The sequence below is a fragment of the Miscanthus floridulus genome, chromosome 5, assembly GCF_019320115.1.
Source record: "Miscanthus floridulus cultivar M001 chromosome 5, ASM1932011v1, whole genome shotgun sequence".
Classification (NCBI taxonomy): Eukaryota; Viridiplantae; Streptophyta; class Magnoliopsida; order Poales; family Poaceae; genus Miscanthus; species Miscanthus floridulus.
The window spans coordinates 86,240,557-86,312,645 of record NC_089584.1 but is presented as its reverse complement, the minus strand read 5'-3'; the positions used below and the strand labels follow the sequence as shown (position 1 = coordinate 86,312,645).

The window sequence follows — 72,089 nt, the reverse complement described above, 5'->3', positions numbered from 1 at the left end:
TCGGCCTATACGTTCACTCAAGCTAGAATATAGCGGCATTCATAAAATTTTTGGCACATCGCACACTCACTTTCCGTATACTAAGCGATTTCTTACGCAACGTAAGTCAGTGTACCAGCAGAAAACTAATTAGACAAAACTGGTGCCGCTATCCTAGATAGACCATAATGCTAGGGCTTATACTTATTTACATAATGTAATCGCATCCTACCTTTCGCAAAGCTTTTGTTGGTCAAATTTTTAAGTTTTAAAAAAGAGTGATGTATTATTATTATCAGTCGTATTAAGTTATCATGTAGCCAGTCTATATAAGCACATGTTCTATTTTCAAGCAAGAGTTGAGCAATCAGTTCCATTCTTCTCCTTTCAACTTTCAGTTCTTACTACGGTTGTAAACCGTAGACAAGCCGTACCGGATTTCCCAGCGATTCACGAATCAATGTGCCCAGCTGGGTACCCCAAAAACACATGCCCCGCTTGTACCCTAGGCACAAGCAGGACTAACCCATCACTCTCCTGTCCTCGATGTCTAGGTCCCCATCCAAACTTGGACTCCAAGCCCCCACATCCTGAGTCCTAGACTCAGTGTGGTGCAAGGACCTCCACCACCTCCTCTTCCCATCAGTCGGTCCGGAAAGAGCCGGATCCATGATAAGAGAGCAACAAGTCTTCCCTGCGCCCATACCCAAGTATGTGCTTGGGACAATAGATCTGTGACTTGCCTAGAGCCATATGCAATGACCGGTCCTTAATTGACACAGACAGGGAAAAAAGTGTAACCGAGCTATGCCCTGTTGGCCGCAGGACACAACCCTTTACACCCACCAGAACCCAACAATATCCTTGTCCGGTCACCATTTTCCTTTCCACCATTTTATCATGAGTGATCATATTTATCACCTAATTGTGAGTAACGGCAGGTGTGGCAGAACCTCCTAAGGAATCGGGCCCACATGCACCTATCGTTGTCTTAACAGACCTCGGATAGCGTACACGAGTTCCCAACAACTCAACAGGTCTATCGGGTGTCCTCGGGAAACCCGAATCATCCATGTTTCTCTTTTCAAACAGGATCCAAATCACAGTCATTGCAGATTACAATAGTTTATTCAAATATATACCAGAGTAAAAGATAGCGGAAGTCTTAAGATAACATAGTTACAAACCAGTTGTTTTCAAACTTATAATATCAAAAGTGTCATACAACCATAGTAGTGGGATAATATTACATTAACTTTATTTATCATACAAACTAATGCCTTGTCCAAAAGCCATTCATTATTCCTCATCATCGTTGACTTCAAACACCGACATGCAGCAGGGACCAAAACAAGCATGCGCATGCGACTCACCTGCAACAAGGGTTAACAAACCCTGAGTACAAAAGTACTCAACAAGACTATCCTGATGTAACAGGGTTTAAGACTTTGGAGATGCAGGGGTTTGGGGCAAGGTAAGGATGTAGCAAGATTCAAAAGTTCTTTGCCAAAAGCTTACTATTCTTCATTCTATTTTCAAGTTTTACCACTAAGCACCTTTTGTTCATTAACTCAAACTAAATGTACATTTCTTGTATTCCATTCATTCTCATTCCATTCTTTTCTCATATTTTAGTAATTCACCAGTACTACATTGCTTCTGTAATGAATCGAGTCTCCATAACCGCGGAGCACCGGCAATTCGAATTGATTCAAGTCCCAGCTGGGGATTCCTTATCACACGACATATGTAGAACTTAATCTTGCATATATCAACCTTGCTACCGGATCCTCCTATACTAAGCCGTCTCCACGCCACCCGAGAGCACAGCACACCTCAAATCCGGCCACATTCCAGCCATGAGGGTACACGCTACTCCCGCCATCTCTCCACTCCCAGTGCATAGGCATTCGTCTTAGTATCGGATTAGCCGAAGTAGGCTTACCGGAGTATGTGACCAGTACTACAAAGTGTCTCGTTCAGAAGATCCACAATGAGTGGCCTTTAAGCGACATAGTCGGCAACATTACCCAAAATTCAAGATAAGTCACCCGACTAGTCTCTAGTTCATTCAACCTTCTTTCTTTCTTTGGCCAGTATGCCATCTTTGATCGTATCGAAACTTTTACTTTGAAAGCCTACCATAAGCATACTAAGCATTCTACGCTTTTGTAAATGAAAACATCTTCAAGGATGGTAAACAATTAACAAGGAAGGTAATGCATCAAGTAGGCAACATTTGAATTAATCAACTTAATGCAATAAGTAACATAGGTGATAAACTTTTCAAAGTAAACAAGGTAAGGGCTTAATGCATAAACCGGGGCTTGCCTTCGTTGATGATCTCAGGTTCCGGATCAGTACCACAATTATCGAATCCCGTGACAACCGGGGATTCTTCCAGAACTTGCTCAACTAGAATCGTTTTATTCTCGGGTTCTACATGAAATGATAACATATGCTTTAACATGATGATAATGTAAACATGATGCTTTCATGGTACATGAAATGTAAAAACACCCGCAATTGATTTTATTTCTCGGTACAGTTGCAAGCCAACAAAACCAACCTGCAACCCTATCATTAAGAACCACACATGTGATTTGACCAAATGGATCTTGGAACCCTACTAGTCACAAAACATGACCAAAACAAGATCCAACACTAATCAAACACTTAGGGTTTGTCTTTATTTATTTTTGAATTAATTTGGAATTAAGCCCAAAAATGAACTTGTTCCAAATGACCTGAAAATTTTATGTAAGATTCCTCATGACAAATTAGTGTACCAAAACAAATTTCATGATTTTTGGAATTATACAGTGACCTACAAAAATCATGGAAATTGCATTTTTCAATTAATGGACTGAATATTTGAACATTAAAAATTTATTCAAATTTCAAGTTTCAAATTTTTAAATCATACTAGCACATGTACAGAAGCTACACACAAAATTTCAGAATTTTTGGAGCTATCATGAATTTCTTACAAATTTCCAAAGATTTAGCACTATTCAAAATCAGAAAATAACAAAAGCCACTATTCTCTCTCTTGCTCTCACTGACAGTCGGCCCCCACCTGTCATCCCCAACCTCAGGCATTGACTGTGGCTGCGACGGCGCTGACCGGCGCTAATTCACCGTCGGTGAGTCTAACAGCGACGGCCAAAGCACTAACATGCTCACAAGAGATAGGCGCATCGATCAGTGGCACTTTGGAGGTCGATTACGACATGGAAGAAAGCTAACGCCGACCATGGCGGCCGCGGTGGCACGGCAGTGTTACACCGGCGAAACAAGGCTAGTAACGGTGAAACAGAGGGTACAGGAAGCATCAGTGTCTCACCCTGATCGTGTTGAAGCAACAGGCGAGACTGGAGAAGCTACGGTGACACGTTTTGACGGTGACCGGGATCACGGCGGAGAGGACCTCGTCGACGACAGCGTTCTGGCGACTGTAGTGGGCAAAACAAGCAGGCAAGAGTGGAATGAGCACTACAGCATCGAGATGAATCCATAGAGCCAACCAGCAAGGGCAACGGCTCACCGGACGAGGCTGGCCACGGTAAATCGAAGCTTCCGTTGATGTCGCCGGCCGCGAGGAAGATGAAAGTGTACCGCAAGCTCTTGGCGAAATTAGGTGGTAGCAATAGCTCAGTCGAATGCGCAAGGAGCAGGCAGAACTGGAACATGGCTTTGACCGGGCTTGCTTGCGCTGAGGAGATGAGAGAGGCTCGCCGGAGTTGAGACGGCGGCGTCGGGAAAACAGAGAGAAGAAAGAAAAACGAACGGCGACTTCTAGGCTTTATAGCGTGGCAAGGAGCGCACGGAATCGACATGCAGCGTGGTCCCCGCGCCAGCGCGAAGCTAAGGGCGGTCGCAGGCACGCCTGGAAGGCCGGAGAAGGACGCCGACGATGAGGCGATGACGGCCTGTAGTTATCTGGATTTTTGAAGTATTTATAGATTTGCCACTGCGTCTATTTTTCAAATTACTCCCAAATTTTCTAAAGAAGTTGAAAATCTCCAAAAATGAAAGTTGCTCAAATTTTCAAACTCTACAACTTTGCTTCTAGGAACATTTTCAAATTCTGCCTCAATTTTGAAATTTGAATTTGGGGTGCATTTGAGCATTTGAATCATTTCAAAATTACTCCAAACTTTATATGTAAACTTGAAAAACTTTGAATACCAAAGTTGATCCTTATAAAATTATCTTCAACTTTGCTTTTTGCCTCAACCCCCAAATTCCTCATGGATTTTGAATTAGTCAAAAGGGGCAAAAAGGACTTATATAATTCGAATATGAATTCAAATTTGATTTGTCTTCCTTTCACTTAGATTTTGATTTTTGACCAGTAACATGGCCCATTAGGGTTATTTGAGTCAAATGACATATGACCTCACATGATCACATGAAATTTGACCCTTGTGGTCATGATCTGTATTTAGGGTTTTTGAAACACATCACATGAAATAACAACATTATGAAATAAACCTTATTTAGTGAATGCATTCAAAACTTTATACTATATGAATGCTTTGCAATGCACATGATGACATGTCAAATTTTAGTATTAGGTCAAAACACCAGAGGTGTTACAACCCTTCCCCCTTAAAGAAATCTCGTCCCGAGATTTAAAACTTAAGGCTAATTAATGAAAAAGGAAATGTGTCAAGCTAACACATCATAACTTTATTCAAAAGGCTAGTGAGGGGGTTTTCCATTCTGTTGACAAACGAGACCAGTTACAATATAGACAAGGTATTGCAACTAGATAGAAGCGAAGAAGTCAGGAAAATTCTCTTCTAAGTAATCCTCGGACTCCCAAGTAGCTTCATCTTCCGTGTGTTGATTCCATTGTACTTTGTAGAACTTGATTGTACATCTGCGAGTGACTTGATCTTTCTGATCTAAGACTCTAATGGGGTACTTGGCATAAGTCAAATTAGGTTCTAGTTCTACATCACCAAAGCCGATTTCTTGGTCAGGTACTTGAAGACACTTCTTTAACTGAGATACATGAAAGATATCATGCACCGCTGACATGTGATCTGGTAGCTTGACGCGATAAGCGACTGGTCCACATCATTGTTGGATCTGAAAAGGACCGACATAACGGGGCGCCAACTTTCCCCAAATCCCAAAACGATGAACTCCTTTTATCTGTGATACCTTGAGGTAGACATAATCTCCCACTTTGAATTCTAGCGGTCGTCTCCTCTTATCAGCATAGCTTTTCTGTCGGGATTCAGCTATCTTCATATTAGCTTGTATGAGTTTAACTTTCTCTTCAGCTTCCTTGACCACATCCGGTCCAAAGAACCAACGTTCTCCAGCTTCTGACCAATTTAAAGGTGTTTGGCACCTACGGCCATACAGTGCTTCGAATGGTGCCATTTTAATGCTCTCTTGATGGCTATTGTTATATGAGAATTCAGCTAAGGGAAGGCATTCATCCCATTTAGCACCAAAGGAAAGAACACATGCTCTTAACATATCTTCAAGAATTTGATTTACCCTTTCAGTCTGTCCGTCTGTTTGCGGATGATAAGCAGAACTATGGATAAGTTTAGTTCCCAAAGACTCGTGTAGACTTTTCCAAAACTTGGATATGAACAATGACCCTCTATCAGAGACAATGGTCTTAGGTGCCCCATGCAGACTGAAGATTCTATCAAGATAAATATTTGCATACTGCTCCGCTCGATATTTATCTCTGACTGGTAGGAAATGAGCTATCTTGGTCAAACGATCAACAATAACCCATATTGAATTGTAGCCTACAGATGTCCTAGGCAACCCTACTATGAAGTCCATACAGATATCTTCCCACTTCCAAGATGGAACTGGCAATGAATGTAATGGACCTGCAGTCTTCATATGAACCACTTTGACTCTCTAACAAATATCACACTTGGCTACATATTGAGCTATTTCTATTTTCATTTTGGTCCACCAATATCTCTTTCTCAGATCATGATACATTTTGTTGCTACCCGGATGAATGGAGTATCTTGTAGAATGAGCTTCATCAAGAATCTACTTTCGCAGCTCTAGATTTTTGGGTACTATCAATCTATCCTTGAACCATACGATATCTGATTCATCAATCTTGAAACATGTTGGTTTTCTAGATCTGACTTTATCCTTAATATGGGCTATGCCCTTACTTCTCTGTTGAGCAGCAATGATCTGATCTTTGATAGTGGACTCAACTACAATATTGGACAGAGAACCTTGTTCTATGATTTGTAAATTCATATGCTCCATCTCTTGACACAATGTTCGCTGCATCGGTTCTTCAATTAGGCAATGACAATGACTCTTGCGACTCAGGGCATCGGCAACCACATTAGCCTTGCCCGGATGATAGTGCACTTCTAAATCATAATCTTTAATAAGTTCCAACTATCTTCTTTGCCTCATATTCAACTCTGACTGAGTGGTGAAGATGTATTTCAAACTTTTGTGATCTGTATAGATATGACATATATTGCCCAATAAATAATGTCGCCAAATCTTAAGTGAATGGACAACAGCAGCTAATTCAAGATCATGGGTGGGATAATGTTCTTCATGTTTCTTAAGTTGTCTGGAAGCATATGCTATGACTCTGCCTTCTTGCATAAGAACACAGCCAATACCAATTCCAGATGCATCACAATAGATATCAAATGGCCTCTCGATATCAGGTTGTGCTAATACTGGTGTAGTTGTCAGCAACTTCTTCAATGTCTGAAAGGCCTCTTCACATTCTATTGACCATACAAACTTTGTTTGATTTTTCAACAATCTAGTAATTGGCTTTGCAATTCTGGAGAAGTCAGGGATGAACCGACGATAATACCCTGCCAACCCCAGGAAGCTACGAACTTGATGAACAGTTGTAGGTGCTTTCCAATTAAGGACTTCTTCTACCTTGCTCGGATCAACAGCTATACCTTCAGTAGATAGCACATGACCTAGAAATTGTACTTCCTCTAACCAAAATGCACATTTGCTGAATTTGGCATATAGTTGGTGATCTCTTAATCTTTGTAGAACAATACGGAGATGTTCCGCATGTTCCTCTTTGCTCTTAGAGTAGATAAGAATGTCATCAATAAACACCACGACAAACTTATCCAACTCAGGCATGAAAACTGAGTTCATCAGGTACATGAAATGAGCCGGGGCATTGGTTAGCCCAAAAGACATGACTAGATACTCATATAGTCCATATCGGGTAGTAAACGCTGTCTTCGGCACATCTTCACGTCTGATCTTAATCTGGTGGTAGCCTGATCTTAAGTCTATCTTTGAGAATACCTTAGCTCCCGCAAGTTGATCAAAAAGCAAATCAATTCGGGGTAAGGGGTATTTGTTCTTGATGGTGACTTCATTTAATGGCCTATAGTCAACACATAACCTTAAGGTTTGGTCCTTCTTCTTCACAAAAATAGCAGGACATCCCCAAGGTGATGAACTGGGTTGAATGAAACCCTTGTCTAACAACTCTTGTAGTTGCATTTTTAATTCTACTAATTCTTTCGGTGGCATCCTATATGCTCTTCTGGACACTGGTGCTGTCCCTGGTTTCAGATCAATTCTGAACTCTACGTCTCGGTCTGGTGGCAGACCAGGCAGGTCATCGGGAAAGACATCTATAAACTCACATACCACTGAAATTTCCTCGGCTCCTTCAACGATAGTTGCATAGACTGTTTCCACTGTACTCTTAGGAAAGGGAAGTTGGATGAGAAGTTTGGTTTTGCTGCCAGGTGCATTTACCCTTATGGTTCTACGCAGGACATCTATGATAGCCCCGTGTTGAGTTAACCAGTTCATACCAAGGATCACATCTATATCTTGATCCTTTAATATCAGCATATTGGTAGGGAACTCATAACCTCCCAAATCAATAGGTACATGCTGAACTACCTCCCTTGTACAGATTCGTCCCCCAGGCGACTGTATATGATAGGGTTCTTTTGTTTCCCCAATAGCTATCCCATGCTTCACAACAAATGTACAATTGATGAATGTATGGGATGCACCAGAATCAAATAAGGTAATTGTCGGATGCTTAGCAATGGGAAACATACCCATCATAACTGGTTCTCCATCTGGAATAGATTCCACTTGCGTATAGAATACCCTTCCAGTTTTCTTCTCAGCCAGACCCTTTTGATGGTTCTGAACATTGCCCTTGTACTGATTCTGAGATTGATTAATAGGGGCTTTGGGTGCATCAAGATTGTTCTTCCTAGGATACGGACATTCTCGGGAAAAATGTCCGGGTTTACCACAATTATAGCATGGAAAATTGTGATTCTGAGGAGTAGCATTGCGGTTTGCATTATTTGTATTGTTCTGCTGCTGCGGTGCTTGATGAGTGTAAGGCATATTAGTTGCAGGGCGAATGAAGATTTGCTGCCTGCTTTGGCCTTGCTGTGGGCGGAATGGCGTACGACCATGATTCTGAGGATGGTATACTATCTTCTGACGTTTGCCACTTGATGATCTGGAAGCAAATATTTTCTTCTTCTTCGCCTCTTTGTGTCGGCGGTAATTCTCTTCCGAAGCGATAGCAATGTTGATTGTCTCATGGTAAGTTGCATTACCACAGGCTGCCATCATTGTCTGAAGTTTAGTGTTCAAGCCTCTAAGAAAATGATTCTTTTTCTTCTTGTCAGTATTCACATACTCAATAGCATACTGCGATAGGTGGTTGAAACGCCCAACATACTGCATCACCGGGTGCTCCCCTTGCTTAAGAGCCAAGAACTCTTCTAACTTCATGGTCATCACACTGTCTGGAATATAGTGTGCCCTGAAGGCATCCTTAAACTCCCTCTAGTTGATTTGGTGACCAGCGGGCTGTACTGCTACCAAATCTGCCCACCAGGCACCAGCAGCTCCTCGGAGTTGCTGTGCCGCAAACCTTGGTTTTTGAACCTCAGTACAGTGGATTAGCTCAAACTTTTGCTCTATTGTCCTAAGCCAATCATTAGCTTCTAAAGGTTCGTCTGCCTTAGAGAATACAGGCGGACGTGTGTCAGTAAAATCCACATAAGTTGACTCGTCATTTCCATTACGACGGCCACGATTAGGGTATGGTGTCTGCTGGTTCTGCGCCAACTCCCTTAACAACCTAGCATTCTCTGCCGTTGCATTGACGAGTGCGGCTATGGCATCTGCCATAGTCGAGGGCATTGGTGGAGGATTTGGGCACTCATCATCGTTGTGCGAGCCACTAGCACCAGTTCGGGTGATAGGACAAGGCATCTATTAGAGAAACACATTTACTTACATTATTCTTTATTGAAAGTTTTTAAAAGGTTTCATGCTACAAAGGGTTCTTATTTATATTACATGTCTTGTATCCCATAAGACAACCCTGGTTTTCTAGGAAAGCAGTAAAGGAACTACTACTACTCCAAACTTTCAGTCTTCGGCATCCGTGCCCATATCAGATGAAACCTCATCTTCATTTGAGAAGTACACTAACTCCTCAGGATCCTCCTCCTCTTCTTCATTCTCGACTTCTCCTGGATCTACAATCATTTCTTCATCGGTAACTTCACCATCCCCATGAGGAGGATGAAGTTGAGCATACAGCATATGGACATTCTCATGCAGAATGGCATTGTCCATCTCTAGGTCCTCTACGTAGAAATCCAACTCATTGACGCATTCATTGGCCGCATGTTCTCGTGTCCAGGCTTCATTCCGCAGCTCCATGGTCATGGTGATGCCCCTTTGCATTTCCGTCAGCTCTTCTTAGTCTTTGGCATGAGCTCGATGAAGAGCGTTGAGCTCCTTGTTAAGGTTCTCGACGTTGGCGGGGTTGCTCGAAGATCCTTCCTCTCCTAGGTTCTTGGAACTTCCTTCACCAAGCTCGTGATTTCTTGGTGCCAATTGGTGACGCGGGACTCCATGAGGTCCGGTAGACTTGCATGCGGTTTTCTTGGTCTTTGCCATAGCCTGTAGAATCTAGAGTAGGACTATAAGAATAGCTTGAGGATAACGGAGGTTAGCAAGAATGGGATTGACATTACTTACCCAACCACTATTAAGGGGAATTATATTGCAAGGTGCTCAAGCATGATGCATGAATCGATCTTACGAATCTAAGTACAAAAGATTAATATAATCATAAGTACTAGATTTTCTTAATACATAGGACAAACCTAATCATATTATCCGCCACAAACTTTTCAAATAAGTCCAAATCGAGTCTAGATCAAAGGAAAGAAGAAAGAAATTTAAACTTTAAAATATCAAGTTTACTTTCTTTTATCCAAATCATTTTGAAGGTTTTCCAAAGTAACCTACAATGATCTTAGATGGGAACTGCTCTGATACCAGCTGTGGCAGAACCTCCTAAGGAATCGGGCCCACATGCACCTATCGTTGTCTTAACAGACCTCGGATAGCGTACACGAGTTCCCAACAACTCAACAGGTCTGTCGGGTGTCCTCGGGAAACCCGAATCATCCATGTTTCTCTTTTCAAATAGGATCCCAATCATAGTCATTACAGATTACAACAGTTTATTCAAATATATACCAGAGTAAAAGATAGCGAAAGTCTTAAGATAACATAGTTACAAACCAGTTGTTTTCAAACTTACAATACCAAAAGTGTCATACAACCATAGTAGCGGGATAATATTACATTAACTTTATTTATCATACAAACTAATGCCTTGTCCAAAGGCCATTCATTATTCCTCATCATCGTTGACTTCAAACACCGACATGCAGCAGGGACCAAAACAAGCCTGTGCATGCGACTCACCTGCAACAAGGGTTAACAAACCCTGAGTACAAAAGTACTCAACAAGACTATCCCGACGTAATGGGGTTTAAGACTTTGGAGATGTAGGGGTTTGGGGCAAGGTAAGGATGTAGCAAGATTCAAAAGTTCTTTGCCAAAAGCTTACTATTCTTCATTCTATTTTCAAGTTTTACCACTAAGCACCTTTTGTTCATTAACTCAAACTAAATGTACATTTCTTGTATTCCATTCATTCTCATTCCATTCTTTTCTCATATTTTAGTAATTCACCAGTACTACATTGCTTCTGTAATGAATCGAGTCTCCATAACCGCGGAGCACCGGCAATTCGAATTGATTCAAGTCCCAGCTGGGGATTCCTTATCACACGACATATGTAGAACTTAATCTTGCATATATCAACCTTGCTACCGGATCCTCCTATACTAAGCCGTCTCCACGCCACCCGAGAGCACAGCACACCTCAAATCTGGCCACATTCCAGCCACGAGGGTACATGCTACTCCCGCCATCTCTCCACTCCCAGTGCGTGGGCATTCGTCTTAGTATCGGATTAGCTGAAGTAGGCTTACCAGAGTATGTGACCAGTACTACAAAGTGTCTCGTTCAGAAGATCCACAATGAGTGGCCTTTAAGCGACATAGTCGGCAACATTACCCAAAATTCAAGATAAGTCACCCGACTAGTCTCTAGTTCATTCAACCTTCTTTCTTTCTTTGGCCAGTATGCCATCTTTGATCGTATCGAAACTTTTACTTTGAAAGCCTACCATAAGCATACTAAGCATTCTACGCTTTTGTAAATGAAAACATCTTCAAGGATGGTAAACAATTAACAAGGAAGGTAATGCATCAAGTAGGCAACATTTGAATTAATCAACTTAATGCAATAAGTAACATAGGTGATAAACTTTTCAAAGTAAACAAGGTAAGGGCTTAATGCATAAACCGGGGCTTGCCTTCGTTGATGATCTCAGGTTCTGGATTAGTACCACAATTATCGAATCCCGTGACAACCAGGGATTCTTCCAGAACTTGCTCAACTAGAATCGTTTCATTCTCGGGTTCTACATGAAATGATAACATATGCTTTAACATGATGATAATGTAAACATGATGCTTTCACGGTACATGAAATGTAAAAACACCCGCAATTGATTTTATTTCTCGGTACAGTTGCAAGCCAACAAAACCAACCTGCAACCCTATCATTAAGAACCACACATGTAATTTGACCAAATGGATCTTAGAACCCTACTAGTCACAAAACATGACCAAAACAAGATCCAACACTAATCAAACACTTAGGGTTTGTCTTTATTTATTTTTGAATTAATTTGGAATTAAGCCCAAAAATGAACTTGTTCCAAATGACCTGAAAATTTTATGTAAGATTCCTCATGACAAATTAGTGTACCAAAACAAATTTCATGATTTTTGGAATTATACAGTGACCTACAAAAATCATGGAAATTGCATTTTTCAATTAATGGACTGAATATTTGAACATTAAAAATTTATTCAAATTTCAAGTTTCAAATTTTTAAATCATACTAGCACATGTACAGAAGCTACACACAAAATTTCAGAATTTTTGGAGCTATCATGAATTTCTTACAAATTTCCAAAGATTCAGCACTATTCAAAATCAGAAAATAACAAAAGCCACTATTCTCTCTCTTGCTCTCACTGACAGCCGGCCCCCACCTGTCATCCCCAACCTCGGGCATCGACTATGGCTGCGACGGCGCTGACTGGCACTAATTCGCCGTCGGTGAGTCTAACAGCGATGGCCAAAGCACTAACATGCTCACAAGAGATAGGCGCATCGATCAGTGGCACTTTGGAGGTCGATTACGACATGGAAGAAAGCTAACGCCGACCATGGCGGACGCGGTGGCATGGCAGTGTTACGCCGGCAAAACAAGGCCAGTAACGGTGAAACAGAGGGTACAGGAAGCATCAGTGTCTCACCCTGATCGTGTTGAAGCAACAGGCGAGACCGGAGAAGCTACGGTGACGCGTTTTGATGGTGACCGGGATCACGGCGGAGAGGACCTCGTCGACGACAGCGTTCCGGCGACTGCAGTGGGCAAAACAAGCAGGCAAGAGTGGAATGAGCACTACAGCATCGAGATGAATCCATAGAGCCAACCAGCAAGGGCAACGGCTCACCGGACGAGGCTGGCCACGGTAAATCGAAGCTTCCGTTGATGTCGCCGGCCGCGAGGAAGATGAAAGTGTACCGCGAGCTCTCGGCGAAATTAGGTGGTAGCAATAGCTCGGTCGAATGCGCAAGGAGCAGGCGGAACTGGAACACGGCTTTCATAGGGCTTGCTTGCGCTGAGGAGACGAGAGAGGCTCGCCGGAGTTGAGACGGCGGCGTCGGGAAAACAGAGAGAAGAAAGAAAAACGAACGACGACTTCTGGGCTTTATAGCGCGGCAAGGAGCGCGCGGAATCGACACGCAGCGTGCACCCCGCGCTAGCGTGAAGCTAAGGGCGGTCACAGGCGCGCCTGGAAGGCCGGAGAAGGACGCCGGCGGTGAGGCGGTGACGGCCTGTAGTTATCTAGATTTTTGAAGTATTTACAGATTTGCCACTGCGTCTATTTTTCAAATTACTCCCAAATTTTCTAAAGAAGTTGAAAATCTCCAAAAATGAAAGTTTCTCAAATTTTCAAACTCTACAACTTTGCTTCTAGGAACATTTTCAAATTCTGCCTCAATTTTGAAATTTGAATTTGGGGTGCATTTGAGCATTTGAATCATTTCAAAATTACTCCAAACTTTATATGTAAACTTGAAAAACTTTGAATACCAAAGTTGATCCTTATAAAATTATCTTCAACTTTGCTTTTTGCCTCAACCCCAAATTCCTCATGGATTTTGAATTAGTCAAAAGGGGCAAAAAGGACTTATATAATTTGAATATGAATTCAAATTTGATTTGTCTTCCTTTCACTTAGATTTTGATTTTTGACCAGTAACATGGCCCATTAGGGTTATTTGAGTCAAATGACATATGACCTCACATGATCACATGAAATTTGACCCTTGTGGTCATGATCTGTATTTAGGGTTTTTGAAACACATCACATGAAATAACAACATTATGAAATAAACCTTATTTAGTGAATGCATTCAAAACTTTATACTATATGAATGCTTTGCAATGCACATGATGACATGTCAAATTTTAGTATTAGGTCAAAACACCAGAGGTGTTACAGCAGGTTACTCACGCTACCGATATCCTGAGCATAGCAGCTACTCGACTTGTACTAGTAGGACTCATAGGTAGATATATGTATGCATGTAGTTTTCATAAAATACCTGTAATGTAAATGCATATCATATACATATTCAGTGATCAGTAAAAATAGGGGTTATGCACCGGGGCTTGCCTTGGGCAGGCGCGGTGTCAGCAAAGTTAGTGATGGGTGGCTCCGGAACGTCCTCCTGCACGAGGATCTCCTCCTCGTACTCTTCGACGATTTTGTCGTACTCCTGCTCACCGAAGGTCACGATCTCTAGTGGCTCGTTCTCTATATGCATGCAGCGATGATGATGCAATAATTAATATTTAGGCAACCGCAACCCTTAAAATAAGAACACGCTTATCATGCTAACAAGCTAGCTGTACTGATCTCATACCAACTAATTTCTTAAATGATTTCATATGCTTTAAATTAGGGTATGTTAGCTACCTTAATAAATTATCTATTCAGAGGCTACAAATTTACAGAGAGCATCTAAAATTATCCTGAGCATACTATAAAATTTTTAGGGCTAGCACTTCTACCAAAGCATCACAAAAAGCCATGCCCTAAATAACCATAATAATAACAAGCAACCTAGAATTAATAAGTAACCCTAAAACATCGCAGAACTATACGAACAAAATATACCAACAGATAGATCAGGAATTTAGGAATCTAACAAAATTTATTTCACAATAAATAAATAAATTCAAATGAGTTCTAGAGATGAAGAAAATGATATTAATGGAGGAGGCTAATCATGCTATTGGACTTGTTCACCAGCACGTGACTGTGAGTCTAGAAATACTGGATGAGACCGTGGGTCAAGGAAATAATAGAGAAGGAGGATGAAGGAATTCTTGTAGGCTAGCCACCTCGGAATTGAACGAAGTGCCACCAATGGTGATCGATGTGCGGGGGCAATGCAAGAGAAGAGACACCAAACAACTTAGTAATTGCTTGCCCTATGCGGAGTGGAGCAGAGCCATATATAACACTGGTGGTGGGTGGTGACTGATGACACTACGTACAAGTCAGCGGCCAGGAAACAAGCTGCCTAACTTAGTATATTTCTGCATCAACGATTTAAAAAAAATAGAAGTTGGCGCTTGAAAATTTTAGGGAACATGTTCTGTTTAAGCATGGCCTATATTGTTCGTTTGCTGTTGAAGCTAGCAGGTGTAGCGGCAGCTTGCCGCTTTATTAGCTGCATGCCTGTACGACCATGACTATATTGAGCGAGCGTACAGTATATGCTTGACTTGCATTCATGCTCAGCTACAGTGTGATTGAAACTACAGTGTTTTCTACCGAGAAAGCGCAGTGCATTTATTTCTCTATATATATATATATATATATATATATATATATATATATATATATATATATATATATTTGTTACCTTTAGAACCGATAAATAAGAGCAGTCAATTGAAAACTGGTTTACTCTCGTAATGAATCAGTGTAGTGCGCGAGTGGTTGTGTGTGTGTGTCTGCCAGCCTGTGTTTGTGATCAGCAGCTTGACATAAATGTGAAAGGGAGGTTTTGAACTTCTGATGATGCTTGATGTGTCATGTCCATCAGTCAAGCCTTTGCCTAAAAGCAGGACAGCGACGGGCGAGCATACCGTGTGCGACAGGTGGGGGTGGCCAGTGCCGTGTCGTAAACGTGTAGATATATATTTTGAAGTTTTAGCTGTAGAGATGAAGACTTATTTGATCCAAACCATGCGAATGATTGTCGATGGATATACAGCTACAGTGTTGCCAACATTGCGCTAGGCAGGGCGTTGATGGCGAATGCACAATCGGCAAGCCTTTCAATTTACACGTCGTGCTTGTTGCATGGATATGACCAATCACTGTGAGTATGTACTAGCAGGAGCTAGTACTTGAATGAAAGATGAACATACATGCATGGTGTTGGCCCTGCTAGGCTACTGGAGTTTCCTTGGAACAAAGACTGAAGAAGTAGTAGAAGCTAGACCCCCATGGCCAAATACAGTGTTTTCTATGGTGAATAGTGTTTTCTGTGAAGCTACAGTGCTGACGTGTGGAAAATGTGTCTGACCTTCATTTGCAAAGCAACTGAGCAGCGAGCAAGCGAAGTGCTAGAGCGATAGTGTTTGTGTCGCCACCCCCTAGAGTAGATTGGCCACAAGGAGCTGATCCCACCACCCAGACCAGCGTCGAGATCAAGGACAAGGACGTCGACTGGGCAGTGCTTGGAGCTGGAGAGGAGGCAGCGGCCAAAGCTGCTGGTAAGCGGTCGGCTGCCCCCAAACATTCGAAGAAGAGATCAGTGACCACCCTACTCACCGGGGGAGCGTTAAATATCAATGAGCCCGAGGAGGGCCCGGAGGAGAACCCGGCCAGCAAGCGTCGGAAGGCGGTTTTTGCCTGGTCGGACGATGACGCAGAGGAGGTAGAAGTTGCAGACACCTTTCAACTTGTCCCTCGAAAAAGGAAGAAGCAACTAGAGTCGATGGAGCAAGGTGGGTCCGCCACATCTGTGGGACCCACATCGCCAACGACGGTGAAAGATGCAGCGGAACGCGACCGGCATGGAACGCGACCGGCGATGGGAGCGACTACTCAACCGAGCACACCGCCGACCACTGCAGCACGAAGGACAAGTGGCGGAGGGGCTGAGCACCAAGGCCCAGCGATAGTGCTGGATGTAGAGGTAGACCAGGAGTCACCCGCACAGCACGTGGAGCAAGTACGACCGAAGAGACGCGCCTTCTCCACATCATTCGGCGCTTCCAACATGTAAGTATTTGTAACTTTGATAAAAGTTAGCAATTTGCATTTAATATGATTGCTTTCTGAACTTATCTCAGATGTACTAGCTCGGCGTCCACAGAAAGTCCGGACCAGCTAGCCGAAAGTGGTGTGGCACCGCCAATAAGTATAGAGCAGACTACCCAGCAGCCGACCACCGAGGAAGCCATAGTAGAAGATCCATCGAGGCCCCAGCAAGCTAGCAGTCAGACAACAGTCCCCGAGCAGGTGGTCGAGGGACCAGCCGAGCCAGGCATGAGTGCTCCGAGTGCTAAACCTGCTGAGGGCAACACCTCAGCGTCGAGGGTAATAGAGCAGACCAAGGAGCAACGGCCGGAGGTGAGAGCACAGACCACGTTTACCGACGCTGCAGCTCGTGGGAAGGCTGTGGTGATCACAGATGCTGCTGACACCGGGCCAGCACCAGGACCCAAAGAAGAGCCCAAAGAGGACGAGGTGGAGGAGGTCCTGGGCCATCCGCAAGACAAGCAACAACATGTTTATGTGTCATGTTGGCGGAACGACCAATGGGTTGTCCATGAGGAAATCCCGGAGGTCGAAGAAACCAAGAAAGTTGAATGGGCGACGAAGCGGCTTATTATGGAAGTGCAGGTAAGCTTCGCTTCACCCCCTGGTCTTGCGGTATAGTCATAGTTGTCTTAGTTAGCTATCTGCACACAGGACTTAATGAAGACCGCAAGGTACCGCAAGAAATGCTTCGACCAAATCGACGGGATCATTGCAAACAACAAGGAGCTAACGGCGGAGGTGGACCACTTGCGCCAACGACTTGAAGCCGCCGATCATGAAAAGATGGTGCAAGATTCCTAGAACCAAAACCTGGTCATCCAGCTCAGTAAGAAAGAGCAGGAAAGAACAAGTAAGTAACCATTTTATCATACCAACTACTGACAAGTGCTATTGTGTTGTTGGTAGTAACAGCTGTAGTGCAGGCTTAGAAGCTGAAGTGATCCGTCTCTAAGAGGAGATCAGTCGTGTGGTCAGGGAGTGTGATAACCTAAACGAGGACAATAGAAAACTAGCGCAAGACCAGTCACAGCTTCCGGACCACACGACCAAGATGATAGAGGAGCTGAAAGGTAAGTTGTCCAACCACCTTTGCTCATTTTTGTTGCCTACCGTAGTTTGGCGTAGTATAGAGTCTTAACAGCATGTGTGGTTTGTAGTTATAAAAATCAATGCAAAGAAGCATCTGGAGGCCGTGATGAAAGACCGTGACGGCTGGAAGGCGCAATGCCAAGAGATCACCAAGGACCGTGACACCTGGACAAGCCGGTGCTAGGAGGTGGCAAAGGGCATCTTGTCAGTCCTTAACCTCATCGATCCGGCGCTAGCAGAAGATGTGCCAAGGACACCACAGCTGGGATTGATCGAGAGATGCCAAAGGGCATAGGGATGGTTCTAAGAGTTTGTGAAGGAGGCGGGAGAGTATGCAGGCGCACATGTGCTAAGCATGGTACGTGCTCACTACCCCTTGATCGATCTCAAGCGCCTGGAGGCTGGATACCCGAAGGAGGTAGATCCAGACAAGGCTGAGGAGCTACGGATGACCCAGCTGGACTTGTCAGCGAAAATAATTAGCGATATTAACCTATGTAGAGGTGTGACACCACCCATACAAGGAATGCCATCAACAAGTCAGCTGGGAGTGCCATCATTTTCAAGCCAACCGACGAAGCCTGCGGTCTCGACCAGCTAGGCATCGGTGCGGCCATCTTCTTCAGCTCGATCAGTGCTAGAGTCCCCAAGACCCTTGCACGATGTCAGGCCCAGCGAGCAGCAGGTGCCGCGTGCCTCGACCAGCCAATAGTATAGGCTATAGCTGTAGAAGAAGATGTAGTTGTGTTATTGTAAACTTGGACCTTTTCAGGCAAGCTTGTAATAACGTAACTGTATATCAACATAAGCTTGTTTGTTTTGTAGAAAACGTGTTTAAGCTCGGATATCGTGTTGATGTAACTAAGTTAGAACGTGTTGGCGTTCTGTTTAGTTGTACTAGTTTAGTCGACACGTCATCCTAAAAGGTTTGTATGGCCCTGGTTTGTCTTGTGGTCGGAGTATAAGGTGCGTAGCTTGTGCACACATAGAAACACACAAGTCAAACCAGAGAGCACCTGCCGATCACCCGTAGCGTAGAGAGCGGATCCCGTGCACGCGTTGGGAGGAACCGGAGACAGGGCCTACTCCAAGAACTCGAGAAGGAATGGTGGTCGGTTTTAACTGGTAGAGTTAGAATAACAATAGACTTTGAAGTGACACATTAGAGTGGTCTGAGAAATAAAAATAGCTTTATTGAAATAAATCGAAAGTACAAGAGTGGTACATATCTTAGTAGTTAAGCATAGAAACGCCTAAGCTTGTCGATGTGCTAGGAATTGGGTACGCCTGTTCCGTCTAGGCGAGCTAACCTGTAAGATGTAGGGCATGTAACCTCCTTGATCATGAAGGGCCCTTCCCATGGGGTTGCGAGTTTGTGGACACCAGCCTGATTCGTCTTCCACTTCAGGACCAGGTCCCCAACCACAAAGAACCGCTCCTTGACGTTCTTGTTGTAGTACCTGCGCAACATAGCAAGGTATTTGGCTGTACGTACGCAAGAATCGAGCCGCTTCTCTTCTGCACTATTCACTTCTAGCTCCTGTACTTCATTGGCCTTGTCTTCATCGAAGTTCTCTAAGCATGCTGATCTAAAGGCTATATCTGCTAGGAGCACTGCCTCAGCCATAAACCATAAAGTATGGTGATACTCCGATATTGCGACTGGGCTGGGTTCTGAGACCCTAGACCACGGCTGGTAACTCTTTGAGCCATCTTCCAGGAGCTTTGTCATTCTCTCTATACATCCTCTTCTTAAGTGCATCCAAGAACATACCATTTGCTCACTCGACCTATCCATTAGCTCTAGGGTGTGCCACCGAGACGTATTTTACTACTATGCTCCTTTCATCGCAGAAGTCCCAAAAAATGTTCCTGGTGAACTAAGTACCTAGATCAGTGATGATGCTATTGGGTATGCCAAAACGGTGGATGACCTGGTCGAGGAACGCGATAGCCTTTTCTGAAGATGCCTTGACTAGGGGTGTGTACTCTATCCACTTGGAGAATTTGTTGATCAGCACAAAGACGCATGTAAATTTCCCAGGGGCCGGTTTGAAAGGCCTGATCATATCCAATCCCCAGCATGTGAAGGGCCAAGAGGCTGGTATAGTCTGAATCTCATGTGCTGGTATGTGGATTCTCTTGGTGAAAAATTGACAACCTTCACAATGGCGGACTAGCTTCTCTACATCGGCTACGGCTGACGGCCAATAGAACCCTGCTCGGAAAGCCTTGCCAACCAGCGTTCTCGAGGCCGCATGCTTGCTGTAGGAGCCAGAGTGGATTTTGTCTAGGAGATGTTCACCATCCTCCTAGGTTATACACTTCATCAAGATTTCCTCCTTCGTGTTCTTGCGCCATAATTTGCCATCGAAGAGCAGATACTGCTTACTGCGACACATCAGGCGTTCGTTTTCTATCTGATCGGTGTAACCGCTGCCATCTATTAGGTATTTGATGAAAGGTACTCTCCAGTCGGGCTCCTTAGTGGTCGGAGGTGGTTTGGTGGTGTTTGACGCCGGAACCGTAGCCACCAATAGCTAGTCTAGAGGCTTGTCGACCGTGGGATCCTCTTCTTTGATGGTGGGCGTGAGCAGGTCTTGAACAAATACGCCATGTGGTACTTTGGCTCGGGATGATCCTAACTTTGACAGCGCATCTGCTGCTTCGTTTTTGTCCCAGACCACATGTGTGTACTCGATGCCATAGAACTTGCCTTCCAGCTTTCTGATCACTTTGTAGTATGCATCCATCTTTTCACTGGTCATATCCTAGTCCTTGTTGAGTTGGTTGATGACTAGAGCCAAGTCTCTGTAGACATAGAGACATTTGACACCAAGCTCGACCGCAATGCGCAGACCATGTAGGCATGCTTTGTACTCGGCGGCGTTATTAGATGCCAGAAAATAAATCCTGAGGACATATCGGAGCTACTCCTTGGATGGTGATACGAAAAGGACTCCTGCTCCTACGCCGTCGATGTTGAGAGAGTCGTCGAAGTACATCTTCCAATACTCAGCGGGCCCCTGAGAGGCAGGTGTGCTTAAGTCTGTCCACTCGACGATGAAATCGACAAGTGCCTGAGACTTGATTGTAGTATGGCTTGCAAATTCCAAGGAGAAAGGGCATAGCTCCATTGCCCATTTGACGATGCGCCTGTTTGCATCCTTGTTGCAAATGATGTCTCCCAGAGGGTACTCAGTCATGACCACCACACGATATCTGTCGAAGTAGTGTTTCAACTTTTGGGATGTGATTAGTATGGCGTAGATCAGTTTCTGAATTTGTGGGTACCTGGTCTTGGATTCATTGAGCACCTCACTGATGAAATAAATTGGTCGCTGTACCTTGTAGACGTGGTCGGGCTCATCGCGCTCGACCACCATGGCAGTGGAGACCACTCGATTAGTTGCCGCAATATAAAGCAGGAGGGTTTCATCTTCTCTGGGAGCAGTGAGGACCGGAGGTGATGTAAGGAATTGTTTCAGCTATGTAAAGGCAGTGTCTGCTTCCTCCAACCACTCAAACTTCTCGGATGCTTTGAGCAGCTTGAAAAACGGTAGTCCTTTTTCGCCTAATCTTGATATAAAATGACTGAGGGCAGCCATGCATCCAGTAAGCTTCTGAACATCCTTCACCTTTTTGGGCGGCTTCATGTCCAAGATAGCTTTTACCTTCTCTAGGTTAGGGCTTATGCCATCGTGACTGACGACGTTGCCGAGCAATATACCAGATGGAACACCAAAGATGCACTTCTTTGGGTTTAATTTCTATTGGAATGTGTTAAGGGCTGCAAAGGTATGTTCTAGGTTGTCAACAAGCGTGTATGCTTCCTTGGTTTTAACAACTACATCATCAACATAAACCTCGATGAGGTCGTCTTTTATCTCGTCTTTGAGGCAGGCCTGTATGGCGCGTTGGTAGGTAGCCCCGGCGTTCTTGAGCCCAAATGACATGGTCATGTAGTAGTAGGCGCCGAAGGGCGTGATGAAGGATGTCTTGATCTGGTCATCCTTTTTGAGAGCGATCTAGTGATAACCAGAGTAGCAATCGAGAAAGGAAAGCAACTCGCAACCGGCGATTGAATCTATGACCTCGTCTATGCGAGGTAAGCCGAAGGGGTCTTTAGGGCAGTGTTTATTGAGATCAGTGTAATCAACGCACATTCTCCATTCATTATTCTTTTTGCGTACAAGAACCGGGTTGGCTAACCACTCCGGATGATATACTTCTTTGATAAATCTGGCTGCTAAAATCCATGTAACTTCTACCCTAATAGTCTCCTTTTTGTCGCGAACAAACGTCGTAGCTTCTGCTTGATGGGTTTGGCCTTGCCATCGACATTTAAGGAGTGCTCGATCAAGTTCTGAGGTACACCGGGTATGTCAGTGGGTTTCCATGCGAACACACTCATGTTGCTTCTCAAGAACCTAACGAGCGCGTCTTCCTATTTAGGATCCAGGTTGGCTCCGATAAGGGCCGTTTTGCTAGGATCGCCATCGACCAGCTGGATCGCTTTGTGCTCTTCGGACTTGATGTTCTTGCATGGGGCCTCAAGCTCTAGGATCTCTAGGTGATCGGCTGGGGTCTTCTTGGCGTCGAGCGTGGTCTTGGCCATGCAAATAGAGAGGTCATGAGCCTCTGCTATTTTGAAGCTGTCATCCTCGCAGGTGTAAGTTGTGTATACGTTGCCCCTGAGAGTTAGAACCCCCTTCTCAGTAGGCAACTTGAGCACCAAATACCTGTAGTGAGGTATGGCCATGAACTTGGTGAGCGCTGGTTGGCCAAGGATAGCATGGTAGGTGCCTTCAAAGTCGGCGACCACAAAGTTGACGTAGTCGGTGCGGAAGTGGTCTGGGGTACCAAATTGCACAAGTAGCGTGATCTGCCCGAGAGGTGTGGAGCTCTGTCTGAGGAGAACACCCTAGAACTATGCCTCGTATGGCTTGAGATCAGCCTAGGTTATCTTCAGGGCTGGCAAACTATTCTTGAACAGTATATCGATGGAACTGCCGCCGTCAATCAGCACTCTATCAAACTGAACCTTGTTGATACAAGGATCGAGAACTAGAGGAAAACGCCCTGGCTCAGGTATTGCAGCCCATTGGTCCTTTCTACTGAAGGAGATCTCATGGTGAGACCAAGGAGGGAGCCACGGGTTGGCGATGAGGTTGTCGGTATTGGCCATGTTCAAGCAAGCGCGGGCGAGCAGCTTGCATTCTTGTTTGGTCTCGATGGACACTCTGCCCCCAATGATGGTGTGGACGCGGTCGGTTGGCTTGACGTACTTGTGACGGGGATCTGTGCCTTCATCATCGTTGTCCTTGTTATGCTGCTCCCCTGCGTCATTAGGCTTGTCGGATGTATCCGGAGCCTGTTGGCGTGTGTAGATAGATTTGAGAACACGTCAATTCTCCATGATATGGTTTGACTTGGGATGGAGCTGGCAGGGTCCTTTCAATGCTTTGGCATAGTCTTCTTTGTAGTTGCATCGTCCGCCACCTTTTTTAACGGTGTTGACTTCACCGTCATCTTCCCGAGCACTCTTGCCCCTGTAATCATCACGGCGATTATGCCGCTGATTACGCTGGTCGCGGTGGTCGTGGGAATCGTTGCGCTGGTTGCGGCGATCAAAATTGTCGTTCCGACCACGGTTGCCGTGGTAGTCGTCGTGGTGTGGGGGGTGGTCGGAGCATGGAACCCTTGCTGCTTCTTCAATGATTATCTTTTTAGCATCATCGGCATCTGCATATTTTTTAGCAGTGGCTAGGAGCGCTGTGACCGATTTAGGTCTTTTGTGGAGGAGCTTGTCCCTTAGGGCATCGTGGAAGCAGAGACCAGTGATGAAAGCTTCGATTGCCTCATTGTCGGAGATTGACGGGACCTTGATGCGCATCTCCGAGAAGCGTCGGACGTACTCGCGCAGTGGCTCATCTTTGTGATCTCGAATCCGCTACAGATCATATTTGTTGCCGGGGTGTTCGCAAGTAGCAATGAAGTTGTCGATGAATGCTTGCTTGAGCTCTTGCCAATAATCAAAGTAGTTCACCGGCAAGCTGACCAGCCATTGGTGGCCTGCATGGCCGACGGCGACTGGGAAGTAATTAGACATGACATGCTCATCAGCCATGGCTGATCTGCACGCGGTTTCATAGAGCATGACCCATAACTCGGGGTTCTCCTTGCCATCGTACTTCTGGAGTTTTTCGAGCTTGAAGTTTTTGGGCCATATGACTTGGCGAAGGTGAGGGGTAAACTGCTTCAAACCTGGAGGGCCATGGGTGGTATCATATTCCATATGGTGATAGCTTTCGTGGGATGCACGATCATTGGCTCTTTGGTTAATGCCATCGCGTTCTCTGAGGTAATAGCGGAGATCGTTATTGCTATCACGGTGATCCTAATTGCCCCCCTGGTTGACCCCATGACCGCGGTTATCATGGCGATTGTCGCGGTTGTCTCGGTGGTTGTCGTCCTGGTAGTCGCGGCGGTTGTCATCCCGGTAGTCAAGGCGGTTATCGTCCTGGTAGTCGCTGTAGTTGTCGTCCCAACCACCATCATGACCACCATTTCTACCTTGACGGTTGTCTGATGGGTCATTGTTGCGCGAGCCACGTTGGTTGGGTGGCTGTGAGCGACTTGAGTACTAGCGGCTGCGGCTTGATATAACTGAGATGGACGGAGCCCGGGCTTGGTTTGCAATCTCTGCGGTCTAGGCTATAGCAGTCGTCAAGTAAGCTTGTACATCATCACAAACTGCCTGGATTTCTGAGGTATTGGGTTGTCGTTGCATTGTCGCCATAGCCATAGCTACATTGGCGCTTGGAATCCTGAAGACCTGCTTGTCCCCTACCCTATCAAAGGTATTGTTGAGATCACGTGGCTGGACCCTTATGCATCATGCCTCCTCTTCTACCTCGGCTTTGGCTTGTCGGCGATTAAACCGGTCAATATTGCGTGCTTCGCGTGCTAGCCTTTCTTGTTCTGTTTCGCCAACTGCCGGTGGCTCGTCATTATTGATGACATTGATCAAGTCTCCTCGCCTTGGTGGGAAAGATGGGAATCGTGGGAAACCTAGGGAGTGGTCTGGGATATCCAGATCGTATTCAACTTCTTCATTGTCACGACGCTGGAGCTCAGTGTGGATGGAGCCAATAGATGCGATGCTGGACGGGGAGCTTGAACCACCCTCTTGAACTATGTGGACCGACCCTTCTTGATACTCCTCGATCCAAACCATGTTGACGAAGTTGCGTGGCTTTGGCCGAGGTCGATGTATAGAACACAGATCCGAGCAGCGTTGTATATTGTGCGCGTAGTTGGAAGCAGTGTTTTGTAGGCCATAGGGCTGAGCCTGGTAGTTCTCCATCGGGGCTTCGCACTCGGAGAGCTGGAGACCCGTCGCGGGGGCTGGTCGGCGACGAACGGAGCGCCCTTCAGGAGTAGACGTGACCACGAGATCCGTACCGAGTCGTGCAGGACGACTGGCCCGAGCTGGTTGGGTAGATCTGTTGTGGGTAGTGGTTACCTGCTCGATAGGTTGATTTTGAATCAAATCTACCAAAGCTAGGGTTTCAGCAAGCTTGGTGCCAACCCGATCGATGGAGTCGAGCAGGTCGGTGTTATCGATCTGCCTCTCTTTGTAGTGAGGAAGCGGACGACAGGTTGTCGGCGTGGCTAAAGACGATGCTAGTGTGGCCGGAGCCAGATCCAATGTGGTCGGAGCCGTAGCTGATGCTGGTGAAGCAGTGGTCGACGCAGATTGGATCTGCGCCTCCTCCGTGGTCATGGCGATGATGTTGTCAGAGCCAGTGGTCCAGGTGATCTGGCCGATGGTGAACGTGAGGCCATTCGACGTAGCCATGGAACCGGGGATGATGACCATCTTGTTCGTCTAGAGAGCACTACGAACACCCCTTACCTGGCACGCCACTGTCGACAAAATATGGTTGGCAGTCTACCTAGGGGTATGCCCAAGGTAGTAGATTATCGGTAGACAGATGCGCAAGTTACAAATAAGATGGTGACCCAAGACAGACACGAGGTTTTATCCAGGTTCAGCTGCCATGAAGACGTAATACCTACGTCCTGCGTCTGATTGTATTGCTGTATGTCAATGAGAGATGTTTTTGAGAGGGGTCCCCTACCCGCCTTATATAGTCTGGGGGGCAGGGTTACAGATCTAGAAACTAATCCTAACCAGTTACAATTGCCATAAGTGGCTGAATAAGGATTCCTATTCTAACCGACCAGGATTTTGCTTGATGTCCAAGTCTGCCTTGATTCCTTGCGCGGGACTCTGAGCAAATTGGTCGGGCCGCGCGTCGTCTTCTAGTGGGCCAGACCCCCTGGTCCGGGCCGGCCCAAGCCTAGCCATAAGGGTATAGGGGTTAATACCCCCACAGCTTGTGAGTGAGATTAATGAGTAGCGCGTGCGATACTGTTGCTACGGTCGGTCGTCGCTGTGCGCGTGCTGCGTAGGCTAAGCAGAGCATGTGCCTTGCGCGTGCTACGGGGATTAGGAAGAAGATGAATAATGAGAGATGGAGTTGGATCAGGATGACAATAGTGAGTTGAGCTATGCTGGAGAGTATTTGGATAAGGAATAAATTAGAGCTCAATTTGAGAATTAGTGCAATAAAATTTAATTTCTTATTTTACCACATGCAATAATACATAAACATGATGCTCATGACATGGTTTTAGCAAAAACTGTACAATATAACACCGAGGGTGTTACAGTCTGCCACCAAAAGCTTATGTTGAGAAACAACACACTCCCCTGGTGTCACCTTGCAACCCAAGCATGCTCGTTTGTCCTTTCTTCTTGTGAGGACAAAGTCAATATGGCTAGAGTGTTGTCCGCTACTGAAGGTTACTAGAAGAGATTCTCTCTTTCTAAAGAAAGTGTTGACTATCATCAGGTCAAAAGCTACCGTGAAGTCCAGAACTTCCTCCCCCTCCTGATTCCTATTACCATACCCAAAACCTCTATGAACTGCCTAAAAAACTGCGCTTGTAGTACCTACATGCCCATTAAGATCTCCTCCTATAAAAAGCTTCTCACTACTAGGTACAACTCTAATCAGGCCATTTAAGTCTTCCCAGAACTATCTCTTAGCACTCTCATCAAGGCCTACTTGGGAGGCATACACACTAATTACGTTCAAGACCATATCACCAATGACAAGCTTGACTAAGATAATCCTATCTCATTGTCTTCTCACTCCCACCACACTATTTGTCGGTGCAAAAAGTGACCAACTAGTAAATATTTGTAGTTTTGTTGTACGTTATGATCGGAGGTGGCCTAGCACTCAATGACACAGGATTTATACTAGTTCAGGCAACGTGCCCTACGACTAGTCGGGGTTGGTCGGTGACTTTATTCCTGAGCCCAAGTGCTCAAAGTCTGTAGTGGGGGTACAAACGAGAAGGAGGAAGAAGGGGTGTACAAGAGGTTTAGTCGGCTCCGACCGGAAGGGTCGCGGTCGGAACTTGGCGGTCCTATGGTTGGGAGCGTTGATGTCGATCTAGTGAGTGTGGGCTTGAAGAAGTTGATCTCCCCTTCGGGGGAGGGAGCGCATCCCCTTTTATAGATGAAGGGGATGGCTTTATAGGTGTGAGGGGGAGAGTACAGATATTTCTAAGTCCTGCTACCTACGGTAATGAAAACTAGATAATGGTTGAAGCCCCCCAATACTATCGATGTCGCTGTAGGATGTCGGATGTGCACGGGAGGTCGAGCTATCTTCTTCAGGAAGGATGACACCGGTACCTGCAAGATACTTCTCAATGCCTACTAGCATGTGAGGAGCCATGCTATGTTCACCCGGCATGGCAAATCCTAGAACCCATACCGCGATCGATGTCTAGAGACACACGGGGGGCTTACCATATGGGAGTTTCTAGCGGCCCCTACAATACTTTGTGTCAGGGTGGCTGTAGAGCACTGCTTTGTGCAGGGTATGGTCCCTAGTATAGTGGTGTTGACTTGTGAGCCATGCCTTGCCTTTCTCCACACGCCTTCTGGTTCTTTCCGAGCGGGCGTCCCTGGTCGGATGGACCCCAGTCGGTTCTGGCGCGCCAGTCGAAGAATAGTGATGGCGGTGTTTTTCTATGAATCCTAGTCGGAGACACGGGGTCAGAGTCGGAGGCGGTCCTTAGGTCAGGCTTTTTGAGTGGAGGCCGTGCAGAGGCAGCCGGGGCCTAACGCTAGCGCTCTGATCGGAGAGGCCATTCGGAGCTGGCCTAAGCCTGAGCTAGTGCTCCGGTCGGAGAGATGGGCTGAAGGCGGCCTGGGCCTGAAGCGAGTGCTCCGATCTGTTGGTTTTACACTTTCGGGCCGGTTCAGAAGAAAGAAAGGCCATTTTCCTAGGCCGAGCCCTAGCATGGAAGCCAGTCCCCGAGGGACCCTGGGTTTATGAACCTGGCAGGAGCCCCCGAGCCCTCGAGCGATTCGGGCAGAATTGTCCGAGGAATTTTTTGTCTTGCCGACGGGTGCGCGCGAGCGCACCTACGGGTGTAGCCCCTGAGCCCCAGGCAGTTCGGGCCGAACCGGTTGGGGTGTTGTCTCAGCAGGCGTGTATGCATGTTTTTTAGTTTGAGATGGAATTTTGTTTAACCATGGCGTCGTTCTACAGCTGAGGTGTTTTTAAGCGCGGGGATTGGATTGAGATAGAACTTAATAATCCCAACGTCGGTGTGCGCCGGGGATCGGACGAGGAAGTTTTTAGTTTTTGAAACAAGCCCTGGCGTCGGTGCACGCCGTGAACAGAAATAACTTAGTTTCGGATGCAATAGAGTTCGATCTTTGGCATCGGTGCGCGCCGTGGGATCGGGTAAGGTGGAGTCACGAGTAGACCCAGGCGTCGGTGCTCGCCGTGGATCAAAAGAGTTAGTTTTAGTTAGTGGAGCCGTCTGAAGCCGTTACATGAGTTAAGGAGTTGCGGTCCCAAGCCATAGCCGGATGTCGCCTATCCCGTCGACACGAATTAAGGAGTCACAGTCCCAAGCCATAGCCAGATGTCACCTCTCCCATCGACACGAATTAAGGAGTCGTGGTCCCAAGCCGTAGCCGGATGTCGCCTATCCCGTCGACGCAAATTCGGAGTTGTGGTCCCATGGCGTTTAAACCCCCGAGCCTTGTCGGGCCTTCATGGGGGCTGTGAGTCGTTTTTGCGCTACCCCATCCAATTCCTCACAACCGGAGGGGCTGAGTTTCGTCGCCTGTCCTGATCACTCAGGCTCGAAGACTAGCTCGGTGAGCTCACTAACGGGTGTGATCGAGTGGAATCCGAGTCCGTCGTTCATGACAGAGTCGGCACAGCCCTCTTGTGACATTCTACTACTCCTTTACCTGTAGCCCGGCAGATGCCTAGGTCATTCCATAGACCAACCTAGGTGGCCTGATGGCCTCCCCTTGATGGAGATTCTGTGGGCTTGGTGAGAGGTTCAGGATCGAACAAGAAGGTTGAGATGACCTGGTTTGCCAGACCGAGCGAAGGCCGCACGGTGCTCATCTACGGTTTTCTCCCCTAGCTCTATTTGGTTGCTCATGTCGAACGAGGCAAGCCACCGCTCCGTGGCGCAACACGGAGCGTTTTGGTGCATTTCGCTGCACGTGCGATGCTTAGTTCCCGAGCCCCTAGGCGGTTCATGCCCTAACCGTCTGGGGGTTCAGGCGTATGAGATGAATGCGCGTATGGATGTATGAATGATTTGTAATGAAATAGAGGTGCTTTGATGGTGTTTTACCTTGAAGACTGGAGCGATGGGGTTTGAAGAGCTCCAGTCGGAAGCACCCATCCGAGACCTGCGCTTGTCAATCGTGGGTTAGCTCTTGTGTGAATAGTTTTGTATTTAATGAACACATGCTTACCTCGATGACCTGAGAGACGGTTTTCGGAGAGCTTCAGTCAGAAATGTCCGACCAGGACCCGTGCTCATCATTCGAGATGGAGTCGGCATGGCCCGCATGGGGCGCCCCTTCGCTTCCTACCTGTATCTTAGGTGCTTATCCTGAGTGAATCGATCGACTTAGGAGGCCGGTTGATCTCTCCTAGGTGACTCAATTGACTCAGGGAGGTCTAGTGGTCTCTTCGAGCGGAGATTCCTCGCTCTTCCTTCCTTCTTCTTTCTCACCGAGAGTGCCTGTACGCTGTGGCGGTTCCTTAGTGAGAGGAAGAGTGAGCGAGGGGGAGGACTTACGGATCCTTTTGCAAACCTAGAGTGTGATGTCGAATTGGAGGTGAATGTCGCCCTGGTCTTGTCCAAGCCGGATGCCGCGTCGTCGGGAAGTGAGCAGCTCGAGCCTTCGTCGGTTGCACCGTCGTCGGATGTCGCCGGGTCGGCCTAGTAGCATGTAAAAATATAATAGTAGTTAGCAAATGTAGGAAGTTTTAAGTTCGTGGGGAAGCCCCCGTGTAAGACGTTTCATGGTGTGTTTTAATGACTGTAATTGGTTTTTGTTCTTGTGATGGAGTCGCTCCATTCGGGGAAGCTTGTTCCCTTTCGTTCCTTAGTTTTCCCTTAGCATAATTTTGTTTTAAATTTCGTTCTCGTACCTGCCCATTTGTTCCGTAGGTCACAACTTTGCGAGCCCAGGGCTTGGCCCGCGAGGCTTGGCTGGTCGTAGCCATAGGAAAAGGTGGGGTGCGATCAGTCGGAATGTTCTAAAGCAAAGTTACGTAAGGTAAAACAAAAGAACGAACTACCCTTCCATTAGGGTAGGAAGGAATTTTCCATACAGCAGTAAACAAAACAGAGAGGTAGTACTCAATATTTGTATATTTATGGAGCCCCCGAGCGACCCGGTTGAAAGCGTTCGGGTAGGGGCGCTCTTATAGGAGCATGTGCTTTAATCGAAGGTGTTTAGACCGGTTTCTAAGGGAAAAAACGACGTAGCTGTTCAATGTTCCAAGTGTTGTTGAGAACATTACTGTTGTTGTCCTCCAGTCGGTAGGTGCCCGGTTGGATTACTTCGGTTACCATATAGGGTCCTTCCCAGGGTGGAGAGAGCTTGTGTTTTTCCTTTGTTGATTGGGTCCTTCGTAGCACAAGATCACCGACTTCGAGAATCCTTCCTTTGATCTTCCTTTCGTGCTACCTGCGGAGGGTCCGTTGATAGCGAGCGGAGTGGATGACAGTTGTCTCATGGGCCTCTTCGAGCAGGTCGACTGCGTCTTGTTGAGCTACTGCGGCTCGGTTACGGTCGAAAGCTTTTACTCTCGGTGCGCCGTGGTTGAGGTCGGAGGGCAACACAGCTTCCACTTTGTAGGCCAGGAAGAAAGGTGTGAATCCCATGGATCGGTTTGGGGTTGTTCTTAGGCTCTAGAGGATCGCTGGGACCTCTACAACCCACCACCCGGTGTGTTTGTTGAGTCGGTCGAAGATGCGTGTTTTGAGTCCTTGGAGGACCATGCCGTTGGCGCGTTCGACCTAACCGTTAGTTCGTGGATGTCCGACCGAAGCCCAATCGATTCTGATGCCATATCCATTGCTGAAGTCTTGGAACTTCTTCCCGATGAAGTTAGTCCCATGGTCAGTGATAATACAGTTAGGAATGCCGAATCGGTAGATGATGTCAAGGAAGAATTTGATCGCCTCTTTCGAGCGGAGATTGGTGATGGGCTTGGCCTCTATCCATTTGGCAAACTTGTCGACTGCTACGAGTAGGTGAGTAAAACCGCCTGGACCTTTCTTGAGAGGTCCTGCCATGTCGAGGCCCCAGACCATGAATGGCCAGGTGATTGGGATGGTTTGGAGCTCTTGTGCTGGCAAATGGGTTTGTCGAGCGTAGAACTGGCATCCTTCGCGCCTGCGGACGACCTCCTCTGCATCTCGTAGTGCGGTGGGCCAGTAAAAACCTTGGCGAAAGGTTTTTTCGACCAGGGATCTTGGGGCCGCATGATGCCTGCAGATCCTAGAATGGACCTCGAGGAGGATCTATTTTCCCTGACTAGCGGGGACGCACTTCATGAGCACTCCTAACGGACTATGTTTGTAGAGTTCATTACCGAGCACGACGAAGGTTTTGGTGCGTTGAGCAATTCATCAAGCTTTGGTTCTTTCAGGTGGGAGAACCTCCTCAAGGAGGTAGGCGAGTAGCGGTGCTCGCCAATTGGTTTGATCGAGTGCCAATACAGCGACGTCCGTGGGTGACATCGTTATAGAGGTACTGGGGTCAGAGCCCCTGAGCGCTGGCTGGCTATCGGGGTGTGTCTGGGTCGGACCTTCCAGGATGCGGGTGGATGGCTCATGGGCGTCGTTGATGAAGACTCCGCTCGGGGACGGATCTCGCCTGGCGGCCAGTTTTGTGAGGAAATCGGCGGCGGCGTTGTCCCTTCGAGGGACGTGATGCAGTTCGATTCCCTAGAATTTGTCCCCGAGCTTACGCACCTCTTGGCAGTATGCTGTCATGAGGGGACTTTTGTAGGAGGATTCCTTCATGACCTGTTCAATGACTAGTTCAGAGTTGCCGTGGACGTAGAGTCGCGTAGCGCCAAGCTCGATGGTGATGCGTAGTCCGTTGATAAGGACTCGTATTCCGCGGCATTGTTTGGAGCCGAAAAGTGGAGGCAGATGGCGTAGCGGAGCCTACTCCCATCTTGGGAGATCAGAACCACTCCAGCCCCCGAGCCGGGCGCCATTAAGGACCCGTCGAAGTACATTGTCCAGTATTCATGGGAGACGTCCTGGGCTAGTAGCTGGACCTCCGTCCATTCAGCGACAAAGTCCGCGAGAGCCTGAGACTTAATTGCGGTGCGAGGGGTATACCTGATGTCATGGCCCATGAGTTCAAGGGCCCACTTAGAGATTCATCCTACGGCGTCACGATTGCGGATGATGTCTCTGAGTGGGTATGAAGTGACGATTGTGACTTCATGGTCGATGAAGTAGTGTAGGAGCTTCCTAGCGGCCATTAGCACGGCGTACAAGAGTTTCTGCACCTGGGGGTACCAGACCTTGGGGTCGGTAAGTACTTCCCCGACGAAGTACATGGGTCGCTGTACCTTGAGCTGGCGTCCTAGTTCCTCCCTTTCAACGACTAGGGCGGCACTCACCACATGGTTACTTGCCGTGACGTAAAGGAGCAGGGGTTCTCCCTGTTTGGGAGCGATGAGGATCGGGGTTGACTTTAGGGATGTTTTGAGGCTTTCGAGAGCTTGCTGGGCTTCCTTAGTCTAGACGAAGGTGTCCGTCTTTTTGAGGAGCTTGTAAAGTGGCAGCCCCCGTTCGCTGAGTCAGGAGATGAAGTGACTAAGGGCGGCCAGGCAGCCGATGAGCCTTTGTACGCCTTTCACGTTGCGTATGGGACCCATGTTGGAGATGGCTGTGATTTTTTCAGGGTTGGCTTCGATGCCGTGCTCGGATACGATGTATCCAAGCAGCTTTCCCCTTGGAACCCCGAAAACACATTTTTTGGGATTTAGCTTGATGCTGAACCTTCGGAGGTTTGCGAACGTTGCTGTCAAGTTTGCGATCAGGTCGCAAGCTCGAGCCGTTTTGACCACTATGTCATCAACATAGATGGCGATTGTTGGTTTCAACCGTTTAGCCTGGTCAGGCTGATTAGGCGGGTCGATTTGGTCGGTGAAGCATCGCTACATGCACCTTTGGTAGGTGGCGCCAGCGTTCTTCAGACCGAAAGGCATGGTTATGTAGTAGTACAAACCATACGGAGTGATGAATGAGGTTGCGAGCTGATCGGAGTCTTTCATCGCGATCTGGTGATAGCCTGAGTAGGCATCCAGAAAGGAGAGGATCTCGCAACCCGAAGTGGAGTCAATTATCTGGTCTATGCGTGGTAAAGGAAAGTGGTCCTTCGGACACGCTTTATTAAGTCCGGTGTAATCGACACACATTCTTCACTTCCCAGTCTTCTTTTTGTCTAGGACGGGATTGGCGAGCCAGTCGGAGTGGAAAACCTCCCTGATGAATCCGGCCGCCAGGAGCTTGGCGATCTCTTCGCCTATGGCCCTGCGCCTCTCGTCGTTGAAACGACGTAGGCGTTGCTTGGTGGGCCTTGAGCCTAGGATAAGACGTAGCACGTGCTCGGCGACTTCGCGTGGTATCCCTGGCATATCAGAAGGCTGCCATGCAAAGACATCATGATTGTCGCGTAGGAAGTCGACGAGCTCGCATTCCTATTGGGCTGGGAGCTGGGTCCCGATTCGCACCGTCTTGGCTAGGTTGGTGGGGTTGATACCTATCGCCTTGGTTTCCTCGAGCGGGCAGAAGGCCATCGAGGAGGTTGGTTTGTTGCAGTCTGGGACTACAGGGGTTGATGACTCCCCAAGCTGTAGGAGCTCGGATGAGTTGACGGCCGCGGTGGCGAGCTCGTAGTGCTCGCGGTCACACTCGAAGGCGTGTGAAAAGGTGCTACTCACTGTGATGATACCGTTTGGTCCCGGCATCTTCAGCTTGAGGTAGGTGTAGTTGGGGATCACCATGAATCTTGCGTAGCATGGCCACCCCAAAATGGCATGGTAGGACCCCAGAAAGTCTACCACTTCGAAGGTGAGGACCTCCGAGCGGAAGTTGGCTCGGCTGCCGAACGTGACGGGTAGATCGATCTATCCAAGCGGGTATGCCTGTGCTCCTAGGATTACCCCATGGAAGGGGGAGCCTACCGGGCGGAGCTCTGATTAGGGGATGCGCATGGCATCGAGGGTGTCGACGTACAGGATGTTGAGACCGCTACCCCCGTCCATTAGCACCTTAGTGAGGCGCTTCTTGCGGACAATGGGGTCAATGACGAGCGGGTAGCATCCTAGTCTCGTGACATAGGAGAGATGGTCCCTCTGATCAAAGGTGATTGGGGATTCTGACCAGCTAAGAAAAGAGGGGACGGCCATTTCGGTGGCGCACGCCTCTCTGTAGCGTACCTTGTGCTGGCGTTTGGACTAGATGGCGTCGGATCCACCAAAGATCATAATGCACTCCTCAAGTTCAGGGAAACCGTCCCCATCCTTGCCTGCCACGCTGCCCCTCCTGACTGCTGGCTCCTTGCCGTCCCCCTCCTTTGGCGCGTCGGCCTATCGGAGGAAACGTTTGAGGAGCTCGCACTCCTTGTAGAGGTGTTTGACGGGATAGGCGTGATTGGGGCATGAACCATCCATGAGTTTGTTGAAGTGGTCAGGCAGTCCCTGTTGGGGCTGCCTGGGTGCGCAATTAGCCGCGGCGATCAACGCGGTGTCGTCCATCCGGCGCTGATCCTTCCTGTTCTTTTTGCCCCTCTGAGTGGAGGGGCCTTTGTCTAGATCCGCTTGCTTGGGCTTGCCTTTGTCCTGGCCTCCGCTAAAGACTGCTCTGACTGCCTCCTCGCCAGAGGCGTGGCTGGTGGCGACATCGAGTAGATCGCGGGTGGTGCGGGGTTTTAGGTAGCCAAGCTTGTGGATCAAGGACTCGCCGTTTGTTTCGGAGAGGAAAGCGCTGATGACGTCTGCGTCGACGACATCAGGGAGGGAGTTACAATGTTGGGAAAACCTGTGGATGTAATCCCACAGGGATTCGCTGGGCTCCTACTGGCAGCTCTTGAGGTCCCAGGAGTTTCCCGGGCGGACGTACGTCCCCTAGAAATTCCCAACGAAGACCCTCTTGAGGTCTGTCTAGTCACGGATACTATCTTGTGGGAGGAATTCAAGCCATGCCCGAACATGCTCCCCTACACAAATGGGAAGATATTGGATGATGAAAAAGTCATCATCCACTCCTTCGGCTCGACAGGCGAGCCGGAAGTCTTCAAGCCAAATGTCTGGGTTTGTCTCCCCGGTGTATTTGGTGATGTTGGTGGGAGGCCAGAAATGCTACGGAAACAGCGCTCTCCGGATGCGCCGGCTGAAGGCCCGTGGCCCCGGGCCCTCAGGGCTAGGGCTCTGGTCATCTGGCCAGCGATCGCGCCTGGGGCGCATTTCTCCGCTTCCCTCGATGATTCGGCCAGGGTCCGTGTCGCCTGCTGCCGTATGGCGGACATCGTTACCATGTCGGGCTCGACGATGGTTGCTAGCGACGCTACAAGCGTCCGGGTGTGGTTGGTGTGGAGCAGGCGCCTGGTTGGACCGTGGTGCGGCTGCCACTCCCCGAGCCGAGCCTGTCGACTACAGCGGCGAGCGAACGGATTGATCTGGCTGGTGCGTCCCCGTCCCCCCGGTGGGGAGAGAGGGCGAGGGTCAGAGTCACGATGCGGAGCTTTCCGCCTGTTGGACGGCGGCGGCCTCTACTAGAACCTAGAGGTTCCGGTAGACTGCCCGCTCCTGAGGGTCGACGGGCTCAGGAACACCGCGGAGAAGCATTGTTGCAGCAGCGATATTCTGGCCGGCCCGGGCGAATTATGGGACATCGTTCCCTTTGCTCATGATGTCGTGCTGAACTTGACGAGCGCGACCCCGGGCGCCACCCGCTAGGCCAGGCGCGTGGGGCGCAACATGCTGTACTGACGGCGCCGGTGCAGACAGCGGCTGATTCTGCTGTCGTTGTCGTATTTCCTCAGCGTGTGCTTGCGCAGACGCGAGGGCTCCCGCACGTGGGTCCGGAGGGGTGTGAGTCTGCATAGACTCCGCAACCACCGGCGGTTGTCGCGGAGCGTCCGCCATAGCGCACTCCTAAGATGGACAGTGGTGGGGTGCCACTTCACCGATGCTTGAACCGTCGCTCTCGCCATCATCATCCGGAAGTTTGTGAGGTATGGCAGGAACGAAGCCCACTACTCCCACGAACTCGGATGTGAGGGGGGACGGTGCCAGCATCCTTCGGAGCCCCTGAGCGTAGGCGTCCACGGAGGACGCAAGGCCGTAGGGGAACCGATCGTATGGCGTTTGTCGCATGGGCGATTCATTCCCTCTGGGTGATTGGTGAGAGATAGGAAATAAGGAGCGAGTAGTAGTACGCATATTACTTACAACGGGGTTTGAGCAGAGAGTTTGCTCAGAATGAAGCGCAGATGTCGCGCCGTCGAAGTTGTGCGTCCCGGAGTCGATGGAGGATGTTCCTCCGACGGGTGCCGGGTCGCGAGCCTCCTCGCGGAGGTGGAGTATGCTGAGCCGGTCGGCGATGAAGTCCAAGCTCCCGAAGCGGAAGGCCTGGAATGGCTCGAAGACGGGTGGAACCTGCATCTCGGTGGGCGAGACTACGGGGAACTCCAGCGAGCCAAAACGAATTGTATCGTCGGAGCCCGCCATGGCGAGAGTGGCGGAAAAATGGGCCATCCGATGACCAAAAGGTGTTGAACGTACAGCGTCTTCCCCACGGACGGCGCCAACTATCAGTGCAGAAAGTGACCAACTAGTAAATATTTGTAGTTTTGCTGTACGTTATGATCGGAGGTGGCCTAGCACTCAATGACACAGGATTTATACTGGTTCAGGCAACGTGCCCTACGTCCAGTCAGGGTCGGTCGACGACTTTATTCCTGTGCCCAGATGCTCAAAGTCTGTAGTGGGGGTACAAACGAGAAGGAGGAAGAAGGGGTGTACAAGAGGTTCGGTCGGCTCCGACCGGAAGGGTCGCGGTCGGAACTTGGCGGTCCTGTGGTTGGGAGCGTTGATGTCGATCTAGTGAGTCTAGGCTTGAAGAAGTCGATCTCCCCTTCGGGGGAGGGAGCGCATCCCCTTTTATAGATGAAGGGGATGGCTTTACAGGTGAGAGGGGGAGAGTACAGATATTTCTAAGTCTTGCTGCCTACGGTGATGAAAACTGGATAATGGTTGAAGCCCCCCAATACTGTCGATGTCGCTGTAGGATGTCGGATGTGCATGGGAGGTCGAGCTATATTCTTCAGGAAGGATGACGCCGGTACCTGCAAGATACTTCTCGATGCCTAGTGGCATGTGAGGAGTCGTGCTATGTTCACCCGGTATGGCAAATCCTAGAACCCATACCACGATCGATGTCCAGAGACACGCGGGGGGCTTACCATATGGGAGTTTCTAGCGGCCCCTACAATACTTTGTGTTAGGGTGGCTGCAGAGTACTGCTTCGTGCATGGTATGGTCCCTGGTACAGTGGTGTTGACTTGTGAGCCATGCCTTGCCTTTCTCCGCATGCCTTCTGGTTCTTTCCGAGCGGGCGTCCCCGGTCGGATGTTCCCCAGTCGGTTCTGGCGCGCCAGTCGAAGAATAGTGATGGCGGTGTTTTTCTATGAATCCCGGTCGGAGACACGGTGTCGGAGTCGGAGGCGGTCCTCGGGTCAGGCTTTCCGAGTGTAGGCCGTGCAGAGGCAGTCGGGGCCTGACGCTAGCGCTCCGATCGGAGAGGCCGTTCGGAGCTGGCCTGAGCCTGAGCTAGTGCTCCAGTCGGAGAGATGGGCCGAAGACGGCCTAAGCCTGAAGCGAGTGCTCCGGTCTGTTGGTTTTAGACTTTCGGGCCGGTTCAGAAGAAAGAAAGGCTATTTTCCTAGGCCGAGCCCTGGCGTGGAAGCTGGTCCCCGAGGGACCCCGGGTTTATGAACCCGACACTATTCTTGAGGCTCTTATCCATCAAAACTCATACTCCATTTCTATTCACAATTGTCCCTGTGTACCAAAGCTTGAAACATGTATTGTCTACCTCCTTCGCCTTCTGACCCTTCCATTTAGTATCTTGAATGCATAATATATTTATACGCCTCCTAGTGGTGGTATCAACTAATTCTCTTAACTTACTTATAAGCGACCCTACATTCCAACTAACTAAACTAAACGGATCCTAGTTGGTTCGACTAGCTTCCTTATCCTTCGCACCCGTCGACTCAGATGTGAAGACCCTTACTTATTTTTCACTACACCCGGGCGTCGATGTAGCGCGCCACTAAAGATGCCACGACCCGATCTTTGCTCACTTGACACTGTCCAGATCGTGACACGGCGCGTCACGGGGGTGACGACCCGGCCCTTGCTCATTCCTCATTTAACACCATACCCTGGTTTCGATATGACGCGTCGCTAAGAGGGTTATGCCCCAACGGTTTTTTTTCGGGTTTCATCTCCATTAGAATGGCTAGGTTTAATGTTGGTTCGCCACGCCTATCACAACCCTCCTCTTTTATCAGGGCTTGAGACCTGCTATGTTGAGACAACATAGGCGGAGTTATCTAAAACTCTTTCAACTGTATACAATACTTCCTCTCTCTCTCCAAAATAAGTTAACTTATAAAGCTATGTCAAACAATTTTAAATCTGATCAACTTTATAATAGAAAGTATCAATATCCGTGACACAAAAAAAGGACACTGTAAAACTATATTTCAAGGAGTCTAATAACAAGTACTTTGAATCATATATATCGTTACTTTTTTGTTCTAAAATTTTGGTCAAATTTAATATAGCATGACTTAAGACAACCCTGGAAATTGATTTAACTGAGATGGGGATCATCATGTGTACGAAACGAGCTTAGTACAAGCATTGTACACATTTTATATAGTCTTGATTGTCAAAGGTTTGTCTTGATTGTCAAAGGTTTATGCACATACATTTCGCTGACGCTATTTACTAAGCGCCAACGCAACCAAAACTCCTTACAAACAACTGATGGTTCTACGCGCGTCCACACGCAAACCACTAGTTCTTTTCAAGTAGCAAAGAGTTGGGGATCCCTGAAAACAGCAGGGAAGGCAGAGCTCAGGCTGGCCTCCCTCATACACCTCTAGAGCCAGGGAGGTCGACCCACTGAAGCTGGAGCTCTATTTCCCCGCACTCTACGTTCCTTAGCCGTAGAACCAGGTCTTGCTTCACCTTCCCCTCCGATACATATATCGAGCTCTCCTCTGCAAGGCAGTTCTGTCTGTTCGGCACCAGTTTCTTTACTATGGTTTTGTCGGCAACATCCTGGAGTTTCATCTTCACAACCTCGACTAATGGGCGGATGTCCACCTCTGCATTACCCATTGTATCATCCACGAAAGTGCCCTTGTCATAAACTTCCTGAAAATGAGAGAGAGTTACTTGTCAATATGAGTGTTTCTCTCTTTAAGAGATTTGGAAAATGAAGTCACGGTGTGTAATCTAAGCTATGAAATAGTCTTCTGAAAGGACATGGACTAAGTGTTTCAAGTTTCAACTATGAAAGTTCAAGGACAGCTATTTTCTAGCTCAAGTTTGCATCTCAGCCCTCCTAGGCTCCTACCGAAGTTCGCCAGACATTCATATTTCCCTTTGAGACTCAAATAGTCAAATATCAAAACCACAGGGAGGCTCAGGAAACTAATACACTCAACCTAAGAAGCTTAAAATATCCTAAACATGGCTTAATTTGAATTACATTTAGCTGGCACAGGCAAATTACAAGTGTGCATCAATTCAATTGATCAGTTACATATAAGAATAGACAAAGTTAATTTCCATAATATGGAAGTTATTCAGTAAGATTCAGCGAAAAGATAAAAGGCAAATAATTACTCCCCTCCAGGTAGTGAGGGCAGACTGAGTTAGCATTTACTACTAGTATATCAAGAGACACCTGATTTTCACACTGTATGAAACATGGTTGCCCATATCGATTCTAGTACAGATAACAGCGACACTTGCACGTATCGAGGAAGACTGCTAATAAACTAGTACTAGCAGTAAAGTAGTAGTACTTCTTCCCTTGCTACTCGTTTGCTCAGAATATTTGCAGAGTTTGGAAAGGGTAGGGGCAAAAGAACCCAAACAACAGATTTGGAAAAGGAAAGGTGGAAGCGTATGCGTACCAGTCTGACAGGAACTGCAGGGTCTTCAATAGAGAGCGTGAGTTCTTCGTTCCATTCCGGATTGGTACTCTTCTTCACCACCCGTGTCTTCAGTTTCTGTGGATTGTTGAAAAAATAATCACGATTCTGCGCACGCATGTGTGAAAAAAAAGGACAGACAACTTCATAGGGGAACGAACTCCAAACAGGGAAAATAAAATCCGAATAGCTGGAGTAGCGTATTAGTCGTCGTCTCTGCTGTAGGCCTGGCGGGGATCGATTCGAACGAAGTTCGACAGATCTCGTGACGGACAAAACCCACCGGTAAATCAAGGCAAACTTCAATCGCCTGTAGAAAAGAAAAGGAGGGGAGGAGAGGAGGAGCGGACCTGCTTGCCGATGCGAACGACGACGTAGGGATCGCTGGATCGGAGGTCGCGGATGGCGAGGCTCACTCCCCTCAACACGCGCACCTTCACCAGCCCGACGAGATGGTGCAGCATGGTGGTCTCCCTCTCCTTCACCACCAAGTTCTCTCTCCTCCCCGCAGCCGCCGCAGGTCTTCTCGGTTGTTTGTTTCTCGATGGGTTTCTGCGGTTATATTCTACCTGCCGTTGCGCTCTGGCTTCGACTTAAGTAAGCTGCCGTTGCGCTGGCCAAGTCAGAAAACTGTAGGAGACGCCGAATACGTATTGCCGCGGTGCTTGACGCCCCCAGTGGACCTCTTCTTCTCCCACGGTGGGCCCCGCGGTCCCACCCCTCCTGCTGCACTACACCTACACCAGACAGTGAGCTCCCCGGGTCGGAATTCTTGTGGGCGTAGACTATTCGTCCGTTACGTTACGCCCTGGTCCTGGCTCTTGACTTGTTGACCGAGGAGGGCCGACGACTTTTTGGCTAGCCCCGTTCTCCAGGCTGTTGCTGTTTGTTGACCGAGGTGGGTTTGGTACGGTCGCTGCTGCTCCGCGTCTATCCAGAATCCACAGATGCAGAAAAGCGGCAGGAAACGAACATCGTTGTGATGACACGGTAATTTTAGACTGGACGATCGGATGGAGCCTTCCTGGCACGGTGCTGGCCGGCGCCTGCCGTGGTCTCACGTCCGGCTTGAGGGAGCTCTGAATATTCACGAGGAGGTATCATACAAGTCTTAGGCCTGCCTCAGCAACGCATGTTCCTATGTTTGTCTCCAATCCGTTGGCCTGCAGCCCTACGGGAGAGCGCGGCCTCGCGGATGCTGGCATCCAGTAGCCTGTTCGTTTGCTCGTAAACGATTATAAATTTCCAGCCAGAAACAGTGTTTTTCTCTCACACCAAACCAGCCAGCAGTAAATAATTCACGATACGATACGGCCTCCCGAACAGGCCAGAAGAGTAAAACAATCTGAGGATAGATGGTGCTAAAGTAAAACAATTGGATAGATCCTCTTTTTTATTCTGTGTAGCTGAGTTGGCAGTGACGAGGTAGGTTTTTAGGGAGCAAAGTATTGCGAGTGCCCTTATGAGCAAAGTTGTTTTAGTAGAAGATACCTCAACTGTTGGTTCTAATGATGACAATATAGATCTACAAGTTTTAAACCATATTTGTTCAGAAATTACAGAAGGGCTAGGTGATGGGGGTTGTGATCCTGTGATTTTACAAACCCCTGTATCACAAAGTAAAACAGGGCGCCCTAGGCAAAAGAAAAAAAGTAATAAAAGTTGTTCAAGATGAAAGGAATTTTCTGGAATTGTAATGAGTTCACGGATGGTAAAAAATACAGATTCTTGTCTAACTTAACAAAGGACAAAAGTCTAGATTTCATCGCCTTATCGGAAACGGGTAGAGCCAGCTTTCCACAAAATACTCTTAACACCATTTGTGCTGGTAGAGATTTTATTTGGCACTGTATGGCTCCACATGGCAGATCCGGTGGCTTGATTCTAGGCGTTCATTTGTTGACCTTTGACGTTGGGGAAATTGAGGAAGGCGATTTTTTTTATCCGTTTTAAACTACGACACAAAGAAGATGATTTTAAATTTAATCTTATTTCAGTTTATGGTCCGGCCCAGGCGGAGTTTAAGTCAAACTTCTTGTCTGAGATGATTCGGGTATGTTCAAAGGAAACCTTACCTATTATTATAGGTGGTGACTTTAACATTATTCGTAGACCAGACGAGAAAAACAATGAAAATTACAGTGATAGGTGGCCTTTTATGTTCAACACAGTAATTGATGCCTTAAATCTTAGAGAAATTGAGTTGTCAGGAAGAAAGTTTACCTGGGCTAACAATTTGCGTAATCAAACCTTTGAAAAATTAGACAGGGTGTTAGTATGTACAGATTTTGAGTCAAAATACTCTTATTCAACTGTACATAGCCTAACCAGAGAAATTTCTAATCATATACCTCTGCTTTTTTCTACAAATGACTCGTCCTCAACTTATCAACCTCAGTTCAAATTTGAATTAGGCTGGTTGTTAAGGGACGGATTTTGTGAGATGGTTTCAGAGGTTTGGCAGAACACTCTAGTTTTAGGCTCACCCATCGAGAGATGGCAAATGAAAATCAGAAGACTTCGTCAGCATCTTAGAGGATGGGCAAAGCATGTGAGTGGCGAGTATAAGAAAGAAAAAACAACACTTTTAAGCAAACTAGATGATCTAGATAAGAAAGCAGAACATACCATGCTCAATGACTCAGAGCGAGATCTAAAGCAAGTGTTAAATGAAAGGCTTATAGAGTTACTAAGAGAAGAGGAACTCAAGTGGTACCAAAGGGCTAAAGTGAAACACCATCTTGAAGGTGACGCGAACACAAAGTATTATCACTTGCTAGCCAATGGTAGACATAGAAAAACTTGTATTTTCCAGCTTGAAGATGGTGATAGTATTATAACTGGTGATGCTCAGCTTAAAGAGCATATTACTAGTTATTACAGAAACCTGTTCGGCCCATCTGATGATTCTCTAATATCTCTAGATGAATCTCGGACGGAGGACATACCTCAAGTTTCTGATCTGGAAAATGAGTTCTTGATAGAGCCTTTCACACAAGAGGAAGTCAGAGCGGCAATTTTCCAAATGGAACACAATAAGGCGCCCGGACCGGATGGTTTTCCACCAGAGTTTTATCAAGTTTTCTGGGGCTTAATTAAACATGATTTGATGGCTTTGTTCTCTGATTTTCATCATGGAACAGTACCTCTTAATCGTCTTAATTTTGGAAACATTATATTGTTGCCCAAAAAGAAAGATGCAAGAGTTGTTCAACAATACAGACCCATCTGTTTGTTGAATGTCTCTTTCAAAATCTTCACAAAAGTTGCAACAAATAGACTAACTACTATTGCCCAGAAATTAATAAGACCGACTCAGACAGCTTTCTTACTAGGAAGAAATATTATGGAGGGTGCAGTGATACTACATGAAACGTTACATGAACTACACACTAAAAAACAAGACGGTGTGATTTTTAAAATAGATTTCGAAAAAGCTTATGATAAAGTAAATTGGAGCTTTTTACAGCAAACATTAAGGATGAAGGGTTTTTCACAAAAGTGGTGTGAATGGGTACAGAATTTTACACAAGGAGGCAATGTAAATATTAAAGTTAATGACCAACTAGGGCCGTACTTTCAGACTAAAAAAGGACTTAGGCAAGGTGATCCCATGTCACCCATACTATTCAATATAGTGGTTGATATGTTGGCCATACTAATTGCCAGAGCAAAGGAGGCAGGGCAGATAGAAGGGGTTATCCCCCATCTTATTCAAGATGGTTTGTCCATCCTTCAGTATGCGGATGACACAGTGTCTTCATGAGCCACGATGTTGAAAAGGCAGTTAATATGAAACTGTTGCTAAGTACATTTGAACAACTATCTGGCTTAAAGATAAACTTCCACAAAAGTGAAATCTTTTGTTTTGGAAAAGCTAAAGATCACGAAGAGTTTTATTCGCAGCTGTTCGGATGTGTCATTGGTAAATACCCATTTCGCTACCTGGGGCTACCTATGCATTTTAGGAAATTATATAATAAAGACTGGAAGAGCATCGAAGAGAGAATTGAGAAAAGACTTAGTGGGTGGAAAGGTAAACTGCTAACAGTCGGTGGTCGATTAGTCCTTATAAATTCGGTGTTGTCTAGCTTACTGATGTTTATGATGTCTTTTTTTGAATTACCGAAAGGAGTATTAGAAACAATTGATTGTTTCAGGTCTCGTTTCTATTGGCAAAATGACCATCATAAAAGGAAGTATAGATTAGTCAAATGGGAAATTATGTGTCAGCCTAAGGACCAGGGAGGTCTTGGGATACAAAATTTAGAGGTCCAAAACAAATGTTTGCTTAGTAAGTGGCTGTTTAAGTTATTAAATGAGGACGGATTATGGCAAGAGTTATTAAGAAATAAGTATATTAAGAATAAGACACTAGGAAGTTGTGAAAAGAAACCAAGGGACTCGTATTTCTGGAAAAGCCTCATGAATATTAAAGATACTTTCTTGAAGTTAGGACATTTTAATGTCAAAGATGGGTCACAGACTAGATTTTGGGTTGATACTTGGCTGGGCAATAAACCTCTCAAGGATAAATTTCCGGCGTTGTTTAATATTGTAAGAAGAAAATAGGACACTATTGCAACAGTTTTGAGTTCCCCCGAACTAAATATCTCTTTTCGCAGAAATTTGGTGGGTGTGAACTTATTAAACTGGAATAGAATAGCTGCTTCTTTACAACAAATTAACTTACTGCAGGAAAGGGATGTGTTTGTATGGGGCTTCAAGGCTTCTGGATTTTTTACAGTCAAGTCTATGTATGCTGCATTAATTAACAATGGGGTGAGAGTATCACAAGATATTTAGCAAACGAAGCTCCCCATGAAACTAAAAGTTTTCATGTGGTATTTAAAAAGAGGAGTGATTCTAACCAAAGATAACTTAGTTAGGAGAAATTGGGCTGGAGACAAGTCGTGTTGTTTCTGCTATTTCTCAGAGTCAATTCACCATCTCTTTTTTTGATTGCTTTTATGCCAAATTTTTGTGGCGCTGTATACATATTCTTTTTGGAATTTCACCTCCCACGAACATAGATGATCTGTTTGTTAATTGGTCTAAATTGGGTAACAAAAAGTATAACACATTGTTATTAACAGCAGCTGCAGCACTACTGTGGGCAATATGGCTAACAAGGAATGAGGTAGTTTTTGACAAATGCAAACCCAAATCTCTTTTGCAGGTACTGTTCTAAGGGACACACTGGCTACGTCAATGGGCCAACTTGCAGCGGCATGAAGATCTGAAAGATCAAATGATCTCTGTGGCTCAACACCTTGAGAAGTCGGCTCTACAATTCTTTGGTTCTAATGGATGGCTTTCACAAAGACATGTTGGTTTTGTTTAGTCAAGAACTTTTTACTTGTTCTGTTAGTTGCGAGACTGGTGGTTTTGCCTGCAACCGTACTTTGTGAACGCGTCTGGAGTTTCTAATAATTAGCCTGATTCTATCCTTGGATAGATGGAGCCGGATATTTTATCCTTTATCTAAAAAAAATAATAAAGCCTATTGCTGGCTATATGGATTTTTACAGCTATTTCTCAGGCAACCCATATAGTTGTTAACTCTACACTACTAACATATGACCCACTTATTTCTCACAAAGCTTTTTGGTCCTATGTATAAGCCGGCTGTAAACTTATAGCCTGCTTCTTCTCTCTCATCTCGTCTCTCCTACACCTCAGCATACAACCACTTGCAGCCCTTTTATTATACTTGCTCTTAGCAGAGGTTGAATAGACATCGTACCTATTTATTGTAGTGTTACATTAAAGTTAGTCTTAGTGGTAGTTTCATCTGAATTTCATTTGCATTTAATACTTTGACATATAAGTCAGCAGGTTAATTATGAAGAGAGAGGTAGAGAGGAATTTCATAGAGTTTTATCTAGATAGAACCCGTTGTCACAGTTAGATCAAGTATAGTAAAGGGTTGTAAAAGTGAGATGCATGCTGAGGTGAAGAAGAGATAAGAGGAGAGAGAGAGAGAGAGAGAGAGGAGAAACAGGTCATAAGTTTACGCTGAGACACAACAACCAAGAAAAATTGTGAGAGAGCCAAAAGTGGACCATGTATTAGCTATATGGGTGGACTGTAAAGATCTATACAACCAGCAGCTGGCTGTATTAGTCTAACTCTTATCAACATAAAAGCTTACATGACAGACTTGATAACTGTGTTATAAAATTAACAAAAAATGATGAGATACTCTAGTATCAAAATTAATAGGAAAGAGAGAAGACAAATTTCATATGTGAAAATTGGCTGGCACTGTTTTCTAGTGAATGACCTGCATTGAGAGCTTATTGTATTGTTCCATCTCCATATGTTTTGGCCGATCTTATGCAGCTTACAGTCTTGCTGTGCACCACGCCTCTCAGGTTTATCATGTGCTACAGATAATTTATTTTACACTAATAAACATGTCTACATGTTACGACGGGAGAAAAAAATTTATTAAACATTAATGAAAGACAAAAAACGTAAATTATACATATCTATTTATGTTTTACCTTTTCCTATAAAATTTTAGATTATAATTCTTATGATGAGTATGACCACCATAATATAAGTTAATGTTGGCTATAATACGATATTGTCTGGTGAAACATGTATCAAATTAAAAATGCAATCATGAATCCATGATATATTTTAGGCTCTCGTTGCAAAGTATAAAAATATTTACTCATAAATATATTATAACTTTGTTTTTCATACAAGTAACATGTTACAGTTAAATATTGGGTCTTTGACTTTCTTAGAAGGGCTAATAAAAACATGTAATTATGATATCTGACTAAAGTTGGCAAGGAGTTAACATGTTGTTGAGGTATTAATAATTGGTATGTTCACTGACGATTATGATATGGGACCTTTCTTGTTTTTTCACATGGTTGCTCTCATTAGGATTGCACCGATACATACATACAACTTAAAGATACATTTATTTAGACAGAATTATACAATGCACTTTTTTTGTTTTTTATTTCATGATTTGATTGGTTAGATCATAGATTGATCACAATATAATAAGAGTTTATTCCTAATAAAAATTATACTAATTATCAATAAATTAGTGGTGGGAATCTTATTTCTTACATCATAAAAAGTAACTATTAGAGCATCTTCGAGAGACTCTTCATATCCTTCATAAATGCTAGGAACAGATATTTTGATAAAAATTACCCTCCAACAGCTTTTCTAAAGGGTCATGCAAATATAGCCATCTTCTATGCTGGATTTTTCGCTAGGCAAAAATACAAGACCAGAATGACTCTCTAGAGTGCACATGAGATATAGAAAAACCGTTAGAAAGTGAAAAGATATAGAAAGCGATTTTTACGCAAATGACTCTTCAAATGATGATCTAGAGAGTGAGATTTAGAAGGGCTCTTGGAGATGTTCTTAGAACAACTCCAAGGACTCTCTATTCTTCCTAGTTGTTAGGAATAGAGATTTTGATGAAAAAATATCATCAAATAGCTTCTTTAATTGGTTATCCAAATATTGACATATTCTATTCTAAATTTTGTGCTAGCTAAATATAAAAGACGAGAATTGCTCGCACACAAAATATAGAAAACCAGTTAGAATAGATAGCTTCCCTCCTTTTACTCCGTACTTAGAAAATAACCTTGTATAAATCAATCATTTAGATTGATTGTGAGTCTTCTCTCTCCCTGCTCTCTTAAATTCAAATTGATTGTGAATCTTGTCTTCTTACTCGCTCAAATCTGGCGAGCCTGGATCGCGTGTATGGACTTCCCTGCCATCTCTCACCCCCCACGCCCGCGCCTCGGGTTTCATCCCCGTTTCCTCGGTCTCGAATTCAATTTGTGTGAAAGAAAAAGAGTCTGTCTATCCAACAACCATGTGTTTCAGTATAAGCTAGCACATGGTCGTTGGTTGCTTGCATAACACATGATTTCAAACAAAGAAGAAACCATGTGTTTTAGCACAAGCTAGCACATGGTTGTTGATTGCTTGCATAACACATGATTTTCAACAGAGAAGAAACTATGTGTTTTAGCACAAGGTGGCACACGTTTGTTGCCTGCCTCTAAAACAATAGATTTTTACAGAACATGTCTAGTTAGAAGCTCCCTGGTACACGTCTCATGTACCTTGTCCCTTCAGACCCAGGATGACATGTCCTTTCATTGTTGAAAATAGTCTCTTCAAACATCACAAGGGTGATATTCCATCAGGCAGCAGCACTGAAGAGAAGAAGCGCCACACATCCTGTAAGATAATCAGTTCACGGATGCATAGTTTAAGAAGAAGGTCCAAGTACAGAACAAAATGCTTCAAAGTTGGTAGCTATCAACACCCTAAACTGAATATCTATGCATTTAGCTGTCATAGCTGAACTAACCATATGCACGGAATGAAGAATGTTTAGCATTTTAGCAACCATCGTATCTTTACTGGTCTAAGACAAGTAAGCTTTGGCCCTTATAAAACATTACAGAACTATTGCACTACTGAAAGTACATTTCAAGTAAGATAAAAAGGCAAGGACTCATACCTATTGTACACCATATATTCATATGTGATCCCTACTCTAGAAATTCTTCCATAAGACCCTATAGTAAGTTCAGCATCATATTATTACCAAAGAGATAGTGAAAGAAGGACATCACAAAGAAACAGACAGCAAACCTGTGATATAATCAATGACAGAGCACCAACATATTGACTTTAAACAAAAAAAAAACTCAAATTAAGACAGCAGCTACGACGCACGCCTCCCATACAAAATAGTGCCAAAGTTCTATATAAAAACGGGATATTGCACATGTTAAACACCATAATTGCAGTATTTTAAGTGTGCAATTTATTACTTATAAATGTGCAATCAAGAAATGGATACTAAACATAGCTTTTTTGTATAGTGTATGCGTATATGCAACACACAATTAAAAGATGTGAGCTCCTACTATTCCACTACAACAGCCACAAGACAGCCCAGCTATCCAAAACTATAGGAGGATGAGGCTATACACAAGTAGTACAGGGTAAAACAAAAATGCTTCATCAATGTCATTGTTAGTGGAGGGACCGAGCTCAATTAGGCATGATGACTACTGTAGCTTAAGCAAAGAATGTGCATCAATTAGGATTTGGAGGCAAGCAAACCATGGTAACACTGACACACCTGTGCCTCCTCCACACACATACACACAAAGACACAAGCAATGGTATGTGCTCACCAGCCTCCTCCCAAATGCAAAAAAAAACTAGTGTCGTGGACTATGGTGTGCTACAGGGACAGAAGTGACTATGAACGAACATAATCTCACACACATCCCAACACAAATGACAAGGAGAAAAAATTGGTTTGGGTAGACACAAATCACAATAAATAGAGTAGAACCAAAGTACAATTTATGTTCAAATGAGGTGGAATTTCACTGACTTTGTCTGGTGTAATTAGAAATATTGCTTATGATAATCTTGTACAGTTGCACTCCAAAGAACCAAAGTATAGCTTATGTTCAAATGGCTCACCCTTGATTTTAAGGCAGTTGGACGAGCCTTTGGCGTTCCAGCTTGGCTCACTGCGGACCTTTTGAGACAACCTCTAGAGATGAGAATAGTGGAGTTCCTGGTGGTGTCAGAATCCTAAAAGTAAACAACTTCATTGTGAGAATAGTTATCTAATAACTTCAAAACCGCAGTCCAGAAGTGACCTCTAATGAAATCTATGATGCAGTAGAATAGACTTAATGCTGAATTTAGAGAATACAAACAAAAGAAGTATCAAAATATGTAGGATACCACCTAAGTCTAAAATGACATCAGATATCTATCTCATATAGAGCTTCTGATATTGTGCACTCTGGATGGATAACTTACAAACCCAATAAATTAGTTGATTTGAATCACTTCCCTACCCACTTCGATTAACTTTGCCCTAACCAAATCAAGTAGCTAACCCAGCACTTCTACAAGCACGCAAGAACCAAAAAAGAAAATATCCTGTGAGCTTAGTTAAATATCTTGTGTCAACATGACCACCTATAATCTACTTACTTAGGATCGTATCCTCTATCAACTAGAAAATGTCATTCATAGTCAAATAGCTTTTGCATGAGAAGTGATGTCAACAATACTAGTGCAACTACATGCAGTAACACTCAATTATCAGCCAGCTAACCCCTTGCATGAAAATCCTAGTCCACAACCACGAACAAATGCCTTTGTTACTGCATGTAGTTAGCACAAATCACAATTAACATAATTCAAGATGTGTTAGCACAAATCACAAGAGATATTTTTTTTCTATGAAAGGACAAGGACAAATAAGAGAGGTGTGCTAGCACAAATCACAATTAACAAAGTTCAAGATGTGTTAGCACAAATCATAATAGATTTTTTTTATGAAGGGACAAGGACAAAAACTTGGTGTGGGCAGGCACAAATCACAATTAACAGAGAAACTACAACAACTTCAACACCACTAGTGAACCACAACAGCTATGGACAAGAAGGAGGTCCATGAACTTCAACAACGTCATATGTCAACTCAAAAAACAACAACCTCACCTGAAATTTTGCAACAGTCTTAGGTGTCCTGAAGAGGCCCTACAGAGACTGCTAGCAACTGAGCTTCTTCCTTATATTTTGTTTACGCAAATAGTTCCTGGAAACTTTGCACAACCTACAGTACAATATCATATTTTGTTAACCAGACTTTTAAGTGTGATCAAAAGTAGTAAGCACCGCTTCACTACAGTTCTGCAATCACAGCATAGGCCAAAGAAAAATGACTGTATGGTACATTAGAAATTGCAGGGCAAAAGGAAATCAAATTGCTCACCATGGTCAAGGTTTATGGTGCAAAGTTCCACTGAACACACCCTAATAAAAATCAAACACAAGTTAAGAACAATAGATAAACTTGTTGTGCCGAAATATTGGCTGCTACTACAACATGTTTATTTATCAATTTGTATAGATGGAACTGACGGCCACTAGCCTCAACAGGAACACTAACTGGCTGGTCAGCAACTGCATTCTGTATTGATTTCTCATAATTTTTAAGCACATCTTCAAAGCCAACCAAAGTAACCGCGACCTGGACAGGCTTCTTTACACTAAGCATGATTGCAGCAGATTTCTTCATCAACATGCTATCAACAGCCTATAAGATACACAATAATTGGTACAATGAACTTAGCCCGACATGTAAAGAGAGAATATACAATCCTAACAGATGCTAAAAGTGAAAGAATTATTAAAATAAAAATGCACTTACATAGACAGACAAGCCCTTGTTTCTTTAAACAAAGAACCATCTCATTTTCTAGTGTACAAACTTGATCTAGTATATAGACAACCTGGACAGCAACAAAGTAAACTCATGACTTTCAATAAGTGTAGGATCAGGAAAATGGCTGGTTCTTACACTGAAGCTGCAACCACAACATCAAACTCAAACTAATTATCGTGCATTCAGATTAGCTGGAGAATGTTCAAATTAAAAATATGGAAATATATGTTGGGCCTCATATTAGTATTTTGGCACCACTACAAAGTTTTTACCCTACCAGTTTCCCAATTGCATTCTAAAGACAAACACACACACTAATTCTCAAGCCAAATTAGATCTATTCCTTAAAGAGAAGACTTGTATTAAAATAGAAATAAGATGCACTCCTTAAAAATGCACTGTCTAGTGCTTACACTGAAACAAAAGACCCATTTCTAGTCCCAAATAGCCCATCCAGAAGAATATCGATGCCCTAAAGCAAGAACAATTGCATGCTCTAAGTTAACTAAAATAGTGACAAAGTTATTTATAAAGACCAGATATTGCACATGTTACACACCATAATTTCAGTAGTTGAAGTGTGCAATTTACTACTAATAAATGTGCAATCAAAAAATAGTGCTTCTACATTATGAACTGCATAACAATGAAGGCATAATCATGTGAGGGGAAATCATATTTGTAATTTTGATTTAGGCATATCTATCTAAAGCATATTGTAAGACACAAGTTGTGCAAAATGGAGCAGATAGTACTGCATACATATCATTTTTTCCATAATTGATATTAAACATGAGAATTTGTGGGCCTTTTATTGTAGTCTGCATATACAAAACATTAATTGTCGAGTGCATACGACAAAACAAATAATATCCAAAAACCTGGTTTAAAGTAACCTGCTGCGTTATTGACAACTTGACAGCTGCATTAAAATTATGCTGCTTACAATCAGTGCCAACATTAAGAGTTAACCAGGATAACGACCTTCCTGTTTGAGACAATGTCTGAGCTAGCATGCTGAAACCCAGATGAATGGCCTAGTTTCATCCGCAAAGCAACCACGTAGGGATATATATATTGTCAGTTTAATCCACTAAGCCTCATACAGAATATATATGTGCTCCCTCCAGTCCAATATATATGACATCCCCACCGCAGGGGTCAGTTCAGTTAACAAAGACTGCTTTGTCGAAACGTCATATAAATATGGTCAGGGGTAGACAGGTAGTAGCATCTAATTTATTATGCAACTTCAATAAATGCCCTAATCCTAGTCACGTCCAAAAGGGAAATCTTTAAACGCTCAATTGAAGGAAAAACATACCTGGCCCCAGCCAATGTCGAGCCTAGAAATTTCAACAGAGGAACAACCATTGTCTTCCCACTTCAAAGTGATTGTGTTTTTGGATAATCCTGTCAGCCAAATAATAAGACAGTCATCGCTTAGTAGAAAAATCTTTGACTCGCCTTGATTTGTATCCACTTCTCCATCATAACTACTACTGAGAAATCAGTACAACATTCACTTACAATGTTAGCAGTTGCCAACTTAATGGCTTCCAACTTTGGAAAGAAAGCCCGTTTACTCTACAAAATGAAAATTGAATTTAAGAACAGATAATCATTAGATATTAGTTTTCCAGTGCACAGATAATCAGCATATTATCTTTTCTTCCAACAAACAGAACTGCTGAAATATTCGAAAAAGGTTATACCAACTGCAATGAATTACCTGCAGTAGCTAATGTCCTCCGTTGAGACTGTACCCAAGAATCCAGAACATATAAGCCAACTAAAATTTACAAAAAGTGCTCGGACTTAGAAAGCTATCAAACAACAATGCTCAAGGCTGTGGACAATAACAAATTGTAGCCAATGATGTGTCCCCCTAAGTACTATTTTCTAATTAAGTTACATAACTTGGAAGAAATTAGACTCAGTCAAATCTTGAGGTTATTAAAGCGCTACAAAGCTGCAGACGGTAGCATTTGTCAGCATGTTCTCTTGGTCGTAAACGATCGTAAATTTCCAGCCAGAACAATATTTTTCTCTCACACCAAACCAGCCAGCAGTAATAATCCACGATCGTATACGATCGTATCAGCACCAGCCGAACAGGCTGTGTATTTATGATGTCAGTGCGTCATGGGATGCTCTTTTTTTATCTAGGCATAACTTTGTAACTTGGGAGGATTGATACTTAGTACTCTTTCTAAAGCACATAAGCATGGTTTTCTCCAAAAGGTTTGCTTTCATTCAACCTGGTTATGAGCAATATAAGAAAAAATAATGTAAACCTAGTGCAGCAAAAGGATCTATAGAGAAACAATTGGACTCTGTAAAACAATAGGCTGTCTTGGGAAACAAAAAAAAGTGCTATGTAAATCTACTGCAACAGCAGGAGCTCTTCCAAGTCCAGCAGTACAATGTATATATGTTACACCACCATTACAGTTGATAAGCTTGTGCAGTTTGCTAACCACAGCAGGAAGCCTCAAAAGCATCAAAATCCATGTTGTGATTAAACATAGGAACAATTTAAATATGTAGAATAACGGCAATAGGGGAAAAAAGCGGGCACTTAGATCAATGCTAGGAAAACAAACTGGCAACTGGCATATAAGTGTCGTTCGATGGAAATACAGATCCACTATTTCCTCAAGAGACTATACAGCTTATAAACTTAACTAATGGGCATTACCCCATGGTGAAAAGGATTTGCTTAATTGTATATAAACAAGGCCTGTGATTTATGCCACAAAGTTCTTGGCCCTAAACTTCCAAAAAGAAACAACGACTGTTTGGGTACCTAATTTCAGCACGGCAGTGCATGATATCTTATAATTGAAGAGAATAATCTTGAATGGCACCGATGTCAACTCCAAAATATCTGAACAAGTTGGATGGTAAAGGAAGAAAGATATATTCACGGAATGGAAGCATCAGATGGCAGTGGAAACAACAAAAGACCATTTTATTAAAATACGAATAAACTTTTAGAAGATGTTTTGTGCTGCATTGACCAACATAGACGCATAAAAGATTAGACTACTAGGGCTGAAGTTCATTTTTATAGATACTGATATCTAACATAGTCAGCATGAAAAGGGAGTAACCCAGGTAGTTTCTCAGTTCAAATCAAAGGTAGCATCTATTAATTCATAACAAAACTACGAAGACTGGGTGACTGTTTTGTTGTGTTTGTTGCTGAAATGAAGGGATTAACTTTACGAGCTGTCTGGTTTAGCAAATTTGAGCCCTTAAAAGGGCGTATTAAATTGATGGTTTCAAATCCAAAGATTGGTAAAGGTAGCTGATTATGCATTACAAAATATTAGTGGGGATACTTAAGATCTGAATCTTGCTGCAAGCAGAATACTATTTTTACACCAATCTTCCGAAGCTTATCAACATCAAGTGGGCTCTGCACATGAATGCAGATAATCAGACAGAGGTAGGGACTATGGAGCGATATTTCTGTATAAAGAAGGATGTGACAAGCACCTGTAAGCAGGATCCTACAATCAAGTCTGGGCGTATGAAATTGTAGTTCATTCCAAGTTCATGTCTATATGTCAACGCTATAGTAACAAGGAAAAAAGGAACACATATCAGAGAAGTTAATAGACCAAACTTACTAAAAGAGTAATGCAATCACAGGGGTTAGATGGCAAAGCACAATGTTGAAGCATGAAGTGGTAACACAATTGTTATTGCAACAAAACTACATGTGAATCACTATCGCAGGATCAGGTTTTGGCAGACTGGACATGGTAAGTTAAACATTCAGGAACAACTGTTCATAATCGCCAAAATGTGTTCGAATCCAGGAATCAGACGGAAAGGAAACTGTCAGACTGGAATGGAGAGTGAGTGTTTGTTACACATGTGGCCTGATCACACTAACAGCTCAACACTCTGATTGTGACACACGTAGGAGTCTAGGAAATATTTTATTTCCTGGCTATAAATTCATCAAGTCAGCAATCAATTTGCCCAAAATGTGATAAGACAGTTAGCGTCTAACAAGGCCTAACACTACAAGCAGCACACGCAGAAGCAGACATTCTCTTAGCAGCACACGTAGAAGCAGACATTCTCTTTACCTGCCCCCATAGCCTGCGTCATGTTAGTGCTGTACACTTAGACTTCTCAGTGCCCATCTCCACGGCGCTGCTCTCGGCACCAGAAGTGGACGCCCCTGGTGCCTGCAACTGGCAACCCACAACACGATGATTCAACAGCTGAGGGTCGTCAACGAGGTAACGAAACGACACTAGCACTGACAGGAAGAGTAACCGGCGATTCAGCCATTGTAGCCTGCCAGCCTCTATCGAGATACCTTATCCTCAGTCTGAGGATAAGATTTCTGTTGTTGGAATGAAATCAGAAATGATGAGGTGGCGTTAAGGCTTACAGTTTTGATGGTGTTTGATCGGCGACTGCCGCTGTGAACCATCGCCTAACTGCCCAGAGACAACGAAATCAGATTGAGAAAAAACATAACCGAATGTCCACAGAAACACACGGATGGATAGGTCCGAAGCCTCACCAGATTAAGTGGAGAGGGCCGCCTCATCGACCTAGATCCCACGATTGGAGGCTCCCTGGAGGAAAATCCATGAGCGGAGCGGGGCAGGCGAGCGCGTAACCGGAGGACGAACAGAAGCGAATCGAGTAGGGAGGGAGGGAGACGGGGTGGGGAGGGGGCACTTACTTGAGCAGGTTCTGGAGGCAGTTCACAAAAATGTCACAAAAATCGTCAACAGATCACAGGGGTGTGAATACGAGACGGAGAACACAATAACAAGGTTGGATTCACAGAAGTGATAGAATTGAATAGAAATTCACAAACCCTAGAAATCGCCAGCAGATTACCCTTCGCCCCCCATCCGCCGTGCAGGTTCCCCACCCTCCTCCTAGCCTTGAGAGAAATGAATACAAAACGACGTGACTCCTGAGATTTAAAAAAATAAAAAAAAAAGATAAAAGGCCACCGTAGCCCACAACTCAGCCCGTGTGCGGAGGGGGCGCTAGCACGAATCGCAACGCACGATGGACGGACACAAAATCCATGTGTTTTTTGGTGATAAAACATATGTGTGTTGTATAGCATTCTTGAAGAAAAAAGGTTTTTTATTCCAACCATTATAATTCTTTATCTATTGAGAGATCTGTCATTATCATTTACCTATTCGGAGATGTGTCATTATAATTTTATCTCTCACCCGTGCTATTTTCTATGCCTACCACGTACAAAGGCCCAGGGCTGTATGCGTACAACAACGCCTACGGACGTCTAAGTCCGCGCCTCCTCCGTCAGACAAAGCCCGCCCGTGCACGCTCGCCTCGCTGCGGTCGCGCGCCGCCGCTCCACCTTCGGCCCCCACGGGAGAGGTGTGCATCCTCTCCATCGACAGCGGCACGCCCGCGACCGATGGGCTCCTGGCCGGCGCCGCGCTGGTGCATCTAGAGGCCGCACTGCAGGGGCGCGCCGGCAGCCCCGCGGCTCGGCTCGCCAACTTGGCGTCCGTCCGATGTCCCCAACCGGCTTCCCCTGCGGCGGCTGCGTGGCGGTTCTGTTGAGCGCGGGCGGGCTGCGCAGGCATGGATCTGGGGCGGGGCGACATAGACAGGGGATGAAGGGGCGAACGCGGACGTCCCGGGGGCAGGGGCCGCACGCGAACACCGAGATCAAGGTCAGGTTGATGGGCTCCGGCGTCGTCTTCATCAAGGTCCGTGCGTGCCCCTGCTCTCGTTCGTCCTCGTCCCTTCTTCCTCCGGTGCAGAGTGCTCGTTTAGACGTTCAGTGAATGCAGTACTGATGAGATACAACGAATTGTTATAGAGTAGTGCTGCATCATGCAAATTACAGATTGTTGAGATGCCAGCGAATGTTGCTTGTGTCCCGAACGCGTGCGACTCCTGCAGCATGTTCATCTCGCTCGCGCAGTGTCCCGAATGTGTGCGTGGCCCTGGGCCTCCCGTGTCCGATCTCAGCGATGACCTCTGGCGCAGCAGGTCGCTGCGGGCGAGCGCCGCCTGCTTCGCGAGCGCGCAGGCCACTGCGGGCGAGCACTCCCGCTCCGCCTCTCGCGCCGGCCGCTGCTGCATGGTCGCGGTCGCACCCAGGGCGGGGGATGGCGAGAACCGACGTGGCTAACGCTGCCGCCGCCGTCGCGTGCGCCCCGCCATCATCTCCATCGCCGCCTCGTCGCGCTTCCAGCCGATCGCCGGTGGACGTCCGTCGGCCTGGTCGTATGCCCCCGCCACCGACGTTGACGCCATCGGAGGAGGAGAAGTAGCGTGCGAGGAGATGGTGCGGCGGCCAGGAGGTAGGGGCGGCCTGGATCTACCACCGTGCCTCCTGGATGGAGGCTGAGCGCCGCCTCCCAGCCTACGCCGCCGCCGCAGGGGACAAGGCCACCTCCCTCCGCGCGCGCCTCACCGACGCCGCCGCATCCCACCTGCGCCTCACAGCCATTGCTCTGGCCCGTGTTCGTGGTGTCGTTTACCCTGTGTGCGAGGTTTGCTGTTTTAAGCAACGAAAGGTGGGAGGCGGGAGCAGCAGTCGGCACCCGCGCGCAGGCCGGCTCCAGCAAGCTGCTGGCAGCCGGCAGCCGCAGGGCGCAAGAGCTGCAGCAGGCACGCCGCCGGCACCTGGCGCAGAGCTGCACTCTGCAGAGGCAAACGGCAAACCGGCAACAGCGTAGCAGGTAAGCAGTTTTTTTTTTCAGTAATTCGGTTCCTCAGATTTCGTTGTTTTGGTCAGCCATCGTGCTTAACAGAGCTATAGCTATTGTGTTTTCGTAAATGTTACCTACATTTGGGATTTTCATTCTAGGCTAGAAGATATCAGGCAGCATGCAAATAGTAACATGATAGTGATGCTGATTTGAAACAAATGTGATCTTTCTCATAGACGTGTTGTCAGTTACGACGAGGGAAGGAGAACAGGGCCAAGGAGGCTGGTCTGGTCTTTTTACGGAGGCATCTGCACAAAACACCGAGGAGGTGATTTTTTTTACCTACTACAATACTACCTAGTAGGGCCAAGGAGGCTGGTCTTGTTTTTTTTTTTTTAGTAATTCAGTTTCTCAGATTTTTTTTTACCTACTACATGTTTACTACCATCAATCGCAAAAACAAAATGTTTACTACCATCCCTGACTTCAATCATAGATTTGTTTTATCTGGTTGCTTGCCCCTTCATCTCTTGTGTCTTCATGATTTTTCTGGATTAGTTGCAGGTCACAAGCACGGTAAAAAAAAAAAAAACCCGAAGACCCCTAGATAACTTTTGCAGAAAGCACTAGGAGGGAAAGAATTTCTTGCCTTCGGTTAGCAGCAATCGACAATACTGCTTCAATGCTGAGGTACAAATTAATGTTCAGGATCTCATGGCTTTTATTTTATTTATTGTGTATGTATTTTTAGATACGTGCACCGTCATATTTATATCAGTTAAGTTTGTCTTTAATGTGCCCCGTAGCCTATACTAGTGATGATTTAGAGAGTGAGATTTAGAAAGGCTCTCGATGATGCTCTTAAACTGCAAAGGTTCATCATACTGCATTTTTTTTATGTTTGCATGAGAAAAATATAAAACATGACAAATCAGATTGGGAAGTAATCGAAAGAAAATCGGGCGGAACGAAACTAAGAAAAACACGGAAAGGAAAAAAAATAAAACGTAGAAAGGAAAAAAAGAGGAACACGGAAAGGAAAAATTAGACGGAACAAAAAAAAAACGGAAGAAAAAAACGTAAAAATGAACCGAACAGAGGAAGCTGACAAAAGCGATAGGTTAGATTTAACTGGGCCTGGTCCATAAATCAATCAAATAATTTTTTTAGGGGAAATCAATCAAATAAATGATAAAACCTACACTTCTCTCCTTTTTAAATTATAAGACATCTTGGCTTTCCAAGATATATTGTTTTTAGGCATGGTGTATTTTTAAATGTATAGTAAAAACTATGTATCTAGAAAAGCTAAAATGTTTTATAATTTAGAATGGAAGGAGCACTTGTGTAAACCTATAGAAAGTAAGAATTATGCTCATGAAAAAAAATGCTCTAATTGCAATTATTTTCTTCAACTCCAGCAACAACCCACATCACACCCAGTTCCCTCCCCCGGAACTCATATGCGTGGGCGCAGGAAAAGGAAGCAAAAACAGGGATAAATCCAAAACATATGTACACTAGCGGAGAAGTAGGAGAACTAGATAATGAAGAGCAAGGGAAGGCGACGCCTGGACAGTAGGAGAGAGTGGCGTTAAATAAAGAAGAGGAAATTGTGGAGGAAGAAAGAGGAATCGTTTAGAGCCCGTTTGGCCGGGCTCCGGTGGCTCCGGTTCCCGCACCGTTCACCCGTCGGCTCCTGAGCGGCCGATATGACGCTACACTGTTCACCGAAGCCGTTTTTCTTTTTCCTCCTTTCCTCTCTCACTGACACAACCGGAGTCGGAGAAGCTCGTTTTTCTGGCTCCCGCGGCTCCGGCTCCCGTCGGCACCTATCGGCTCCTGGGCTGCCGACAGGATGCTACAGTACAGGAGCTGGAGCCCGGCCAAATGGGCCCTTACTCTGCTCGGTGTACATACATATGTTCAGTCAGATTCATGTATCGATGATAATATTCATGGAGATTTGGTGCTTGCTTAAGGATATATATGGACCAAGATATACATACAAGGTGTTTTGAAGCTGAGAGAATTCCTTATTTGACACTGAGAAAATGAGTCGTTTCTTTCTTGGCCCTAAAATTTTCTTCGTTCCCTATTTGACACTCACTTCAACTTTCATCCCTAATTTGACACTACCGTCAAATCCGTTAGCTAACGGTGTTAACTGGCTGTTAAAAAGACGTTTTTGCCCCTAGAAAAAAAAGCGGCGAAGCAAATTTGAGAGGAAAAAAAAACTGCGCTTTTTTTCTAGGGGCAAAAACGTCTTTTTAACAGCCAGTTAACACCGTTAGCTAACGGATTTGACGGTAGTGTCAAATTAGGGATGAAAGTTGAAGTGAGTGTCAAATAGGGAACGAAGAAATTTTCAGGGCAAAAAAAGGAACGACTCATTTTTCCGGTGTCAAATAAGGAATTCTCTCTTTGAAGTTTCTACTGAGTACACAGACATGTATGGAGATTTTTGCTAGGTGTACAGAGGTTTTCGGTTGGTTTGTCTGTGGTATACAGAGAACTTGGTCACACTCACACGCAGCTGTTGCACGTTAATCTGCTGATACTAGAAAGTAGAAACCAGGTTTGTGCAATATGCTATGCTATGGCCTCGTTCGCTGATTTGAATCTTAGCTGAAACTGGCTGAAAAACACTGTTACGGCTGAATTGTTGCGAGAAAAAATACTATTTCAGTTGAAAAAATAAGCCGAACAAATTGAATATGAGGTAAGCCGAACGGGCCTATATGTGCATGATGCAGGCAACGTCAAAGAAGTCAAACCAAGGAAGATACTTCAGCAACTGGAAGGCGGGCGGGGTGGGACTGTCTCCAGGCGGCGACGCGGAGCAGTCGCACGGGCGGGGAATCAGCTTGGTGCGGGGAAAGCGGAAAATCTGCAGCAGGGCCCCTTGGGTGATGCAATGGGCCTAGTCGTGCGGACCCTTGTCCCTCGGTAATATTAGGCCTTGGCCCAATAACTGAAGGACAACGGAGGCGCGGAAATGGATGGCCAGGGGCTGGGCTAGGCCCGATTAGCAAGCAGGTGCAGGCCAAAGCAGAAGTTTGCATATAGGAAAACAAAAATAAGTCTTTTTTTTCTTTTACTGAAAACTTCAGAAAATCCAGGAAACAGTTTCCCAAGGGAAACGAAGTGAATGAAACAAATATGTTGTTTACCTATTCATTTATCATTGCATTAGAAAATTATTTTTCCTCTCAACTAAATGTGATTTCTAAATAAATTAAAGACAAACTTACTTAAATTGAAAACAAACCGAAAATTAGGGTGTGACAAAGTGTTTTTTCTCCTCCTTGAACACCTCGCTTGTCCGCCTCAATTAATCTTCAGCCGACCAAACATGGCTGATTGGATCCTTGGTACAAGCCGATGTGCCCAAAAGTGCTTTACTTTGAAATTTGAAAACAAATAAAACTATGTTTTACTAGGTTTAAACAATTTATTTTTAAACTTTTTCAAACACGTTTCAAAAATCTTTTGAAGCGTTGTTTTGCAAACCATTTAAAGTATACTTTGAAAAACCATTTAAGAACTAGTTCAAAGCTTTTTTGAAATCATTTTAAACTATGTTTTAAATAATTATTCTACAATCTAATTTGAAGCCAAAATATACCATTTTTTAAACTAAGTTTTTAAGCATGATTTAATCTTATTTTTAATACATCTAAAAATTATTTTTAGAATTTAATCTCTCTCCAAATTACATACTTGAAACTTATTTAAATTTAGTTTTAGAGGCTTTCGAAGCTAAAACTGGAACTCTATTGTAGAACTAGGTTTTGAAAAATAGGCTTTATTTTTTGAAATAGAACACAACCTAGTCGAGATTTAATCAAAAATTTCAAGTTGGTTTTCCACATAATAATAAATGCCAAGGCTTGAATGCAGCCAAAGAAGTAGATTAAATTTTAAAAATGTTATAAAGTTGTTTTTCCGCTCTCTAAATTAGCAATAACTTAAATCAATCTTGGTAACTTTTAGAAAAGGACTAAATAATTTATTTTATTTAGTGTTTTGTATTCACATTCCAAAATGGTAATTTTGGTCGTGTAACATGCTTGAGGACATTGAGATGAGAAAGGTAGAGAGCCTTCCTCATCGTCTAGAGAGTGTGGTTTTTGTTGAGGAGTGGACCTGGAGGTGTGTGTGGTTTTGGTATTGTCGGTGTTTTGGACCGGCGAGCCCTCAACCAACTAGTGAAAATGTACTGCGTGCCCCTAATCCCGGATGGTGATGCAAAGAGACACAAGGTTTATACTGGTTCAGACAATAGGTGCCCTACGTCCAGTCTGAGAGATCGATCTTGTATTCCTTGCACCGAAGTGCTTGTAGTAGGGGGTTACAAGCTGGGCGAGAGAAGGAGCTAGTCCTAGGTCTCTGTGTGAAGCGGTGTGGGTTGCTTGAGATGTTGATCTCAGGCAGCGGGGAAGCGTGCGTGTTACAGAGTGTTGAGCGTGTTTTTTCTCTATGCGTCCCTCTGTGCCTCCTTAGAAACGGCCCCGGTCTCTCCCTTTTATAGTTGAAGGGGGGACAGGGGTGATACATGCGTTCGCTATGCGGCGTCCTATGAGCGGGGGTGGCGTTTCCGAGCCCTGTAGCTTGTCACTGTGGCGGCATGGTCGATGGAGCGGTCTTTGTCCTTGATGCACTGGAGTGACGCGCCGGTCACGCCCGATCCTGTGCGACGTGGGAGCTCCAGTGATAGCTTGATGCAGGGCATGGCGGACGACGTGCCGGTCGCTGTATGTCGACAACATAAAGAGCCGAGGCTTAGTTGGTGCCGAGGCCGAGCCATCGTGGGGGGCTCGGCGGGCGTGAATCCCGAGGCTGTCGAGACCCTGAAGTGGATTGCCGAGGCTCGGAGGGAGCAGTTGGTCCTGTACACTGATTCCAAGGCTATAGGTACCCGGACTTGACCCCCCACGCCGCGCTGTCCTCGGAGCAGTTGGGGTTAGGCAGCACAGTGCAGCACGGGTGTCAGTCGTGGGCACAGTGCCGAGCACAGCGGCCGGTAACCCCTGCCCCGTCCTGTCCCGGACGGCATGGTGCTGATGCGACTCCCATTTCGTCAGTCGCTCTGCTGTGTCGAGCCGTCGTCCAGCTGATGTCGCGGGAGTGGTTGGTCGCATTAATTGGACGTGACGTTCTGTCAGGGGAATCAGTCGAGGTGAAGGCGACGGGGTTGTCGCCGAGCCGGCCTCGAGCGAGACGGAGAATCGGTACCCCATCCGAGGCCTTTCGTGCGAGGCCTCGAGCGAGGCGGAGAATCGGTAGCCCATCCGAGGCCTTTCATGCGAGGCCTTGAGCGAGGCGGAGAATCGGTAGCCCATCCGAGGCCTTTCGTGCGAGGCCTCGAGCGAGACGGAGAATCGATACCCCATCTGAGGCCTTACGTGTGAGGCCTCGAGCGAGACGGAGAATCGATACCCCGCCCGAGGCCTTACGTGCGAGGCCTCGAGCGAGGCGGGGAATCGGTAGCCTCGGACAAGGCGGGGGTTTGCCGGTAGTTATGCCTTGGCTTCGATTTTGACAGGGTCTAAGCGATTTTTTCGGTTCTTGCTTAGGGGACCCCTTTTTATGGTACCCGACAGTAGCCCCCGAGCCTCGGGGAGAGTGTGAACGCTCTCCCTAAGGTTTTGACGAGACTTGGCTCGCGGGAGCTCCTGGCGGGATGGTGTTTTGTACTCGAGACCTTGGTGGGTGCGCGCGAGCGTACTCGCCTGGTGTAGCCCCCGAGGCCCTAGAGGAGTGGATTTATTCCTTTAGGGGCTTTTCACATGTTTGAGGGGTTTTATCGCGTTTGCCGAGCCCACGAGTGCGAGTTCAGGTCGCTGGGTCTTGGCTTGGTTGCAGGAAGAGCCCCCGAGCCTCTGCGCAGAGCAAGAGGGCGATCAGGAGTTTCCCTGTCTTTTTTGTGCAGCCCTCATACATCCTTTTCGTTCGGAAGGAGGGGTGGAGTATGCCAGGCTACCCTCGGTGGGCGCGAGCAGTGATACTTCTGGTGAGCTGTTATCGGGTAAGTCCGAGTGGAGGCTCGTGCCCCATTCGATAGGGGTCGGCTAGCGGTCCAGAGACGCACTCCAAAAAGTACCAGAGGGCTTCTCTAGTGGGTCCTAGGGCCGTTCGATTGGCCCCGGGGGCTCAGTGCCTCCCTACGGTGGGATCCCATTCAGAGACCTCCCTACCGGTCTCGGACATGACTTAGGGCATCCCCGGCAATTGCTTGCTTAGGCCTCGGCCATGTATGGGCTCGCCCATAGTCATCCCTGACTCTATTTGTCCTAGGGCAGCTGTCGAAACCTTTGGGGGCCCAGCCTTCGAACCCCTGGACCATAATGGGCTCGGTGCCCTTTATTGTGTTTGCCGAGCCCCCAAGTGTAAGTTTGGGTTGCTTGTCTTCGACCTGGTTGCAGAAAGAGCCCCCGAGCCTCTGCACGGAGCGAGAGGGTGATCAGGAGTTCCCCTGGCTTTTTGTGCGACCCTCGCGCATCCTTTTTGTTCGGAAGGAGGGGTTGTTTGCCGAGCCCTCGTGTGCAAGCCTGGGTTGCTGGGTCTTGGCTTGGTTGCAGGAAGAGCCCCCGAGCCTCTGCACGGAGCGAGAGGGCTATCAGGAGTTCCCCTGGCTTTTTGTGCGACCCTCGCGCATCCTTTTCGTTCAGAAGGGGGGGTTGTTTGCCGAGCCCTCGAGTGCGAGCCTGGGTCGTTGGGTCTCGTCTTGGTTGCAGGAAGAGCCCCCGAGCCTCTGCACAGAGCGAGAGGGTGATCAGGAGTTCCCCTAGCTTTTTATGCGACCCTCGTGCATCCTTTTCATTCGGAAGGAGGGGTTGTTTGCCGAGCCCTTGAGTGCGAGCCTGGGTCGCTGGGTCTCGGCTTGGTTGTAGGAAGAGCCCCCGAGCCTCTGCACGGAGCAAGAGGGCGATCAGGAGTTCCCCTGGCTTTTTGTGCGACCCTCGCGCATCCTTTTCGTTCAGAAGGAGGGGTTGTTTACCGAGCCCTTGAGTGCGAGCCTTGGTCGCTGGGTCTCGGCATGGTTGTAGGAAGAGCCCCCGAGCCTCTGCACGGAGTGAGAGGGAGGTCAGGAGTTCCCCTAGCTTTTTGTGCGACCCTCGCGCGTCCTTTTCGTTCGGAAGGAGGGGTTGTTTGCCGAGCCCTCAAGTGCGAGCTTGGGTCACTGGGTCTCGGCATGGTTGTAGGAAGAGCCCTCGAGCCTCTGCATAGAGCGAGAGGGCGATCAGGAGTTCCCCTGGCTTTTTGTGCGACCCTCGCGCATCCTTTTCGTTTGGAAGGAGGGGTGGAATATGCCAGGCTACCCACGGTGGCGCGAGCAGTGACACTTCTGGTGAGCTGTTATCAGGTAAGTCCGAGTGGAGGCCCGTGCCCCATTCGATAAGGGTCGGCTGGTGGTCCAGAGACGCACTCCAAAAGTACCAGAGGGCTTCTCTAGTGGGTCCCAGGGCCGTTCGATGGGCCCCGAGGGCTCGGCACCTCCCTGCGGTGGGATCCCATTCAGAGACCTCCCTGCTGGTCTTGGACACGACTTAGGTCATCTCGAGCGATCACTTGCTCGGGCCTCGGCCATGTACGGGCTTGCCATAGTTGTCCCTGACTCTGTTGTCCTGGGGCGGCTGTCGAGACCTTCGGGGGCCCAGCCTTCGAACCCCTAGACCGTAATGGGCTCGGTGCCCAGTTCCTTCGTCTGAAAGGAATCGGGTGGGGGATATTCTCCTCCCATCGGCTGACAATGGCAGGTGCACCTTTTGAGGTGGTTTCTCAGGGAGATGGAACGGCGCCTGCCATTGCTACGGTCGGATGCGACATGATGTCAGTGGATGGGACGTTATTGTGCGTGCGATTAATAAGGAAAAGGTGGGCGCATGGGTGGCTTAATCGGATCTGGATTAACTATGCCAGATCTGAGGGAAACTTCCCTAATTTCATCGCCCATCCGTTTCGTCCCCTTCCTGCATAAATACGTGACGAGCCTCGCCCCTCTCCTCCTTACCTTGCCTGCATTCGCCTTTTCTGCCTTCGAGCCGTTGCTAAGAACAGAGAGCGCCGGGGAGAAGAAGGGTGAGGAAGAGAGAGAGAGAGAGAGCAAGCCTTACCATCGTAGCCGCATTCTCCACCGCGTAATGGCTGGTGGCGCTGTTGTCCTCTAGGCGGATCCTTGGGGTCCATCTGATGTGTCCGTGGAGACGCTGCAGTCGCTCATCGACGATGGCCTTCTCCACCTGGTTACCGACCCCAACAGACCGGAGTGGATTGCTCCAGGGGGCGAGGCAGAGCCGAGGCCACGCGACGGGTACATCGTGAGCTTCGTGGCCTTCCACGAGCGCGGCTTTGGCCTGCCGGTGGACCGGTTCATGCGGGTGCTCCCACACTATTACGATGTGGAGCTTCACAACTTCAACCCCAACTCCATCGCGCAGGCGGCCATCTTCGTCGCCGTCTATGAGGGGTACCTGGGCATTGCCCCCCACTAGGAGCTATGGCTTCACCTCTTCTGAGCGGGGCATACCACCAAGCCGATGGGTACGATAGGCACGAGGAAGGCGATGAGGGCTGGCGGCTGCACTCTCCAAGTGCGCCAAGACCGATAGCACCTCTACATCCCAGCCCAGCTCGCATCGTCCAACCGCCACTGGTACAACAGCTAGTTCTACCTTCGCAACGACGACGGTGGACTTCCCCCCTACACCGAGCAGGTCATGGAGAGGTAGCCAGAGAAGTGGAGGTATGGCGTCCCGGTGGAGGATCAGCCCAAGCTGCAGCCGCTCCTGGAGGGGCTGGAGAGGCTGCGGAGCCATAGCCTTACGACAGCTGTGGTCGTGGCGGCCTTCCACCACCGGAGGGTGCTGCCGCTGATGGCTCGGCGGCGGCGCCTGTTCGACATGACACCGGATGAGCCGATCGAGGGCATCCGAATGTCCGCCATCGCTCTCTCCGACGAGGAGATTCTACATCGGGTGAGAGAGACGGTGGAGGGGCGGCTGAGGAGCGGTGGTCTGACCCTGCTCACGATGCGCCCGTCGTGGGGGTACCTCTCCCTGGTAAGTCACGTGCCGCTGTAGCCCCCGAGGCTCCCTTGCTCCTCATATTTTCCTGTTCCCTTATTTGTGTTCGCCGTTCCTACAGGGGATGAGGGATGTGCGAGCCTCCCCGCCGCCCGTTCCCAAGGACGCAAAGCGGCGGGTGGTGAACCGTGCACACGCCAAGGCACAGAAGAAGCGGAAGGACGCCGAGGAGGCAAAGCGCAAGAGGAAGATCCTTGAGCGTGAAGAGCTAGAGAAGCATCGCCGGCATCAGAGGCACGAAGGTCTCCCGGTGGAGCCGTCTCCGTCACCGTCGATGTCGGACTCCTTGAGCGACGACGACGAGAGCGAGGCGGGGCGGGGTACCCTAGACCATCTCCCTAACGTCAGGGGGACGCGCTCGGGGCACCAGCGAGCAGCCAAGCGTTTCCAGGAGGAGGAGAGGACACCTTGGGGCCGGCGATCGCCCGCCCCAGGGCCGAGGCCGACACGCCCGAGGCACGGGCGTTAGGGAAGCGCGCCGTTAGCCCAGTGGGCCCGACAGTAGAGGTGGAGCAGGTGGCAGCGGGGGCAACGCAACTACCCCCACAGAGGGTCGAGGGGGCGTTGGAGTCTGGCGAGGGCCGGCCAGCACCAGCGGACACGGAGGCCATGCCACTGCCGCCGCCACCGCCGTTGCAGAAGAGGGACGCAGTGCCGAAGCAGTTGTGTCCCGGTTCGAGGTGAGTGTTTTTTCAGTGGAGTTGGCAGCATCTCCCATTCATTCCTTGGTCGTATGCTGACCTTGTCGGTGTTTTGCCTTCAGCCAAAAACGTCAGGCAGAAGTGCCTGCCTTGGCGCCACGTAAGGCGCTCAAGGTGAGTAGCAGCTCCACCGCCCAATGGGTGGTGGAGGCACAAGCCGCCATACAACGTGGTGCGGCGTCAGCGAGGGCCGACCCGAAGGAGCCGGTCGCCTAGGGAGAGGATACCGAGGCGGCCACGAAGCAAGCAGAGGAGGAGGAGCCTACGCCCTTTGAGGCCGAGGCCCGCGAGTCAGATAGGGTCGAGGTGCCCTCAGTCGCCGAGGCCACCGAGGGCGAGGCCGAGGCCCCCCGGACTTCCGAGGCCGAGGCGACGGAGGTCGGGGCGCCCAGGACCACCGAGGCCAAGGTGGCAGGGATCGGAGCCCCCAGGACCACCGAGGCCGGGGAGGCGGAGGCCGGCGTGAGCGCGGCGAAGCCGGCGGCCCAGTAAGTGGAGACGGAGGCGGGGCAAGCTTCAATACCGCCCCCGGTCCAAGGCCCGCCGCCGTCGCAGGAGAGTTCGATCTCCTCCGATGATACTTCCCGGGGGAAGGAGGTGGCGGATGCCGAGGCGGCCAGCACCGTGGAGCAGCTAGCTCTGACCTCTGGCGAGGGAAGCTCGTCCCTCGTGTAGGTACAACCTGAGCTCCATGGGTGGGATCACCCGCGGGTCTTGTGGCGGAGCCAGGACGACCCTGAGGGGGAGCCTCTGTTTGCTCTTGAGGACGCGGTCGAGGGGGGGCGCTGGAGCACTTTCGAGCAGTACCGCCGTCTGGCGGAGCGGTCGCTGCGGACAGCGCTGTCCGTCATGGCCGATGATCTGCCCAGCATCGCCCAGGTATGTGCCTTCCTTTCTCGTGCGGTGTCGTCTTTTTCTGAGTTTTCTCGCAGTGCATGACCCCTGTTCTGCCTATCTAGGAGCTCGAGGCCCGGTCCCTCGGGAAGTCGTTGTTCCTCCGGCAGGAGAGGGACGTCTGGGACTAGCTCTGGCAGCAGAAGGACTTGCTCGCCAATGCCAACGAGCTTCTGTTGATGCAAAAGTGGATCTACAAACACAAAGGGCTAATACCCGAATCGATATCCAAAGCGTGCCAGTCGATTTGACCTGTTAATCGACAAGGATGAAGATACGAGCACTTTGGTCCTGACAACAGCGATACGCCCAGAAGTCACGGCCAAGAGGTACTCACGCGGAACTCGAGAATCGCCGAAGGTCGCACTGAAGCGATGCAACTCGCCGAATCAATGAGAACTCGTAAAAAGGAAAAATATGCAAATTGACGAAGTCGCCGAAAAGTAAGTAAATGCAAATAGGAGTAAAAATTGGTTTTGATATTGATTGATATCTCTATTACATTGCCCCTCAATCTATATTTATACCCTGATCTAAAGAGACATAACCAAATACGACTAGGACACCAAGTCCATATCTAAGGAAACACGTGACTCTTACATGAATCATACTCTAACAAATATAGAAAAGGAAATCAACTCCTATTTATTTCCCTGTCCGCCTCAATTACGATGGAATTCTCACCGACCTCCTTTCCATCGGCATACTTCCTGTTTCATCGGCAGTAGTTTTCAAGCCTTCCTTCATCGGCATCGACAATAACATCTCCAACCTTATCGGCAACGCCCGAGTCTAAATCAACCTTTCCATCGATCACCACCATTCATCGGCAACCATCTTCACAAGCTGATTTTCATCGGCTGTCAGCGTATACAGTAACTTTCCTCCTGCCGATTAGCCCACTCTGATCATTTTGACACGTGCAAAAAAACGGTGTCAACACATGCCCCCCAATTTCGGAGTATAAAACCATTAATGCTCCGAAATTTACTCCAGATAACGTTTGCCTTCGCCTAATTATTGTAACTCATCCTCCAAGCCAAAACTTGATCTGTTATCAAATCTAATCAAATCTAGTCCTGATTCACGCACCTCAGTAAATGTCGCACAATTTCCAACCACTCTTGCCCTGATTATGGTTAAGATACCGAAACAATAATCCATCGGCAAGATCCTAACATAATAATGCTGCCATTTTCAGAATTAAAATATCCTGTACCGAGATCTCTTCCAAGTCATGATTACTTGCCACCAAATCATCTATACAATCCCTTGATTATCGTGCGAACAGTTACCATATCCATCTGAACCACCTCGACCTACATGCGCGCGGCATAGAGATAAGTCCAGAATACCCCTACTCCAAGCGGCTTATAAATAGATTTCTTCGGAACGCTCGTCTTCTACCCTCAGACTCCAATCTTTGGCATTCTCTCTTTCCGGCGGCGACTCCGATGAACAACTGCGCGACCTCAACCAACAAGAACTTTTCTCCAGCGTCAACCTCGAGTCTCCAGCTCGCGCCCCCATCTACCTCGAGATAATGGCAATCAACTTCGACGTCCCTGCGGTTCGTTCCACTTCCGTTACTTTTTACCTCGATTCCTCTGATCTTTGCGAGTTCATACAGTTGGTAATTTTTCCATTTTTCTTTATTCTTCGGATCCTCTAAACTTAGGAACTTCGCAACAAATTAGTTATTCCAACCGATCAGCCGCATTTCCAATGCTTAGGACCAATGGGCAACCCAGATCCAACCGATCTGATTAATGCAAAGGTTAACAGAATCCCTTTTAGAGCCCAAAATTTCTCTCTGAATTTATGGAAAGATACATTCCGATCTTGGCCCAAAACCACCAAAGGGTGGAAAGATTGGTACTTGAGGGTCAATAGGTCGATGCAAGTACACTGGGAAGAACGGAAGCTAGACCAATGCATTAGGCTATCCATTGCCGATATGCAAAAGAACGAGTCAATGATGATTGCAGCTGCTTACTTCTGGTCAGACACAACAAACACTTTTATGTTTGGACATGGCCTAGCTACTCCCACACTTGCCGATGTCTACATGCTCACTGGCTTGGACATTTCAACTGCCGATGAAGGCTCCATCTATGGCAGAAAATCTGAATATAGGGTGAATACCCGCAACATCGGCGGTTGGACGGGATATATTCAAGAATGCCAGAGGACCGGGACAGTTAACCAGAGGGAACATGCCACATTCTTGAATATGTGGTTAGAAAAATTTATCTTCTGTGGTCGATCAGTAGGACCAACCAACGCCTTCCTCCCTGCGGCTGAACTCTTGGCCAATGGTGTAAGGTTCCCTCTTGGCCGATACCTTCTGAGCTCCACTTATCATCTTCTTCATCAAGTGTCTCAGAAACTTTTGCTTGGCGAACCCATCAGCAACTTAGGAGGCCCGTGGTGGTTTATCAACATGTGGCTGAATGCCCATATGCACAAACGTTTGCAATGGGACTTCTTTGCCCAACAATTCCCACGAGAAATTGCTGAAGACCACGTGCTTGGGGATGAGGAATCGGCAACACGCTCACCCCTCAATTTTGGTGAAGCCATAATTGTCCTCCCTGGAACAAAGGCCAATGAAGACCAGATCGGCAGATTCTTCCAAAGCTTCTACAATGGTCTTTCTCGTGATCATAGGGCCTGGGTACCTTATATTGACGAAGAAAACAGATTCCCCCTTCTTTTCAACTTTGCCGATGACACTCTGAATCAAGATAATGAACTCATGATGGCCATCATTACTCCCAGGGCAATCCTAGTAAACACATTCGGTAGCGGGAAAAACACCAATATCACATAT

The 72,089-nt window shown here is 46.7% G+C and overlaps 1 protein-coding gene and 1 pseudogene across 1 annotated transcript; both read right to left on the bottom strand.

The window, feature by feature from the left end:
* Nucleotides 1-39,335: 39,335 nt before the first annotated feature.
* On the bottom strand, nucleotides 39,336-41,166 carry LOC136452512 (GTPase activating protein 1). Its single transcript, XM_066453125.1, has 3 exons — nucleotides 40,965-41,166; nucleotides 40,597-40,692; nucleotides 39,336-39,829 (listed from the first exon to the last, which is right to left on the bottom strand). Exons 1-3 carry the CDS (start codon nucleotides 41,076-41,078, stop codon nucleotides 39,542-39,544), a joined length of 498 nt encoding a protein of 165 aa, XP_066309222.1. The 5' UTR covers nucleotides 41,079-41,166; the 3' UTR covers nucleotides 39,336-39,541.
* A 7,270-nt stretch (nucleotides 41,167-48,436) lies between these two features.
* LOC136452511 (phosphoglucan phosphatase DSP4, amyloplastic-like) lies at nucleotides 48,437-56,790 on the bottom strand (annotated as a pseudogene).
* Between the last annotated feature and the right edge of the window lie 15,299 nt (nucleotides 56,791-72,089).

Coding starts and splice junctions, on each gene's coding strand:
- LOC136452512 (XM_066453125.1), bottom strand. CDS start 41,078: ATGCTGCACCATCTCGTCGGGCTGGTGAAGGTGCGCGTGTTGAGGGGA. Junction 40,693..40,964: donor TCGTTCGCATCGGCAAGCAG/GTCCGCTCCTCC, acceptor AACAATCCACAG/AAACTGAAGACACGGGTGGT. Junction 39,830..40,596: donor CTGCAGTTCCTGTCAGACTG/GTACGCATACGC, acceptor TCTCATTTTCAG/GAAGTTTATGACAAGGGCAC.